At 42.4% G+C, this 58,235-nt stretch overlaps 3 protein-coding genes across 5 annotated transcripts in view; 1 reads left to right on the top strand and 2 right to left on the bottom strand.

Moving 5' to 3' along the window:
- The first annotated feature begins 8,715 nt into the window (after window positions 1-8,715).
- Window positions 8,716-11,740, top strand: LOC112258155 (interferon regulatory factor 2-binding protein 1-like). Its single transcript, XM_024432325.2, has 2 exons — window positions 8,716-10,741; window positions 10,840-11,740. The coding sequence occupies exon 1, from the start codon at window positions 8,949-8,951 to the stop codon at window positions 10,728-10,730; it is 1,782 nt and encodes a 593-aa protein (XP_024288093.1). The 5' UTR covers window positions 8,716-8,948; the 3' UTR covers window positions 10,731-10,741; window positions 10,840-11,740.
- Window positions 11,741-11,845: 105 nt separating this feature from the next.
- LOC112258013 (calcium uptake protein 2, mitochondrial-like) lies at window positions 11,846-29,267 on the bottom strand. Its single transcript, XM_024432059.2, has 12 exons — window positions 29,037-29,267; window positions 22,640-22,769; window positions 22,422-22,453; window positions 22,216-22,291; window positions 21,982-22,029; window positions 19,215-19,297; window positions 17,724-17,783; window positions 17,154-17,251; window positions 15,674-15,845; window positions 15,237-15,345; window positions 14,949-15,106; window positions 11,846-12,981 (listed from the first exon to the last, which is right to left on the bottom strand). The coding sequence occupies exons 1-12, from the start codon at window positions 29,223-29,225 to the stop codon at window positions 12,880-12,882; spliced, it is 1,257 nt and encodes a 418-aa protein (XP_024287827.1). The 5' UTR covers window positions 29,226-29,267; the 3' UTR covers window positions 11,846-12,879.
- A 15,354-nt stretch (window positions 29,268-44,621) lies between these two features.
- LOC112258011 (galactosylgalactosylxylosylprotein 3-beta-glucuronosyltransferase 1-like) overlaps window positions 44,622-58,235 on the bottom strand; it is a 38,652-nt gene continuing 25,038 nt past the window's right edge. The window contains exons 4-8 of one of the 3 annotated variants that reach the window (XM_024432055.1): window positions 49,033-49,217; window positions 47,864-48,384; window positions 47,197-47,493; window positions 46,624-46,729; window positions 44,622-46,195 (exon numbers count right to left, since the gene is read on the bottom strand). In XM_024432055.1, coding sequence (XP_024287823.1) covers window positions 46,643-46,729; window positions 47,197-47,493; window positions 47,864-48,384; window positions 49,033-49,186 — 1,059 coding nt within the window. In that variant the 5' untranslated portion in view covers window positions 49,187-49,217 and the 3' untranslated portion in view covers window positions 44,622-46,195; window positions 46,624-46,642. The remainder of the gene's footprint in view (window positions 46,196-46,623; window positions 46,730-47,196; window positions 47,494-47,863; window positions 48,385-49,032; window positions 49,218-58,235) is intronic. The other 2 variants (XM_024432056.1, XM_024432057.1) reach the window with 2 other exon arrangements.

The following is a 58,235-nucleotide window of genomic DNA, read 5'->3' as shown; positions in this document are numbered from 1 at the left end:
TTCAATTTGTCAGAGCTAATGGTGGGAAGCTTCGGCGTCTCAGACCCCGTAACGGGAGGAGTAGAGACCAGAGAAGAATCGGCCTCTGACTCCGACCCGCTGCTTAATGGGGAAAACCGGTTGAAAGTTTCTGTCGGCTGAATGAGCGACACCGGTTGAGCGTTCCTACAGCATTTCCTTCCAGAAACCGTGAGAAAGTTGTCCGGCTGCGGGGACTGTGTCAGGGGATTTATACTACTATCTGTACTTACTGGTGGCACAGACGCTGTTTCATCCTTTCCTACACTGAAATTACCCTTGCCTAACGATTGCGTCTGAAGCTGGGCTTGCAGCACAGCTATCCTCGCCGTAAGGCGAGTACAGCGGCTGCAATTAGAAGGCATCATGTTAATGTTACTACTTAGCTTCGGCTGTTGGAGGTCCTGACGAATCGTGTCCAGATAAAGCGTCCGGAGTGAAAAAGTGATGAATGAAACATGTAATGCATTAGCTAAAGTTACATGTCAGTTACACTACTAACTCAGCACCGGGAGTAAATACTTTTTTTCTGTTAAGTGGAACAGCAGTTACCTTGCCAATTACATCAGTCAAATAAAGAGTGGCCAGTTTCTGCTCTGCTCTGCTTGCTTTTTTATTTTACACAAATCACAACACACACAGACAACAGCTGCTTCTGTTCGCATACTCTGTGGTGTCTGTGTAGCCCTAAATCCAGCTGGCTGATACAGCCAAACAGCCGAACAGACCCAACCGCTCCGAGGCGTCCGCATAGTCCTAAAGCTCACAATTTTGCTTTTTGTATCACAGTGCGATGATAAAACTGGGTGGGGACAAAAAAAAAAAAAAATGCAATTTGAGAATATGAGGCGTCCCCAGGGAAAGTTGCACCGCTAGTGAGACTGGCACTGAGAAAACAGGGGAGACTGATGTACTAACACTAATTGCTAATTGCCTTGCAGAGGTGGAGAGCACACCTCACGGTACTAATTGCTGATTGCCTAGGAGAGGAGAAACCACTCCCCCTCCAATAGAGCCATATATTACGAAGACAACAACAGTTGAAAATTGCCCTGCCCCTTAATCGTGGTTGATGTGTCAACAATCATCTGCAAGTTAATAGCAGTTCACACACCCTGTAGGCTACTGGGAAGACAGGCAAAACTTAAAGTAGATGGCCCTAGCTAGCAAAAAGACAGTAATATAATAGAATAGAATAGAATAGAATGAAGCCCTCAGCTGCAGAGTCACAGTGGTGTTCTCCTGAGTTTTGGTCACCGTAGTGAACGAGTCTCCACTGCCTGCACACACAAACAGGCAAACACAAACACAGTTACTATCCTCATTAAAAATAAGTTAATATTTCACAAAATATAAATTATTCTAATGTGTTAACTGTGTCACGCTGTCGCTCAACAGTTTAGCTTCCTCATTCAGTCTGCACTGGTACCTGATCTTGCAAACACACGTGGGGTACTTCAACTTGAGTGAGTTTAAAGCTACTCAACTCGGTCACAAATGCAACACACATGCAAGAGGGGCTAAAAATACCTTTTGGAATATACTTGGGGAAGATGTTGCCAATGTGGAAATTCTCATCTGCAAAGATCAGAAACAGCCTTACTATTACATGCCTTACCTCTCACACTTCTTTGTTACATTGAAATTATAGGCTGCATCCAAAATGGCATCCTATTCCCTACATAGTGCACTATACTGCACTACCAAGCAAAAAGGTAGTAGCAGCTCATTTGGTCAAAAATGAGTTAGTCATTTTTGCTACATTAAATACATGCTTAATCATGTGAACAAGTATCCTGCCTCTATTGTATTATGTTTTGAAGAAAATTGGGGTCATGTTAGCAGTAAACTGCATAAAGTTACTATGAAACCAAGGTAAATAAAATACACTTTTATCAGTTCACGCTATGAGCTGTTACTGCCTTTTTGCTTGGTAGGACAGTATATTAGGGAATATGGTGCCATTTTGAATGCAGATATAGAGATTCTCAGGCTTTAAAGGTTCTCTAAATAATCTGAAATAACATGTTACATACTGTACCTAATATGAGGAGATGGTAGGAGTGGGACTGACTGGCTGACTGGTTGATTGATTGTTTGACTAATTGACAGACTGCCTGCCTGCTTGACTAATTAACTGACTGACTGTAGACCTGGGCCCTGCAGACCTGGGACTGACTGTACACAATTTAATCTGTGTTCATGCATCTCTGTGTGGACATAGTCTCAGTATGTCCGTCAACTGTTTGTGCAGTTCCTCCCATGGCCACAGGGGACCTAAATATTTCAGATTTCACTTTCCAGGTAAGCGGGGTGAATAGGAGTAAGTGGTGTCTGACTGTGCTATGGTGCTGATACATTCTTGCCAATGATAAGGGTGCTCTCGGTGGAAATGGCCTCCAGGTTCATGGCGGAGAACGCCACCTAGGGGCAGTTCAGGGAGCTTGCCCAGCAGCTCTCAATGCCCAACTAAGTGTACACAGAACGGACATACACATACGTACCAGGGTGGGGGTCAAATCCATGTAAATTCAGGTAGTAAACTGAAATTTCAATGTTTCTCTTATGGATAAGCGTTGAGGAAATTTTTAATTGGAATTTCAGTTTACCCCCTGAATTGGTGGAATTTAAACTAAGCATTTCCTTGAGCATGCCTGGAGACAGGGTTTGCACTTTTTGACTATTCCATTCGTTCCTTGCACTAGGCAATCCCAATAAAGCACCACTTAAGTATTTTTTATATTTCAAATGCTATTTGAACCCATGTTTGCTGGGTACACAGTGGTACACACTCACACAAACAATCAATGCGAAAGCCTGTGCCTTAACTATGCGTGTTTTGTTTAACCTTCATGAGGGAGTTGTGCTGGAATTTGGGGGTGGTCATCAGGACAGCCTTGATACCAGGGATGCCTTGGAGGATGAGGTTGGGAAGCTTTCCACCACCGCCCACAGAGGGCGAGAGGAACTGCCCAAAACAATCATGTCCTCCAGTGCTGGCATCTATAGGCATACAGATTGAGAGAGAGAGCGAAAGCATTGACTTCAGAAAGTATTCAGATCCCTTGACTTATTCCACATTTTGTTGTGTTACAGCCTGAATTCAAAATGTGTTGTATTAGATTTGCCCCAAACATAACACCTAGTTTTCAGGACAATTTTTTTTTATGGCTTTGCCACATTTTGTTGCAGTATTACTTTAGTGCCTTGTTGCAAACAGGATGCATGTTTTGGAATATTTGTACTCTGTACAAGCTTGCTTCTTTTCACTCTGTCAATAAGGTTAATATTGTGGAGTAACTATGTACAATGTTGTTGATCCATCCTCAGTTTTTGCCTCACAGCCATCCAACTCTGTAACTGTTTTAAAGTCACCATTGGTGAAATCCCTGAGTGGTTTCCTTCCTCTCCAGCAACTGAGGTAGGAAGTACACCTGTGTCTTTGTAGTGACTAGGTGTATTCATACACCGTTCAAAGTGTAATGAATTACTTCACCATGGTCAAAGGGATATTCAATGTCTGCTTTCATTTTTTTTTTTTTACCCATCTACCAAAAGGTGCCCTTCTTTGCGAGGCATTGGAAAACCTCCCTGGTCTTTGTGGTTGAATCTGTGTTTGAAATTCACTGCTCAACTGAGGGACCTTACAGATAATTGTACGTGTGGGGTACAGAGACGAGGTGGTCATTCAAAATTCATGGTAAATACTATTATTGCACAGAGTGAGTCCATGCAACTTATTATGTGACTTGTTAAGCACATTTTTACTCCTGAACTTATTTAGGCTTGCCATAACAAAGGGGTTGAATAGTTATTTGTCAACATTTTGACAAACATAATTCCACTTTGACATTATGTGGTATTGTGTGTGGGCCAGTTACAAAAAAAATCAGGCTGTAACAACAAAATGTAGAAAAAGTCAAGGGGTGTGAATACTTTCTGAATTTTTGCAAATATATAAAAAAAACTGAAATATCATATTTACATAAGTATTCAGACCCTTTACTCAGTACTTTGTTGAACATCCCCACAGTATGATGCTGCCACCACCATGCTTTACTGTAGGGATGGTGCCAGGTTTCCTCCAGACGTGACGCTTGGCATTCAGGCCAAAGAGTTCAATCTTGATTTCATCAGACCAGGGAATCTTGTTTCTCATGGTCTGAGAGTCTTTAGGTGCCTTTTGGCAAACTCCAAGCGGGCTGTCAAGTAAATTTTACTGAGGAGTGGATTCCTTCTGGCCACTCTACCATAAAGGCCTGATTGGTGGAGTGCTGCAGAGATGGTTGTCCTTCTGGAAGGTTCTCCCATCTCCACAGAGGAACTCTAGAGCTCTGTCACAGTGACCATCAGGTTCTTGGTCACCTCCCTGACCAAGGCCCTACTCCCCCGATTGCTCAGTTTGGCCAGGCGGCCAGCTCTAGGAAGTCTTGGTGGGTCCAAACTTCTTCCATTTAAAAATGATGGAGTCCACTGTGTTCTTGGGGACCTTCAATGCTGCAGAATTGTTTTGGTACCCTTCCCCAGATCTTTGACTCTACACAATCCTGTCTCTCTCTCTCTACGCACAATTAATTCGACCCCATGGCTTGGTTTTTGCTCTGACATGCACTGTCAACTGTAAAACCTTATATAGAGAGACTTGTGCCTTTCCAAAGCATGTCCAACAAATTGAATTTACCACAGGTGGACTCCAATCAAGCTGTAGAACCTTCTGAAGGATGATCAATGGAAATAGGATGCACCTGAGCTCAATTTCGAGTCTCAAAGCTAAGGGTATGAATACTTAAAATGTCAATAAGGTTATTTCTGTTTTGTATTTTTAATAAATCTGCAAACATTTCTAAAAACCTGTTTTTCGCTTGGTCATTATGGGGTATTGTGTGTAGATTGCTGAGGATTGAATTTGTTAAAAAAAAAATCTATTTTAGAATAAGGCTGTAAAGTAACAAAAAAAAGTAAAGGGGTCTGAATACTTTCCGAATGCACTGTATGATTGTACAAAATATTAAGGGGACCTGATCTTTCCATGACATAGACTGACCAGTTGAATTCAAGTGAATGCTATGCTTCCTTATTGATGTCACTTGTTAAATCCATTTCAATCAGTGTAGCTGAAGGGGAGGAGACAGGCTAAAGAAGGATTTTTAACCCTTGAGACAATTGAGACGTGGATTGTGTATGTGTGCCATTCAGAGGGTGAATGGGCTAGACAAAATATTTAAGTGTCTTTGAACGGGGCATGGTACTAGATGCCAGGTTAAAAAAAAATCTTTAACACAGAAATGCTACCAAACAGAATTTACTGAAACCTGTTACAACTGACGGAGTCACCCATGATTCACCAAACTATATGTTGAAAGAGGAAGAAAAGTTCTTTAAGCATAAGTTTTTGTTTGTCTCCTACATCTCCACTAACCAAAGTTAATTGTTAATATTTTTTTCCTATTAATAATGTAAAATTAAAAGATTGATGTACTCAGAGGACAGTTATTAGCATGTTTTAACCTCTCCTTTAAAAATAGTAGATTATTACATACTCAGCAGGAAGGTCTGATTGAATTATTCCCAAGTGGTAAATATAAAGATCCAGTCTATTAAAAAAACTGGAGGCCCCTTACACTTCAGTGAAGTGATGCAAAAATCCCAGCAAACTGCATAGCGCATAGAATTAAAAAGGTATTGTCGGATATTATTCATCCTAATCAGATAGGTTTTTTACATGGACAAATAATTGGAGATAATGCCCAAGAAGCCGGTGTTTGGAGGATATATTGGCATGGGTGTTGCAAACCATGCCAATATATCCTCCAAACACCGGCTTCGAGGCCATTATCACTTTCATACAACGGGTTACCAACATATCCAAATAATGATTGACATATTTTCATGAAAAACTTTATTTTGATGAATTTATTCATACTATTTCATCCTTCCAGAAGATATAGTTCCGACACAAATCTAGGGTTGCTACCCAAGCGGGCTGGTCATTCATTCTAACTGTTCGGTTGCTAGAGACGCGACCCAAAGTTTTAGTCTTTTTGTTCTGTATCTGTGGATGCGACCCAGTCGTTCATTCCAAATGTTCCATTGTCATACTGGCTGGCAATGTTCTTATCCCTTACTTGCTAGCTAGCCAACTACGGCTAACTTATAGTCACGTCAAAAAGAGCAGCCAGAATAACGGCAATGTAGCTGCATTTGCATTTGTTTAAGCTGTTTTCTAGTGACATTTATTTGGATACATCCATTACAATGAGCTAATGAGGCACGGCGTAGAAAATGTGCTCACTCGTCAGGACACTGTTGTTAAGAGGAGCTAGCCAACAACACAGCTAACCCAAACACTTCAAACTGAAGCTGGAAAGACTGCAAACTAGTTGCACTTTGTTTTGTTTGACCTTTTTTCAATTGACATTTCTTTGTACATATCCATAAAAATGATGCCAGCTGATTCGTGATTTCGACTGGCTGAGAAACGTTGCCTGCCTTTCTGTCTCGTCCTGACTCCCGACATGTTCATTACTATGAGACAGCTGGAGATCGAATTTGAATATTGAAACAATGTTGTAAATGTCGGAGAGACAGACAGCAAGGTTTATACAAATCTCTGCTGTTGTAAACTAAATGTTAGTCTAAAAGAAATGTGAGATAATATCTAGATGCTTTTTATAGTGGAGATCAAGTTTATAAAGGGTAACTTGTGGAATAGACACAGGCTGGAATGCAGTTTTAACCAATCAGCATTAAGGATTAGACCCACCCGTTGTATAATATAAGACAAGTGCTGGAAACAACAGAACACTATGAAAAATCTGGGAAACCAGGCCTGGTACTCATAGCTGACTTTGAAAAGGCTTTTGATAAAGTACAACTGGAATTTATATATAAATGCCTGGAATATTTCAATTTTGGAGAATCTCTTATACAATGGGTTAAAGTTATATATACAGTGGGACAAAAAAGTATTTAGTCAGTCACCTATTGTGCAAGTTCTCCCACTTAAAAAGATGAGAGAGGCCTGTAATTTTCATCATAGGTACACTTCAACTATGACAGACAAAATGAGAAAAAAAATCCAGAAAATCACATTGTAGGATTTTTAATGAATTGATTTGCAAATTATGGTGGAAAATAAGTATAAGGCAAGTGGAAGGGGGAGAAAGTAAGGGACCTGTCTGTTAGTCCTGCATTAAAGACCAAAATTGGCTAAAGAAATTTGTGATAAAGAAAATAGTCGACTAGTTTAATTTAAGGACCAAAAAATTTAATTGAGAGCTGTGCCATATAGATTGCAAAATAGTTGGTGTACCGATTCCATGGCACATGATTTATGAACTGATACACAAAACGCTAGATTCAAAACTTTTACATTTTCAATTGAAATGATTATACAAAATTCTTGCAACCAATGTAATGATATATATATATATATATATGGGATACAAGCATCCCAGCTCTGCAGATTTAGCTGCGAAGAGACAGAATCATTAGATAATTTGTTTTGGTACTGTCCATATGTAGCTTGTTTTTGTTCGCAGGTTCAGAAATGGCTGAAGAATTGCAACATTTACCTGGAGCTAACTCTGCATATAGCACTGCTGGGTGATTTAAAAAGTCATAGTCAATCCATCAATAATAAAATATACTAATACTCTTAAAACAACAATGTGTGCTGTTGAGCGTCTGGAGGACTGGAGTTGGGAAACACTGATGTAGAGTAAGATGATGGAAAGGTTTTGCAAATCAGCCTCAACCACCTGAAGATTGATATTCATTAGTTTTCTTGAATGTGGAGTAATTTGTAGAACGTCACATGAACATATTCAAACCCCCCGTATTTGGGAAACATAGATCAGGGGTGGCCAACCCTCTTGGAGAGTTAATTTTTGGCAGGATTTTCTATGGCCCAAATGAATTACATGTTTACTTGTTTGTTTGCTATGGACAAGGAGAGACTGAAATCCATAATAAGCTTAGCAACTGCCACCTACCAATAATATTAGCATTTTCTATCCCCCCAAAAAGTTATTCAATGTTCCCCAGTTAGCTTACTCTAAATGTCATGCCCAAATAATCTCAAAGGTACTTCAAACCAAGTCGTGGAATATTGAGTGTGTATTCAACTTTTGTTTTATTCAGCCCTGGTCAAGGGCCTAAGCCATGTGAAAATATGGAGAATTGCTGGAAATTAGCTTTAAAACATGTTTTTTTTCTGGAGTGGATAAGCCATGCACAATGCAGGTGATGGCTGCAGGATGAAGAGCAACTGCAGAAACTTACAGACAGTCGACTGCAGTCAAAATTTACGAACTTTGAGCACCTGATTTTTGTCAAGTTCATGCATTTGCTCAATGCAATATACTTTGAAGGAGGCAACCAACGATGGTCAAGGACATGACAAAGTGATCTGCTCGAACGCATCCTTTTACTTCTCTCTCCTTGGCTACCACACGAGCACTCAATCGGTCACACGTTCAAGCTAGCCAATAATGAGCTAGTTCCCTCTTTTGTTGTGTTGGTATCATGCGTAGAAGCACTGGGCACAGGACATTGCATGAATCACGTAGTTAGTTAGCTAAGTAATTTTTCTTAAAACGTTGAATGAGTGTGAGCTGGCCAGCTATCGAGATGTTCCGACTTAAACTACAGCTTCCAGAATGCAACCGCAATGCAGCGTAGGTGGGTATATCCGGTGTCTTAAACACATTATACTTCCGCCCAGACAGACCGACACAGGCAGCCCGAAAAGGAAAACGTAGCTAACTTTTAAAAGCACCAATCAACAAGAGCTTTTTGAGCATAGTTTCATATTTTACAACAAAATCAGGACATGTTTCTCGACTTGACTGAATATTGACGAAGCCGCTAAAAGCAAAGACAAACGCGTTGGCCGCTCAAGAAAGTTTGTGTGAGGGCCTGTAAACAACATGTCCTCCGCCTCGCAGGCATCCTCTAGACGGCAATGGTGCTACCTCTGCGATCTGCCCAAGATGCCCTGGGCCATGCTCTGGGAATTCAGCGAAGCTGTTTGCCGGGGATGCGTGAACTACGACGGGGCGGACAGAATCGAACTCCTAATTGAGACGGCCAGGCAGTTGAAGAGTAGCCACGGTGTTTTGGATGGAAGGTCCCCGGGCCCTCAGCAAGGCAAACCCAGCTCAGGTGGACCGATGGAAGGAGGGAGGCAGCATGCAGAACGTTTAGACAGGGGGAGGGGAGAGTATGGCGTTTCACCCCGCCTCCCCAATGGTCTGCACAGAGCTGAAGATGTGAGTATGTCAGAGGGGAGCAGACAGAGCCCCAACACTAGAAGGGCTATGGCTGGGGCCGCACCTGCTCTACATGGGACCATACCTCATGCTTTGATAGCCCAGGGGTTAGTGGGGGCCCCTCACGGCTTGTTGGCCCCCGTTTCAGGCACCAGAGCTGGGGGCCAGCAGATGGCTGGTTCCTCTGGCCATATAATGGGTGGTGATGGAAGGCGCCAGGTAATGTCAGCCATGTCGCTGGGGGCTGGTGCCTCCACTCTTGTGGGTCTGGAGGCAGGCTGGAGGAATGGTGAGGTCATGGCTGAGCTGGCAGAGAGTGCCAGGAGCCGGGCAGAGGGCTGGCCCAACCGCCCCAGAGCAGTACGAGACGTCCTGGTGACCCTCTGCGGCTGTGCCCCCTTCAGTGTGCGCTTCAGGAAAGACCACAACCTGGTGGGGCGCATTCTCGCTTTCGAAGCCGGGACCGGGCCTGAGTTTGAGCTGAAGGTATTTGTGGAATACCCCAGCGGCTCTGGAATAGTCTTCTCGGGCATCCCAGAGCTTGTCAGGCAGATGTTTCGTGACTCAAACAAAGACGCGGGCAAAGCGGTGAACTCAGGGCTGCGTTACGTGGAATATGAGAGGCGACAGGGCGCTGGGGACTGGCGTGCGCTCACGGAGCTCCTTAGTGACGGTGTACGCTCGTTTAAGGAGCCACCGATGCCCGAGATCCTCCCACAGCCGTACACAGATGCCGGCATGCCCATGGCGCCCGCCGGCCGCTCTGCACCTACGAAGGGTGCTGCACGGCGACGCAAAGCATCACCAAGCTCTGAAAACGGAGAGAGTGATGGAAGGCCCATGGGGGATCATCCAGCCAGAGAGCCCTGGTCTCGAGGTGCATATCCAGGCATGGAGCCCCTAGGTTCAGGCATGACCAACCCCCAGGACGGCCTGCCCCGCTCACACAGCCAGCCCTCGCCCATCTCAGCGCTCATGGGAGTGGCCGACAGCCTAAGCTCAAGCCAGATGTCCCGAGACGGCCCCGGCTTGTCCTCAGCCCATTCCTCTGCAGCTGGCCGCCCAACCAGCGGGAGTCCCTCCTCTGCCTCCACCGCAGTCTCCCAGGCAGATATGGGTCAGGGTGCCCAAGGGGGGCCGAGCACTACCAGCGCTGGGGATTCCGGGAGCGGCGCCCTGCTTTGCTGCACCCTCTGCCGAGAGCGCCTGGAAGACACTCACTTTGTCCAGTGTCCGTCTGTCCCGCACCACAAGTTCTGCTTCCCATGCACGCGTGGCTCCATCCGCAGTCAGGGCCCTGGAGGAGAGGTGTACTGCCCCAGCGGCGAGCGTTGTCCCCTGGCCGGATCCACCGTACCCTGGGCTTTCATGCAGGGAGAGATCTCCACCATCCTGGCCGGAGATGGCGATGTGACGGTGAAGAAGGAGAACGACCCCTGACCCCAATCAAGGTGAAAGGCCCATGACATCCATCTTTATTTTTTTCATAGATCTAATTATAGCAGTAGTTTCTGTTTCTAATAAATGTTGTAATTGTCTTTCTCAACAGCGGCTCAAACACTTTGAAAGCGCTTCCCTGATCTATTTATCTCACCCGGAAGTTCAGATTGGCTGCAGTTCATCACGTGCACCGCAGAGGTGCAGCAAGATAGAACTGAATCACCACGCAACCCAGGAGGGAATAGAACCACCTTATTAAACAAGTTAGGAGGGCACCAGAACCATCAGTCCAAAAGTGGGCCACATGACGGTCTGAGCTAGGCTCATCTGTTAGTAATAATTAAACTAGAGAAAATCACAAGTCATTCTCCATGTCCAATGAAGCAGCAGAGGCTATTCACGAGGCCTTGTTTTAAAAGCCCAGGATTGAAAGCACAGGTCTGTTCTTTAAAATGACAATCTCTCAACGTTTCATGTGTTTCTATATAAAACAATTTAGTTGCATACTGTGTCATATGTGAACGATACCAATATTGAAAGCCCATGGGTAGCCAGAAGCAGGCAATTATTTGGAAAGGACAAATAGATTTTTAAAACAATGGCAAAACCAGTAGGTCCTTAAAACCAAGGTTTAAACATTTTAATCACATGTCTCTTCAATGTATGCTCCTTTATTACATATTGTATGTCAGAAATGTGAATTTACTTTAAATGACTAATTTCTATTTTTGATACAATAAATTTATGTATGCGTTTATAGTAAGTGATAAGACCAAAGATGGCTTTGTGCTCTAATTTTACTGTAGCTTTGTATGCTGTACTCACTGATAACTTTGTCAGTCACTCTGTTTCTTAATCTACCACAGAAGTAAGCTGGTTGTTTGTCTCTAACTTTTTTTGAATTCCCTGTGTGTGTGTGTGTATACACACACACACACGCTTCAATGGTGAAACAACATACTCAAATGTGATCTTAATATGGGGTCAACTAATAAATTCCAGAATAGTCATTGCTTTTGTGTATTTTTTGTCTTGCTCCCTTTTTGCTAGTGCAATTCCTACCCTTTTGTAAAAATGTTTCTGTATGGCACACACAAATACCAGGAGAAGTGAAGCATTTTTCAAACATTTAATTAATCTTAGAAAAGGTATATAGTTGTACTTTCCAAAGGAGGAAAGTTCAAAACTGTTTAAAATTTTACCCTGTTGAGAAATTACACCGTTAACCTGATTCCAACCAAATGAATTAGAATTTTGTATAATTTAGTCCAGGCCATTTGACGTTGAAAAATCAATTCCAAATCAAACGAACACCAAGTCCTAAATTACAATTTATTTAAGAAGAAAGTGAATTGTGAAAGGGTGCCAATATATTACAGCACAACTGTACATAGACATTTGAAGACAAGCACATATTTAATGACTTTTTCCATGATTCAGCATTTTAAAAAACTTAATGAAATTCCAATGATACCACAGTAAACCACCTCTAACTGTAAACAATGTATTTGAGCAGCGAGATATAATATAAAAAGGTGACAGACATTCAATAAATGTCAAACGAGCTCACATTTCACATGCCTTGTATGCATAGACTGGTACCAAGCGTCACAACCAATTTCCAATTTGGGCGGTATCTAGATTTTCATACCGAGGTATACAGTATCACTAAATGTTCACACAAGTGGCATCCAAAAGATTAATATTGTTTTGTGTCAAAAAAAAGTTTAGGCACTAGGGATCTTGATCCATGAGGGGATTGAATGTCTCTGCTGTAACCAAGAAGCTTGATCATGAGATCTAGCCACTTCACTAGCAAACCAAATGCATAGCTGGAGCCCTACGCTGGATATAATTTGACATCTTAGATTTCTTATAGCTAGCTATAAGTAGTGGCGTAGCACGGTATTGAAAATCATACCGTCGGTATTCGGCAATACCCCAGTATAACGCCCAAGCCTAATTAGAAAATATAACAAATATTGTAAACAAAACACTTACCCATAGATTATGTATATTGTAATAACATTTTCACAAACGACAAATATCAAGTGATCATGAGCAACTTGATGGACAGCCATCAATGCTTTACATTGGAGTCACCCAGTGAAACCTCGCAAGGAGCTTCTTGATCCAACAACGTGACCCCTCAAAAAGGGCTTCCTGTGTCCCGGAGGGCCTCTTGGGCCCCTTTCAGTGTCTCCCTCTTCACACACTTCCAATAATCTATGATGCCACGCTGAGGCTGCACCTGGGGAAATACAAACATCACATAATAATTAGAGGTCGACCGATTAATTGGCATGGCATATTTAGTTAAAATAAATTCATGTTAGCAGGCAATATTAACTAGGGAAATTGTGTCACTTCTCTTGCGTTCAGTGCAAGCAGAGTCAGGGTATATGCAACAGTTTTGGCCGCCTGGCTCGTTGCGAACTGTGAACTAATTTGTCAGAATTGTACATAATATTGAAGGTTGTGCAATGTAACGGCAATATTTAGACTTGGGGTTGCCACCCGTTCGATAAAATACGGAACGGTTCTGTATTTCACTGAAAGAATAAACGTTTTGTTTTTGAAATGATAGTTTACGGATTTGACTATATTAATGACCAAAGGCTCGTATTTCTGTGTTTATTATATAATAATTCAATCTATGATTTGATAGAGCAGTCTGACTGAGCCGTGGTAGTTAGCAGCATGCTCATAAGCATTCATTCATACAACACTTTACTGCAAGTATCTCTACTTGCACATCATCATCTGCACATTTATCATTCCAGTGTTAATCTGCTAAATTGTAATTATTCGCTCCTATGGCCTATTTATTGCCTACCTCCTCATGCCTTTTGCACACACCGTATATAGACTCTTTTTTTTCCTACTGTGTCATTGACTTGTTTATGGACTTGTTTATTGTTTACTCCATGTGTAACTCTGTTGTTGTCTGTGTCACACTGCTTTGCTATATCTTTGCCAGGTCGCAGTTGTAAATGAGAACTTGTTCTCAACTAGCCTACCTGGTTAAATAAAGGTGAAATCAAAAAAGAAAACTGCCAGCAGCTCTTAGCAATGCTTGAAGCAAAGTGCTGTTTATGACTTCAAGCCCATCCGGGGCGGCAGGGTAGCCTAGTGGTTAGAGCGTTGGACTAGTAACTGGAAGGTTGCAAGTTCAAACCCCCGAGCTGACAAGGTACAAATCTGTCGTTCTGCCCCTGAACAGGCAGTTAACCCACTGTTCCTAGGCCGTCATTGAAAATAAGAATTTGTTCTTAACTGACTAAAAACTCCTGAGATTAGGCTGGCAATACTAAAGTGCCTATATGAACATCCAGGTATATGAAATACAAAATGGTAGAGAGAAATAGTCGACACATCAAAATTCCTATAATAACTACAACCTAAAACTTCTAAACTGGGAATATTGAACCACCATATGTTCTCACAAGGAACTTAAAGGTTAGCTTTTTTACATGGCACATATTGCACTTTTACTTTCTTCTCCAACACTGCATTATTTAAACCAAATTGAACACGTTTCATTATTTATTTGAGACTAAATTGATTTTATTTATGTATTATATTAAGTTAAAATAAAAGTGTTCATTGAGTATTGTTGTAATTGTCAATATTACAAATATATATATTTATAAAAGCGTCCGATTAATCGGTATCAGCTTTTTTGGGGCCCTCCAATAAATCGGTATCGGCATTGAAAAATCATAAATCGGTCGACCTCTAATAATAATAATAATAATGTTAATAAACTTTACAGAGTGGCTGCGTGAATTGATCACCAGGACACCTTTTTATATGGACTAAACAACCCCCCCAAAAAATCTCCGCTGTGTCCTCCCTTTCCTAATCCTCACTTCTGAGATTAACATTCTGGAAAATTTGGACAACATGATCAGCGCGAGGTTTTCTCCCCCCCAAAAAGTGCGTAAAGTAACAAATCGCGGAACGTTTAAAAGGTCATTTAGTACACTGGAAAAGGTGTCCTAGGGGGCGGGGCGGTTCGATTAGATTGTGTAGCCTCGGCTGAAACTTAACTTGTGTAGCACAATTCATACAGAGACCGCACCTCACAACACAATGATTATTAACAAGTAAATTGGAGACTTGCATGAAAGTTTGAGTTAAGCACAGATCTCAAGATCAAATAACACCCTGACATACTTTTTAATGTGATTGCCAACTGGCAAATACCCCCTTTACCTTCAAGCCACGTAGTACTCGGTCCTCCATCACGCCGATAAACTCCTTGTGGCTCAGGCAGTTATCGCCGTCCAGGTCAAAGATCTTGAACACAGTGTCCAGCACGTTCTCCGAGAGGTCGTGCCCTGTGGCGATCTTCACAGCTCGCTTAAATTGGACTGTGGAGTATCAAAAGAAAGTCAAATTATCAGGATAATGTCTTTGGTTGAAGTGATTTGACTGTGTCGAATCAGAAACTTTCATACAAAATGCCCTTCCTACTTAAAACAAGGTAGAAATTAAAATTACCCATTCCAATAGGTCGGTTGGCTTCACTTATCATTTTCACAGAGAAGGCAAAGTCCTCCAGGTTGTTGGTGAATAGGCAAAATGCTTTGAACTCATCAAATGTGATGCTCTACAAAAGAAGAGGGACAAATGTCCAAGTTGTACACTGAGAAGTCAACACTTGAGACCCCCTGCCCCCAAGAAAAAATGGGTTTATTTCACAACTTCTTAAACCTGAAGGTACATTGACCTGACTTCCTATTATCCCTGGCCCTGTTTGAATAGAAAATGCATCCTTTCTACATTAAAGTAACCCCACATCAGAATTGGTTGGATTGGGGAAAATAATTGGGTGGCAATTCTCAACCTTGCTTTCACAACCCCTAATAATCTGTGGTGACCAAGGAAGGAAGGGTGGATTTTTCAAAGCATTGGAACATGGCCACATTCCTTTTTACCTGGCCAGCGGGGATCCTCTTTCTCATGTTCTCCCAGTAGGCCTCATTGGCTTCCTCGTTGGTGTAGTGCAGCAGCCACTCTGCAAAGTCCTCCCGCCGCATGGTGTCCATGCCCTTGGAAAACTGCAGGAACTCCATCTCCTGCACCTCTGCCTGCAGGTCCTCCATGAACCTAGAAGAGAAATCCAGAGTAAAGACACTGAATGTGACTAGGTCGATTCCGGGCCCGTACTCAGTGTCTCAGAGTAGGAATGCTGATCTAGGATCAGGTCTCCCTGTCCTTGTAACTATATTATGATCTAACAGGCAACACTGATCCTTGAGCAACAATAAGTATTCAGTGCATATGAGAATACATGATTTTACTAGGATTGGGTACACCTATAAATGCAAAAGTATGTGGACACCCCTTCAAATGAGTGGATTCTGCTATTTCAAACACACCCATTGCTTAAATCAAGCACACAGCCATGCAATCTCCATAGACAAACATTGGCCGTAGAATGGCCTTACTGAAGAGCTCATTGACTTTCAACTTGGCACAGTCATAGGATTCTACCTTCCAAACAAGTCAGCCCTGCTAGAGCTGCCCCAGTCAACTGTAAGTGCTGTTATTGTGAAGTTGCAATGTCTAGGAGCAACAACGGCTCAGCCGCAAAGTGGTGAGCCACACAAGCTCACAGACCGCCGAGTGCTGAAGTGCATAAAAAAATTGTCTGTCCTCGATTGCAACCATCACTATGGAGTTTAACTTCCTCTGGAAGCAATGTTTACACAATATCTGTTAATCGGGAGTTGAATGAAATAGGTTTCCATGGCCGAGCAGCTGCACACAGACCTAAGATCCCCATGCGCAATGCCAAGCGTCGGCTGGAGTGTTGTAAAGCTTGCCATTCTACTCTGGAGCAGTGGAAACATTGCGATGAATGATGATGAATCACACTTCACCAATGAGGGCTGTGATGAATCACGCTTCACCAATGGGGCGGTTTTTCATGGTTCGGGCTAGGCCCCTTAGCGTTAAGATTTCCCTTCACTGGAACTACAGCATACATTTACATTACAGATGATTATGTGCTTCCAACTTTGGCAACCGTTTTGGGAAGGCCTTTTCCTGTTTCAGCATGACAATGCCCCCTGTGCACAAAGCGAGGTCATACAGAAATGGTTTGTCAACATTGGTGTGGAACAACTTGACTGGCCTGTACAGAGCCCTAACCTCAACCCCATCAAAGACCTTTGGGATGAATTGGAACACCGACTGCGAGCCAGGCCTAATCGTCCAAACTCACTAATGCTTGTGGCTGAATGGAAGTCCCCGCAGCAATATTCCAACATCTAGTGAAAAGCCTTCCCAGAAGAGTTGAGGCTGTTAAAGCAGCAAAGGGGAGACCAACTCCATATTAAATGCCTATGATTTTGGAATGAGATGTTCGATGAACATGTGTCCACATACTTTTGGTCATGTAGTGTATTTTACCTGCAGAATACATTGTACTGAAGCTTGTTGCTGCCATTCCTGCCAAAGAAGAATGCCTGCAGTGTAGTGTTCACACCATCCCCCTCTACGACTGGTTTCTGTGAAGATGACATCAAGTTTCAACACTTCCTGCCTTTGTTATTACTGCAAGCCCCATCACGCTTGAAATATGAGTAAACACAATCAGTTTTTCAGCCAGTACGCAATGGTTTATGTCACCGTACAATGGCAGTTGGCAAGGCATAGTGCTTTCAATGTGCATTTTCACGTCATTTAAAATAAATGTTTAAAAAATACCCTTTATTTAACTAGGCAAGTCAGTTAAGAACAAATTCTTATTTACAATGACGGTCTACCGGGGAACAGTGGGGTAACTGCCTTGTACAGGGGCAGAACGACAGATTTTTACCTCGTCAGCCCAGGGATTCGATCCAGCAACCTTTGTTACTGGCCCAACGCTCTAACCCCTAGGCTACCTGCTGCCCATATCAAGTATTTTGAAAACTTTTCAACAATTCACATAAATGACTAAGGAGTTCAGTCTTAAAAAGGTTTAGAGTGTTGACTCACCACGTCTGTGGCACCTTCCATGGGCACTTTCTCTTTTCTTTTCCCAATGATTTTCTTGAGCTTCATCATAAAACAAAGCAGCAACAATTATTCCTTGTATTATAATAAATGCAGATGCTTAATCTTTTGTAGTTTAGTTAAAAACATTTACTACTAGTGAGAGCATTTCTTAGCTAGCTTAATCTAAAAATTCAGGAAACTACTAATTCAGTTATAAACCCACTAATAACACATACATACCTCTTACTCATCTGGATTATCCAATTAATGTCAGCAATAAGAGAATTTTTCATTAGTCAAAAAGGTTTACTACCCACAATGCCTCACTAATATTAAAACTGGAGCCAGTTTGAAACAGCAAACAGTGTGTGTTTGAGTTCGACTGAACAGCAGATGGACCGCATAGAACTACTGATCTACAAATCATCTTGCAACCCAAATACTACTCATGATGTGACCAAAGCGATCACTTGCCTTGCTCAAACTGATCCTCTCAAACGCGCTGAATGATTATCCATGCTGCTCCTCGCTCTACTTTGTCAGGTGCATAACATGCAAGATGTTTTGGACTCCATATTCCCAGTAGGAACACACAACAGAAGTCTCTTAACGCTATCTAAACCCTGTGGTTCCCAGTGATGCTGAATGTCTACACCAGGCTCTATTCAAAATTAGGGAATCAACTTTTCATTGGTTTGGTGCAAAACTGTGTCAGTCACATGCATTTTTGTAGCAATGTATGCATACTGCATTGTGCTAAAGCCAACTGGCAAGTACAGTATGTTTACAAGCTAGATTCTGTAACATACAATGCATTCGGAATGTATTCAGACCTCTTGACTTTTTCCACATGTCGTCACGTGACAGCCTTATTCTAAAATTGATTGAATTGATTTTCCCCCTCATCAATCTACACAGAAAGTCCGAGTCCTTTAGGTGCCTTTTGGAAGAAACTGGTGCAGACTGGCCATACAACATGTGACAGAGTTAGTATCAAGAGTATAGTACTCACTTGTTGGAGCATTTATTTTAAAACCTCCAACTGGGCAACGTCCATGTAAGGGCTGGAAATATTTTGGAATTTAACAGTGTGGATACTTGATATAGATATACATGACTGTATACTTTGATATACAATCAGACAATACAAATTACTATATGCAACATGAAAATACAAATCCATCAACTCCTTGAGAAGCATATCATCGCTGTCTGATGAAAACCTCATCCTCAAACCACAAATGTTTCAGTAAATAAATAAAAAAATACCAAATTTTCCGCATTAACGAACATGCAATTATGAATACATTTTCTTGGTCCTAGAGTCACGAAATGTTCAGAGTACATTGAGGGGAATTACTGCTTTCAATCAAAAAATATATATATTTTTAAATTAGCCACAAATGCAGTTACAAGGTTTTCATCAGAGAGCGACGATATAAAAAAACAAAAATGTGAGGAACATTATATAATACACATTATAAAGCATACCTTGAGAAACTCCTTTCTGTCCACATGCTCATTGCCATCAATATCAAGCATTTTGAAAGCTATATGAAATCCTGTGTGTGGCTCTGAAATTACACAATGCATTTTCTATTAGAAAATAACATCACAGGCTTATCTGCAGTTGAAGTCGGAAGTTAACATACACTTAGGTTGAGTCATTAAAACTTGTTTTTCAACCACTCCACAAATGTCTTGTTAACAAACTATAGTTTTGGCAAGTCGGTTAGGATATCTACTTTGTGCATGACACAATACATTTTTCCAACAATTGTTTACAGAGATGATTTCACTTATAATTCACTGTATCATAATTCCAGTGGGTCACAAGTTTATATACACTAAATTGACTTTAAACAGCTTGGAAAATTCCAGAAAATGATGTAATGGCTTTAGAAGCTTCTGATAGGCTAATTGACATCATTTGAGTTAAATGGAGATGTACCTGTGGATGTATTTCAAGGCCTACCTTCAAACTCAGTGCCTCTTTGCTTGACATCATGGGAAAATCAAAAGAAAAAAAAGGTACCACGTTCATCTGTACAAACAATAGTGCGCAAGTATAAACACCATGGGACCACGCAGCCGTCATACCGCTCAGGAAGGAGAAGCGTTCTGTCTCCTAGAGATTAACGTATTTTGGTGAGAAAAGTGCAAATCAATCCCAGAACAGCAGCAAAGGACCTTGTGAAGATGCTGGAGGAAACAGGTACAAAAGTATCTATATTCACAGTAAAACGAGTCCTATATCGACATTACTTGAAAGGCTGCTCAGCAAGGAAGAAGCCACTGCTCCAAAACCGCCATAAGCCAGACTACAGTTTGCAACTGCACATGGGGACAAAGATCATACTTTCTGGAGAAATATCCACTGGTCTTATGAAACAAAAATAGAACTGTTTGGCCATAATGACCATCGTAATGTTTGGAGGAAAAAGGGGGAGGCTTGCAAGCCAAAGAACACCATTCCAACCGTGAAGCACGAGGGTGGCAGCATCATGTTGTGGGGGTGCTTTGCTGCAGGAGGAACTGGTGCACTTCACAAAATAGATGGCATCATGAGGTAGGAAAATTATGTGGATATATTGAAGCAACATCTCAAGACATCAGTCAGGAAGTTAAAGCTTGGTCGCAAATGGGTCTTCCAAATGGACAATGACTCCAAGCATACTTCCAAAGTTGTGGCAAAATGGCTTAGGGATAACAAAGTCAAAGTATTGGAGTGGCCATCACAAAGCCCTGTCCTCAATCCTATAGAAGATTTGTGGGCAGAACTGAAAAAGTGTGTGTGAGCAAGGAGGCCTAATAACCTGACACTGTTACACCAGCTCTGTCAGGAGGAATGGGCCAAATTTCACCCAACTTATTGTGGGAAGCTTGTGGAAGGCTACCTGAAACGTTTGACCCAAGTTAAACCATTTAAAGTCAATGCTTCCAAATACTAATTGAGTGTATGTAAACTTCTGACCCACTGGGAATGTGATGAAATAAATAAAAGCTGAAATCATTCTCTACTATTATTCTGACATTTCACATTCTTAAAATAAAATGGTGATTCTAACTGACATAAGACAGGGAATTTTTACTAAATGTCAGGAATTGTGAAAAACTGAGTTTAAATGTGTTTGGCTATGGTGTATGTAAACTTCCAACTTCAACTGTAGGTACTGCTTGGACCCAACAAAGCAGCGACAAAATGAGCGCTTAACAGCAGGGTCTTCTGAAATAATGATTCTAGCACAACATTGTTAGTGACTGGGCAACATTTTGAATGAGAAAGTTAATTCGACAAAACACTACCACATGAGCTGTGTGTTCAGTATCTAAGTATGAGAAAAAAATACTATAAATAGAAAAATAAAATGTGCGTTCTATTGGACTGTTTGAATATGTTATTTTTATTTTTGTGCCTACTGAAAACCACCACCCAGGTTGTCAGTCCAGCCACATAAGTTTTAGCCAGCTTTTCAGTCACTGCACTAACCTTGAGGGCATAGAAAATCCCACAAAATCAAGTAATGCATACATAATCTTATTATTTTCACAATGTTACAGTAACAGGCTACACAATGTACTATCCTAAACATGATAAATAGTACATTAGATTAGGCTATGTCAAATTAAGTTAACCTATTGTGCAGACAATAAGATGAGGGGCCTGAAAATATCATGAGCAACGGAAACTCAGCAATTCATAAATGAGCCAGCTACTGTACAAAGGTGTTGCCACACATTCATTATGTTTGCACGTCTATATGCTACATCTGTGCTAAACCAGAGCCGTGTTCATTAGGCACCCGGTAGAAAACGTTCTGAAACGGGAAGGTATCATCTGTCCTTGTGTAACACTGTTGTTTCCGTTCTTCTCCCTGCCCCAACCTGGACTCAAACCAGGATCCCTCTGAACACAACAGCTGTCGCCCATGAAGAAGCCGCGACCCCTTGAGCAGGTGATGTCACCGATTGAATGATACTAGGCTACACTCAAACCCTTTGACCTCCTCCACAGCAACCCCAGCAGTCGGGCAGAGTTCAACTGAGTAGATACCACTAACTAGCTAGCCAATTGATATCGACTAAACTTGTCCAATAAACACACATTTTTGTTTTCAGTTGCAAACCATTTTGCTAATGGACACGACCCAGATGAAGTAAGATGTGCTGTGTAAGCATGAGAGGATGCAGGTTCCAATGCATGTCATTGAAAGGGAGGGCTGTTTCTACTGTATGTCATGCTGAGTCTATAACTTACTGGTCAGAATAGTCAACAGGAACAGGTACTCTGTGTAGGATATCAGACCTGCAAGACACAAAACATGCCATCTGTATCACACAAACATTTCAGTGAGTCTTCATTTAACCCGTTTAGATTGACTCCAACATCAAATACATATTTCCTGCCTGAAGTATAACTAGCCAGCATCTTCTAACTTTGATAACGCACGTAGCACCAGTGAGGTTGCTTGACCATGGCATGAAAACGTACCATTGTCTCCAAAGTTTCTGAACAGACTGTTGCCTGCCTTGGCCCATGAGGCAGCATCCAGCATCTTATCCACCTCCTGCAAGTATCATCAATTATGCAACGAGAAACAACTAAAAGTAATCTCGTGCTGTAATGCTCATGTTGGTAAGACTATAGTAAATCCAAAACAAGTTCTGACAATGTGTTAACCCGATCCCAACACTCACCTTTTTGGTTAGAGCTTTATTTTGCAATTTACCTACAAGCAGAAGGAAAAGTAAAGAGCAGTTGTTGCTTGGAACAAAATGTAATACACTTACACAGATGGAGCTTGTATCTAGCCAATGAAGCCATATGCCAAACAATTACATAATGCAGTATTCCTTTTCAACCACGTAGGCCTTTTTACAACATGGACACTATCATTTGATACTACTGTACTTACGGTCAACATTCTCCAGCATGATTGAGAAAAGGAAATCCCTTGGTGTCATGTAGAGCTCCTCATCGTACATCATTGAGGCAAACTGGTTGAAGCGCATCCGTCTGGCAGACATCTGGGATACTGGAAGCACCTATAATACAGCATGAAGAATTAGCATTAAAAGGAGGACAAAGTCTAAACTAAGGGGCAGTACAAAGCTGAACATTTGATAAAATAATGGAAATAGAATGGTCAGTACTCCTGACCAACTATTTTGGCACATAGACATTCATGCAAACAGCAATTAGCTAATGGATACATTTGATATGCTTGCTTATTCTATCAATGTATCAACTGATGACACAATTTCCCTATACATAGAAAATATTATCCCATAGGCCTGTCCCTCTCGGTCACCACAATCACACCGTTATTCAACTGGTCGCTCAGATCGGCACCGTTTCCTTTTTATTTAACGTTGCACACCGTTTTCTTCATACTGAAAGCAGCCCTAATCAATATGGTGTGACCATCAAATAGCAAAACTTGTGGAGCAGACATAGATCATAGCTGTGTTCAAATACCCATACTAACATACTTAATGAGTATAAACTACATACTATTAGTTCATTTTAGTATACTGTCAACAAACAGTATACTTCAGTTGAGCATACTAGCGTTTCACCTGTCTACCTGAAGTTGATGCTGTTGCTATGCAACCTCTTGCTAGCATAACAAATTACTAGCTAGACATTTTACTACTTTGGGTGTGTTCTTAAATTCAATCTGGAGTGCCAGAGTGTGCTCTGGGCGTTGCTAAATTCAGAGCGTCGTCAGATTGTCCGTTTGTAAATTCATAGCGTTTCGCTCTGGGAGCTTTCAGAGTGCACACTGGACGCTCTAGCCGAGGAGTAGGGTTGATTTGAGCATTCTGATCTTACAACTGGCTAGCTACTTCCAGACACAAATGAGAGAACACCTCACTGACCATTTCACTCACCCTAGCAGAGCTGGTTAGGCAGTTTTCATGTTATCCAGACAGTTGGTGACAAACTGCTGCTGGCAACACTCTAATTAAGCTTTTTTACCAACACCTGCAATATTCAACAGGTGTTGAGCGTTCGTAAATTCAGTTATTCTGCGCTACTCTTGTACACTCAAACGAGAGTGCTCTCGGACTAACTCGGATAGCCAGAGCAAATTTACGAAAGCACCTGAATTGAGAACGCACAGCTAATGACTGGAATAATCAAGTCAATAAACGTTAGTTAGGTAGTTAGATAGGATATTGTTAATATACTGGCAATTTTGATGTTTTAGTAACCAACTAACGTTGTTAATGTTGTTAGAAAGCAGCTAGCTAACATAGCATGTCTTTATGCAACCTCTCCCTCAATGTGATCAAGACAAAGGAGATAATTGTGGACTACAGGAAAAAGAGGACCAAGCACACCCCCATTCTAATCGACGGGGCTGCAGTGGAGCAGGTTGAGAGCTTCAAGTACATAGGTGTCCACATCACCAACAAACTAACATGGTCCAAGAACACCAAGATAGTAGTGAAGAGGGCATGACAAAACCAACTCCCCCTCAGGAGACTGAAAAGATTTGGCGCGGGTCTTCAGATCCTCAAAAGGTTCTACAGCATCTCCATCGAGAGACTGGTTGCATCACTACCTGGTTTGGCAACTGCTCGGCCTCCGACCGCAAGGCACTAGAGGGTAGTGCTAGCGGCCCAGTGTATCACTGGGGCCAAGCTTCCTGCCATCCAGGACCTCTATACCAGGCGGTGTCAGAGGAAGGTCCTAAAAATTGTCAAAGACTCGAGCCACCCTAGTCGTAGACTGTTCTCTCTGCTACCGCACGGCAAGCAGTACCAGAGCGCCATGTCTAGGTCCAAGAGGCTTCTAAACAGCTTCTACCCCCAAGCCATAAGACTCCTGAATATCTAGTCAAATGTCACTAATACAATTTGATTTACAGCAGTATGTAACCGGTATGTGGTTCGTAAGGGTAGCGTAGCTAACGAATTGTCAGCCAACATAACTGTAAGGTAACTTATTCGAAAAGTAACGTTCATTACATTGCCCAACATTTGTCATAATTAGTAAAGCAATGCATTTGTATCCGCTCTCGTTAGACTTCGGCTGCATAAGTCACACCCATTTCCAGAAGAATTGCATTATGGACCCTAAAATCAAGGCAAATGTCCACTCTTTGAATACTTCGTATTTTGGCGAATGTAGTACGAGATCCGGAAACTTTTGGCATACTAACTATATCCATACTATGACCAATAAGCATACTATACATTTATGTCACAGATAGCATGGTTAGTACTTCCGGCGCCGACAGAGATGGCCGCCTCGCTTCGCGTTCCTAGGAAACTATGCAGTTTTTTGTTTTTTTTACGTGTTATTTCTTACACTAGTACCCCAGGTCATCTTAGGTTTCTTTACATACAGCCGACAAGAACTACTGAATATAAGATCAGCGTCAACTCACCATCAGTACGACCAAGAATATGTTTTTCGCGACGCGGATCCTGTGTTCTGCCTTACAACCAGTGTAACCGAGTGGATCACATGCAGCGACCAAAAAAAAAACGACTCAGAAAAAGAGGGAAACGAAGCGGTCTTCTGGTCAGACTCCGGAGACGGGCACATCGTGCACCACTCCCTAGCATTCTTCTTGCCAATGTCCAGTCTCTTGACAACAAGGTTGATGAAATCCGAGCAAGGGTAGCATTCCAGAGGGACATCAGAGACTGTAACGTTCTCTGCTTCACGGAAACATGGCTAACTGGAGAGACGCAATCCGAAGCGGTGCAGCCAGCGGGTTTCTCCACGCATCGCGCCGACAGAAACAAACATCTTTCTGGTAAGAAGAGGGGCGGGGGCGTATGTCTTATGGCCAACGTGACATGGTGTGATGAAAGAAACATACAGGAACTCAAATCCTTCTGTTCACCTGATTTAGAATTCCTCACAATCAAATGTAGACTGCATTATCTACCAAGAGAATTCTCTTCGATTATAATCACAGCCGTATATATCCCCCCCAAGCAGACACATCGATGGCTCTGAACGAACTTTATTTAACTCTCTGCAAACTGGAAACGATTTATCCGGAGGCTGCATTCATTGTAGCTGGGGATTTTAACAAGGCTAATCTGAAAACAAGACTCCCTAAATTTTATCAGCATATCGATTGCGCAACCAGGGGTGGAAAGACCCTGGATCATTGTTACTCTAACTTCCGCGACGCATATAAGGCCCTGCCCCGCCCCCCTTTCGGAAAAGCTGACCACGACTCCATTTTGTTGATCCCTGCCTACAGACAGAAACTAAAACAAGAAGCTCCCACGCTGAGGTCTGTCCAACGCTGGTCCGTCCAACGCTGGTCCGACCAAGCTGACTCCACACTCCAAGACTGCTTCCATCACGTGGACTGGGAGATGTTTCGTATTGCGTCAGACAACAACATTGACGAATACGCTGATACGGTGTGCGAGTTCATTAGAACGTGCGTTGAAGATGTCGTTCCCATAGCAACGATTAAAACATTCCCTAACCAGAAACCGTGGATTGATGGCAGCATTCGTGTGAAACTGAAGGCACGAACCACTGCTTTTAATCAGGGCAAGGTGTCTGGTAACATGGCTGAATACAAACAGTGCAGCTATTCCCTCCGCAAGGCTATCAAACAAGCTAAGCGCCAGTACAGAGACAAAGTAGAATCTCAATTCAACGGCTCAGACACAAGAGGTATGTGGCAGGGTCTACAGTCAATCACGGACTACAGGAAGAAACCCAGCCCAGTCACGGACCAGGATGTCTTGCTCCCAGGCAGACTAAATAACTTTTTGCCCGCTTTGAGGACAATACAGTGCCACTGACACGGCCTGCAACGGAAACATGCGGTCTCTCCTTCACTGCAGCCGAAGTGAGTAAGACATTTAAACGTGTTAACCCTCGCAAGGCTGCAGGCCCAGACGGCATCCCCAGCCGCGCCCTCAGAGCATGCGCAGACCAGCTGGCCGGTGTGTTTACGGACATATTCAATCAATCCCTATACCAGTCTGCTGTTCCCACATGCTTCAAGAGGGCCACCATTGTTCCTGTTCCCAAGAAAGCTAAGGTAACTGAGCTAAACGACTACCGCCCGTAGCACTCACATCCGTCATCATGAAGTGCTTTGAGAGACTAGTCAAGGACCATATCACCTCCACCCTACCTGACACCCTTGACCCACTCCAATTTGCTTACCGCCCAAATAGGTCCACAGACGATGCAATCTCAACCACACTGCACACTGCCCTAACCCATCTGGACAAGAGGAATACCTATGTGAGAATGCTGTTCATCGACTACAGCTCGGCATTCAACACCATAGTACCCTCCAAGCTCGTCATCAAGCTCGAGACCCTGGGTCTCGACCCCGCCCTGTGCAACTGGGTACTGGACTTCCTGACGGGCCGCCCCCAGGTGGTGAGGGTAGGCAACAACATCTCCTCCCCGCTGATCCTCAACACTGGGGCCCCACAAGGGTGCGTTCTGAGCCCTCTCCTGTACTCCCTGTTCACCCACGACTGCGTGGCCATGCACGCCTCCAACTCAATCATCAAGTTTGCGGACGACACAACAGTGGTAGGCTTGATTACCAACAACGACGAGACGGCCTACAGGGAGGAGGTGAGGGCCCTCGGAGTGTGGTGTCAGGAAAATAACCTCACACTCAACGTCAACAAAACTAAGGAGATGATTGTGGACTTCAGGAAACAGCAGAGGGAACACCCCCATCCACATCGATGGAACAGTAGTGGAGAGGGTAGCAAGTTTTAAGTTCCTCGGCATACACATCACAGACAAACTGAATTGGTCCACTCACACAGACAGCATCGTGAGGAAGGCGCAGCAGCGCCTCTTCAACCTCAGGAGGCTGAAGAAATTCGGCTTGTCACCAAAAGCACTCACAAACTTCTACAGATGCACAATCGAGAGCATCCTGGCGGGCTGTATCACCGCCTGGTATGGCAACTGCACCGCCCTCAACCGTAAGGCTCTTACCGAGAGACTGAAAAACAGCTTCTATCTCAAGGCCATCAGACTGTTAAACAGCCACCACTAACATTGAGTGGCTACTGCCAACACACTGTCAATGACACTGACTCTACTCCAGCCACTTTAATCATGGGAATTGATGGGAAATGATGTAAATATATCACTAGCCACTTTAAACAATGCTACCTTATATAATGTTACTTACCCTACATTGTTCATCTCATATGCATACGTTGATACTGTACTCTATATCATCGACTGCATCCTTATGTAATACATGTATCACTAGCCACTTTAACTATGCCACTTGGTTTACATACTTATCTCATATGTATATACTGTACTCGATATCATCTACTGTATCTTGCCTATGCTGCTCTGTACCATCACTCATTCATATATCCTTATGTACATATTCTTTATCCCCTTACACTGTGTATGACAGTAGTTTTTTTTTGGAATTGTTAGTTAGATTACTTGCTCGTTATTACTGCATTGTCGGAACTAGAAGCACAAGCATTTCGCTACACTCGCATTAACATCTGCTAACCATGTGTATGTGACAAATAAAATTTGATTTGATTTGATTTGATTTTAGTATGAGTATTCGAACACAGCTCATATTGTAACGACAATCAAAGTCGATAGCGCGCCAGACCTCGAGCTTGAAGGCCGAGGGTTCGAGAACTGCTCCCTGCTGTTTTCATTACATTGGTGTCAGAAGAGACCGGACCTCGCATCCACGACAGTGCGTGTGCTTGGCCGGTGAGCGCGTTCCTGTAATACGTAGAGTCGCAAGCTAGCGCGAGGACGCGCTCTTTGAAAGGAGGGAGTAGTGTACAAGAGTAGCGCGCCGGACCTCGGGCTCGAAGGTCGAGGGTTCGAGACCTGCTCACTGCTGTTCATTACAATATATAAAGAACACACAAAACAATATAGCCCACTGAGCCACCGTAATCATCATGCACAGTTTCCGTCTAATTAAACGTTTAACACCGTTCTGAATACACCACAACTCTCAAAATGTTGATTGGATTTTTTTTTTTAAACATTGCGATAACTAGCTACCTAACGTTACCATATTATTTGTATGCAGAGCCTTAGCTAAATAGGCTACTTGTTGTTTACTAATAGGCCTACTGTAATATATATATGGCTGTTTACTTGAGCATTGTACTAACATTCAGTTGTGATAATGCCTGGTAGAAAAGTTTAGCATACAAATACTGACTCACCAGGCACTTAGCAAGATTCCTGGCAAGTTCGGATATCTAGTTAACTCAAACTTCGTTGCTAACTTTACAGACAGCTAGCTAGCTAGCTGCGCCACTTCACCAAAGAGACTCGAATGTTACCTTTTCCTCCTCGGCATGGACGGTGAAGGGCAAAAACCTCTTGCTCGACTCAAAGTGAAAATATACCAGCCCGCTTCCAACGGCAAACCCCAAAATGCCAGGTCTCAGGGCACTATGCAGCGTTCTGTATGACCAAGGTCTCCTCCAAAAGTTTCTCAAAACTCCAGCAACCCTGCCAAAGCTGGCCATTTTCCGTAAACTTCTTCTTAGGTACCTTCTTCTTCGATGACGTGTATTGGCGGTTGGAATCCAATACATGTTGCATTACTGCCACCAACTAGACTGGAGTATAACACCTTTATACTTTGCTTGAATAAAAATAAATAAACAAATACCATATAAAAACAAAGAATACCCCCCTCCCCCCTCCACTATTTAAATCATACATCACTTGTTGGACTATCCCTCTGCACTGGTACAACTCTACAACTCACAAGACTCCTCAGGATCCCCCCTTGACCCATCTTCCTTTACTTTCTTCACTGCCTCAGCATAGACAGCTTCTGCAATACTCTAACCCTGGAAACCTCAACCTGCCTCTCTCGTGGACATTTCTGATCTCCAGCCCCATGGGTATCCCTACAATTAACACATACCACTACTTTCTCCAATGCTACACATGCCTTTGTCTCATGCCCTTGCACACACTTTTCACACCTAGGAAGCTCCCTCCTACACGTGTGGCAGCCGCCACATGCACATAAGGTTGACACCTGTAACCACGTAATGTATTCGGCACAAAAGCTCATACGGGATAACTTACATATCGTAACATCACTTTGTTGGGCAAAGACTGAATATCAAAACTCAAAAGGACAGACAACTCTTCTGTTCCACCACTCACGCCACCCTGTCTGGGTCGCATCAAACTACAAGCATCGCAAACCCCCGGAATCTTCACCTTCAGTTGGTCATTTTTCCCATTTACCTCTACCCCAGTAATCACTCCTTGCAATGGCACTCTTTCCTTGAGAGCAAAACAATTCACCTCTCTTGTCCCCAATCGTTTAATGTGGAGTGCCTGCTCCCTCTGACCAGCAGAAACACACAATTATCAAAAGACTTACATACCGCTATTTAATTTTCCCTAAATGATCTTAGCCAGGCCGATGGCCTGGGAGAACGGGACTCTCGTTCAACACACCCTGTAACTCTTCTGCAGTAAAACCTTCTACACCAGTAATTCTCTGCAGCTGCCACCATAACATCTATATTCTGGGATTTACATTCCATTTTTGAAATACAGTTATTAACCATGGCAACGAATGCTAAGAAGCCAAATTTACTGAAGCACAAATTTATATTAATCTGTAGTAGAGGTCGACCGATTGCCGATTAATTAGGGCCGATTTCAAGTTCTCATAACAGTCAGTAATCTGCATTTTTGGACGCCGATTATGGCCGATTACATTGCACTCCATGTGGAGACTGCGTGGCAGGCTGACCACCTGTTATGTGAGTGCAGCAAGGAGCCAAGGTAAGTTGCTAGCTAGCATTAAACTTGTCTTATAAAAAACAATCAATCTTAACATAATCACTAGTTAACTACACATGGTTGATGATATTACTAGTTTAACTAGCTTCTCCTGCGTTGCAAATAATCAATGCGGTGCCTGGTAATTTATCATAGAATCACAGCCTACTTCGCCAAACGGGTGATGATCTAACAAGCGCATTCGCGAAAAAAGCACTGTCGTTGCACCAACGTACATAACCATAAACATCAATGCTTTTCTTAAAATCAAAACACAAGTATATATTTTTAATCCTGCATATTTAGTTAAAAGAAATTCATGTTAGTAGGCAATATTAACTAGGAAAATTGTGTCACTTCTCTTGCATTCTGTGCAAGCAGAGTAAGAGTATATGCAGCAGTTTGGGCCGCCTGGCTCGTTGCGAACTGTGTGAAGACCATTTCTTCCTAACAAAGACCGTAATTAATTTGCCAGAACTTTACAAAATTATAACATAACATTCAAGGTTGTGCATTTTAACAGCAATATTTAGTCTTATGGATGCCACCTGTTCGATAAAATACGTAACAGTTCCGTATTTCACTGAAAGAATAAACGTTTTGTTTTCAAAATGATAGTTTCTGGATATGACCATATTAATCAACGAAGGCTTGTATTTCTGTGTGTTGATTATATTATAATTAAAGTCTATGATTTGATATTTGATAGAGCAGTCTGACTGAGCGGTGGTAGGCAGCAGCAGGCTCGTAAGCATTCATTCAAACAGCACTTTCCTACGTTTGCCAGCAGCTCTTCGCAATGCTTGAAGCACAGCGCTGTTTATGACTTCAAGCCTGTCAACACCCGAGATTAAGCTGGCAATACTATAGTGCCTATAAGAACATCCAATAGTCAAATGTACTGTATATGAAATACAAATGGTATAGCGAGAAATAGTCCTATATTTTCCTATAACTACAACCTAAAACTTCTTAACTGGGAATATTGAAGACTGATGTTTAAAGGAACCACCAGCTTTCATATGTTCTCATGTTCTGAGCAAGGAACTTAAACATGAGCTTTTTTACATGGCACATATTGCTCTTTTACTTTTTTCTCCAACACTGTGTTTTTGCATTATTTGAACCTAATTGAACATGTTTCATTATTTATTTGAGACTAAATAGATTTTTATTTATGTATTATATTAAGTTAAAATAAGTGTTCATTCAGTATTGTTGTAATTGTCATTATTATAAATATATGTATAAAAATTGGCCGATTAATCAGTTTCGGCTTCTTTTGGTCCTCCAGTAATCGGTATTGGAGTTGAAAAATCCTAATAGGTCGACCTCTACTCTGTACTGGCCTTGGCCTACTGCTCACCCTTGACCCATCATCCTCTGCTCTCTTCACTGCCTCGGTATACAGCACCTTCTGTTATATTCTAACCCTGGCAACCTCAACTTGTCTCTCTTGCACGGGGCACTTCTGATCCCCAGCAACATGGGCACCCCCTACAATTGACACACAGTTTTTTCCACTGATCCTACACATTCCTTTGTCCCATACCCTCCTGCATACATCTCACATCTCGGAATCACTGCTGCAACATGACCATAAGTTTGGCATCTGAAACACCTTAATGTGTTAGGCGCAAAAGCTCTCACGGGATAACTGACATATTTTAACATGACTTTGTCAGGTGAAGACTCTGCTTCAAAACTCAAAAGGACAGACAGTGTCTTCTCAGTTTCATCACGCTAGCCACCGGGTCTGCGTCGCACCAAACAGCGAGCGTCACAGACACAGTGTCACGTTCTGACCTTAGTTCTTTTGTTATGTCTTTGTTTTAGTATGGTCAGGGCGTGAGTTGGGTGGGTTGTCTATGTTCCTTTTTCTATGATTTGGGATTTCTGTGTTTGGCCTGGTATGGTTCTCAATCAGAGGCAGCTGTCATTCGTTGTCCCTGATTGAGAACCATACTTAGGTAGCCTAGTTTCACTTTTGAGTTGTGGGTGTCAGTGTTTGTTCCACACGGGACTGTTTCATTTATTGACGTTGTTATATTGTACTTTTCAGGGTTCTATTAAAAGTAAGCAATATGAACACGTACCACGCTGCGCATTGGTCCTCCGATCCTTCCTACTACTCCTCCTCGTCTGCCCAAATGTATTTCTGCAGGCATGGATATGCCTCAGGGCCAAAAGGGCACAGCATGGAGGCGTCACTGTGTTCTTTGCAAAATGAAGTCCCCCATCACCTGCACCACATGCTTGGTGACCCTCTGCTTTACAGCAGAAAGAGACTGCTATGGCACCTGGCATCAGCAGCACAATATTGTGTAGAGGACTGAGGGTCTTCCAGATATCGAAAGTGTTATTTTGTAAATGTATATATATTTTTTCATGTTTTTTTCTCCATTTTTTGGGGGTGTGTGTTAGAATACCATTTTGGTATTTTGTATATACAGTGGGGGGCAAAAAAGTATTTAGTCAGCCACCAATTGTGCAAGTTCTCCCACTTAAAAAGATGAGAGAGGCCTGTTCTCATCATAGGTACACTTCAACTATGACAGACAAAATTAGAAAAAAAAATCCAGAAAATCACATTGTAGGATTTTTAATGAATTTATTTGCAAATTATGATGGAAAATAAGTATTTGGCCAATAACAAAAGTTTATCTCAATACTTTGTTATATACCCTTTATTGGCAATGACAGAGGTCAAATGTTTTCTGTAAGTCTTCACAAGGTTTTCACACACTGTTGCTGGTATTTTGGCCCATTCCTCCATGCAGATCTCCTCTAGAGCAGTGATGTTTTGGGGCTGTTGCTGGGCAACACGGACTTTCAACTCCCTCCAAAGATTTTCTATGGGGTTGAGATCTGGAGACTGGCTAGGCCACTCCAGGACCTTGAAATGCTTCTTAGGAAGCCAATCCTTCATTACCCGGGCAGTGTGTTTGGGATCATTGTCATGCTGAAAGACCCAGCCACGTTTCATCTTCAATGCCCTTGCTGATGGAAGGAGGTTTTCACTCAAAATCTCACGATACATGGCCCCATTTACTCTTTCCTTTACATGGATCAGTCGTCCTGGTCCCTTTGCAGAAAAACAGCCCCAAAGCATGATGTTTCCACCCCATGCTTCACAGTAGGTATGCAACTCAGCATTCTTTGTCCTCCCAATCTTCTTCTGGATCATCCAAATGCTCTCTAGCAAACTTCAGATGGGCCTGGACATGAACTGGCTTAAGCAGGGGGAAACGTCTGGCACTGCAGGATTTGAGTCCCTGGCGGCGTAGTGTGTAGGCTTTGTTACTTTTGTCCCAGCTCCCTGCAAGTCATTCACTAGGTCCCCCCGTGTTGTTCTGGGATTTTTGCTCACCGTTCTTGTGATCATATTGACCCCACGGGGTGAGATCTTCCGTGGAGCCCCAGATTGAGGGAGATTATCAGTGGTCTTGTATGTCTTCCATTTCCTAATAATTGCACCCACAGTTGATTTCTTCAAACCAAGCTGCTTACCTATTGTAGATTCAGTCTTCCCAGCCTGGTGCAGGTCTACCATTTTGTTTCTGGTGTCCTTTGACAGCTCTTTGGTCTTGGCCATAGTGGAGTTTGGAGTGTGACTGTTCGAGGTTGTGGACAGGTGTCTTTTATACTGATAACAAGTTCAAACAGGTGCCATTAATACAGGTAACGAGTGGGGGACAGAGGAGTCTCTTAACATGTTATCAGAATTCTAATGTTAAAGTGCATCAATACATATGGCTTTCTGGGTGATTCAGTACAATTGACTTGAGCATGTTTTAGTATGTTTATAGCTATATAAGTGGAAAAGCAGTAGTGACTAATGTGTTATTGATTAGATGGAATGATTTATGTGCAAATGTAAACTCTGCAAAAAAAGAAATGTCCATTTTTCAGTACCCTGTCTTTCAAAGATAATTTGTGAAGATCCAAACAACTTCACAGATCTTCATTGTAAAGGGTTTAAACACATGCTTGTTCAATTAGCCATAAGCAATTAATGAACATGCACCTGTGTAATGGTCGTTAAGACACTAACAGCTTACAGACGGTAGGCAATTAAGGTCACAGTTATGAAAACTTAGGACACTAAAGAGGCCTTTCTACTTTCTCTGAAAAACACAAAAAAAGATGCCCAGGGTCCCTGATCATCTGCATGAACCTGCTTTAAGCATGCTGCAAGAAGGCAGCAATAAATTGCAATGTCCGTACTGCGAGACGCCTAAGACAGTGCTACAGGGAGACAGGATGGACAGCTGAACACCTGCACAGGATCCGAACATCACACCTGCGGGACAGGTACAGGATGGCAACAACAACTGCCCAAGTTACACCAGGAACGCACATTCCCAGTCCTCATTCTCAGTGCTCAGACTGTCCACAATCAGCTGAGAGAGGCTGGACTGAGGACTTGTAGGCCTGTTGTAAGGCAGGTCCTCACCAGACATCACCGGCAACAAAGTTGCCTATGGGCACAAACCCCCCGTCGCTGGACCAGACAGGACTGGCAAAAAGTGCTCTTCACTGACGAGTCGCGGTTTTGTCTCACCAGGAGTGATGGTCACATTCACATTTATCATAGAAGGAATGAGCGTTACACCGGGGCCTGTACTCTGGAGAGGTGGAGGGTCCATCATGGTCTGGGACGGTGTGTCACAGCATCATCGGACTGAGCTTGTTGTCATTGCAGGCAATCTCAATGCTGTGCGTTACAGGGAAGACGACATCCTCCCTCATGCGGTACCCTTCCTGAAGGCTCATCCTCAAATGACCCTCCAGCATGACAATGCCACCAGACATACTGCTCGTTCTGTGCGTGATTTCCTGCAAGACAGGAATGTCAGTGTTCTGCCATGGCCAGCAAAGAGCCCGGATCTCAATCCCATTGAACATGTCTGGGACCCGTTGGATCGGAGGGTGAGGGCTAGGGCCATTCCCCCCAGAAATGTCTGGGAACTTGCAGGTGCCTTGGTGAAAGAGTGGGGTAACATCTCACAGCAAGAATGGGCAATTCTGGTGCAGTCCATGAGGAGGAGATGCACTGCAGTACTTAATGCAGCTGGTGGCCACACCAGATACTGACTGTTACTTTTGTTTTTGACCCCCATCCCCTTTGTTCAGGGACACATTATTCCATTTCTGTTAGTCACATGTCTGTGGAACTTGTTCAGTTTATGTCTCAGTTGTTGAATCTTCATATGTTCATACAAATATTTACACATGTTGTGTTTAATGAAAATAAACGCAGTTGACAGTAAGAGGACTTTTCTTTTTTTGCTGAGTTTATTTGTAACCGGAGGCTAAGTACATACAGGGCATCTATTTGAGACAGAATGTCTGCATAAGGGTGTTAGTTGCAGATTCTAACAGAGGCAGTCTTGTCATTTCAGACAATATTGTCAACTTTCAGTGAGTAGTCTGTTATTAAAGAAGGTACAATTCTTGAAAGAATAGCCACAGATCCCTGTATACAGGAGGTCACCTCACCGGAAAGGAAGTTTGCTGTAGTAGTAGCACCACATCTCCTGCAGTGGGTGCCAAATGATAAGTGACCATTGCTTCATATTCAGACCCCAGGGTGAAGGTAACTAGACTATTGTAGTGGGAGCTATAACATTTCATTGGTTGATTTTTCTTAGTTATCTTTTTTGCAATATTACTTTTTTTTTTTTTTTTTTCACCTTTATTTAACCAGGTAGGCTAGTTGAGAACAAGTTCTCATTTGCAACTGCGACCTGGCCAAGATAAAGCATAGCAGTGTGAACAGACAACACAGAGTTACACATGAAGTAAACAATTAACAAGTCAATAACACAGTAGAAAAAAAGAGAGTCTATATACATTGTGTGCAAAAGGCATGAGGAGGTAGGCGAATGATTACAATTTTGCAGATTAACACTGGAGTGATAAATGATCAGATGGTCATGTACAGGTAGCGATATTGGTGTGCAAAAGAGCAGAAAAGTAAATAAATAAAAACAGTATGGGGATGAGGTAGGTAAAAATGGGTGGGCTATTATAACTTGTGTTAAGAACTTGTGAAGCAAAACCATTGACACTATTCTATGCCATTACTGACTCCTGAAGGAGACGCCCCAGAACCCTATTTACTTTATTTCCTATGCGTTATTACATGTCTGATGTAGACGATGGTAATCCATAACACCAAGGTAAAAACACTTGAGTTAATGTTGCAGCATGTCCATAGGCCATGTCCACAATGCAGGTCATGTAAATGGTGCTCCCATGGCAATGTAGACAGTGTCAACGGAGTGTTTGCCTTGTGTGTGGTGATGAAGCAGGTACTGATGTTTAATTCATATTTTCCTTTCCCTATTCGGAGAATGAATTGCACTATATAAAGGTTTGAAACTCAATGACAACGGAGGTCATTTACAATTGTAATGTGCTAAGTGAAAGAAAGTATTTTCTTTTCCCTCTTTCCAAATAATGTTAATGCTTATTTGATGAAAATGCTTGTAAGTAATTTTCCATTAGGTCAAGACTTAGTCTCAAAAGGGAGGAAATGTTGTGGAAAATTACACAATTAGATATACTATGCTGTACAGGTAAGAGCCGCGTGTGACCACAGTATGTGACATCCCGTTCGTACTATATGTAGGAACTCCTATGTGTGGAAACTTGCATGAAGGAACATACAATGGTGGCAACGTCAGCTATCTTACTATACACAGACAAGCTAAACGCCTTTTATACACTATGTTCCCCATCCATGTTTGCACACATCTGCTAACAGCCACATAGACAAAGAGGTTGGACTTTTCTATAAATGCTGAGAGCCAACTCTGTTAGTTGGGCCTTAACTATGCACTGTTGAAGTGCATAATTAACTGCTCCATTTTTGCAAATCTTATAATAAATTTGTTGTTTGAAGATTCTGCAGTCTCTCTTCCCTTCGAACAGATAAAATCAGGGCCAATCACGCCCAATTTTTCAGTTTTTGATTTGTTAAAAAAGTTTGAAATATCCAATAAATGTCGTTCCACTTCATGATTGTGTCCCACTTGTTGTTGATTCTTCACAAAAAAATACAGTTTTATATCTTTATGTTTGAAGCCTGAAATGTGGCAAAAGGTCGCAAAGTTCAAGGGGGCCGAATACTTTCGCAAGGCACTGTATGGTATTGAAATATGTTATTTTCTTTGGGGGGGGCTTTCAGCAAGCACGCTAATTATTTCTGAGATGCAAATGAAATGGGATGTTGATAATGTTGTAATGCCTACGCAGGGGCGGACTTAGTGATTTGGAGGCCACAGGCAGAGATTCCCCCCACACACCATTTAATATGGGTTTTATAAGAAGTAATTTAAGTATAAAAATGTAGTACCTTTTTAATGTCAGTCTGAGCTCCCCTCCACCTGAGCTCTTCGGAGTCTGAAAATGCAGACTGAAAAGACTTGAAATTCCCTTTACTACTAAAGGTCTTTGCAACACCACATAGAAGATAAGGAAGCAGGAAAATAGATAAGAAGAGAGAGAGTATTACTCTTTTAAATTCATTTGATTTATTTGATATGATTAATAATAGTAATACATATGATATTTATTGTCTGTTTCTTTTTTGGATCCTCTTAAGTGCTTGTTGGAATGTGTGTGTGTGTGTGTTTATTTATGTGTTTGTGAGTATGTGTGTGCCTTGTGATTAAGGATGCTGAGCTTTGCTGCCTGAATGGTGATCTTCATCAGGTCTGTGTCCTGTAACCAATCAAGGTAGACCTGGAGAGAGGGAGCGGGCAGAAGGTACTTGTTAGAAACGGAGATTACTCCCTCCACTTCTGATATTTACCCCTTAGACTTCCCTTGTATTTTTTTTAGTATAATAATTATTTTACTCTAAAGTTGAGAGATACACAGAAAGAGCTACAGAATGAGCTACAGAGATACAGCGAGAAATATAGCAAGAGATACAGCGAGATAGATAAAGGGAGGCAGGTAGTATAGAGGTTAAGAGTGTTGGGCTAGTAAGCGAAAGGTCCCTGGTTCAATCCCCAGAACTGCCTAGGTGAAAGAAATCGGACATTGTGCCCTTGAGTAAGGAACTTAACTCTAATTTTTCCTGTATGTCCTCTGAATAAGAGCATCTGTTAAGTGACTCAAATGTAAAACACAGAAAGAGAGATAGCACTCCTGCCATCAAATACTGTAGAAGATTGACCAGACAGTCCACAACATCTTCCACTTAAAAAAAATAGTTATTTTACTTTTCTCCTAAAGTTTAGAGAAGAGAAGGGTAGTGGAAGAGGGATACAACAATTCAAAGACATGATGAGGTGGGATGATTGAGTACTCACCCTGGTCTGTCATGGTTCCACCTGTCGCCAGAGGGCGGCAGAGACCGTCCTAGAGACATCAACTACACTCAGGTGTAGTCCAATTTACTCAATATGATTTCCCTGTTTAAAAGAGGTGTGTTTTCTGTTATCTTTGGCAGAAGCTTGAATTATGTGCTGTGTGTGTGGTGGTTGATGATGATGATGATGATGATGATGATGATGATGATGATGATGATGATGATGATGATGATGATGCCGATGCCTCAGAGAGGTTGAGTGTTTAGTGTTTGTTGTTTTTTTCAAGTGTGCTGTGATCCTGTGGCTACCGTTCTCAATAAAGTATTATGTTTATCCTTAACTGCTGATTCCTCATCTGATCTCTTCTCTGCACCTTGGTCCAACCTCATCATGTCACATGGCCAGTGAGCAGAGGCAGCAGGTCAGTGGAGTAGTTCTAGGAAGGCAGTTTGAGGGACACCTTCAGAAGCTTAAGTGTCATGGAGAGGTGCTGAACAAACTCGGCCGTCAGGCTCTCCTCCACCGTGGAGGAGATGGCAGTGACCTCATCAGGGAGAAACACAAACATACTGACATAATCCTGCATCTGAACAATCAGCAGAGAGAGAGAGAGAGAGAGAGAGAGTAAGGAGAAATAGGCCGGAAGAAAATGGGGAGAGATCAGATCAATAGGAAAATATGTTTATGAACAAGAAGTATTTAAAACTTTTATACCAGACTGTGAGAACAAATTAACTGTACTTACTGTTCAGCCCAGGTCTGAGTTGATATCCCAATTTCACTTGGTAATGGTCATGGGTCATCATGGCAATGCAGGTAAGTGTCTTCCCATCTAGCTGGAATTCCTCCATCCCTCTACTTTGACTTATCAAATAAAATTGTATTTGTCACATGCGCAGAAAACAACCGGTGTAGACCTTACAGTGAAATGCTTACTTACAAGACCTTAAGAAGCCTTTTGACCCTAGACTTGGCACTCCGGTACTGCTTGCTGTGCGCTAGCAGAGAGAACAGTCTATGACTAGGGTGGATGGAGTCTTAATAATGGCTGGAGTCTTGATCATTTTAAGGGCCTTCCTCTAACAGTGTCAGGTATAGAGATCCTGGATGGCACAAAGCCTGACCCCAGTGATGTACTGGGCCGTACACACTACCCTCTGTAGTGCCTTGGGGTCGGATACAGAGCAGTTGCCATACCAGGCAGTAATGCAACCAATGCTCTCGATTGGTGCAGCTGTAGAACTTTTTGAGGATCTGGAGACCCATGCCAAATCTTTTCAGTCTCCTGAGGGGGAATAGGCATTGTTGTGCCCTCTTCACAACTGTCTTGGCATGTTTGGACCATGATCGTTTGTTGGTGATGTGGACACCAAGGAACTTTAAGCTCTCAACCTGCTCTACTACAGCCCCATCAATGAGAATCGGGGAGTGCTCGGTCCTCCATTTCCTGTAGTCAACAATCATCTCCTTTGTCTTGATCACATTGAGGGAGAGGTTGTTGTCCTGGCACCACACTGCCAGGTCTCTGACCTCCTCCCTATAGGCTGTCTCATCGTTGTCGGTAATCAGGTCTACCACTGTTGTGTCGTCGGCAAACTTAATGATGGTGTTGGAGTTGGTCCTGGTGATGAAGTCATGGGTGAACAGGGAGTACAGGAGGGGACTGAGCACGCACCCCTGAGGGGCCTCCATGTTGAGGATCAGCATGACAGATGTGTTGTTACCTACCCTTACCGCCTGGGGGGTGGCCCGTCAGGAAGTCCAGGATCTAGTTGCAGAGGGAGGTGTTTAGTCCCAGGGTCCTTAGCTTAGTGATAATCTTCGAGGGCACTATGGTGTTGAACGCTGAGCTGTAGTCAATGAATAGCATTCTCACAAAGGTGTTCCTTTTGTTCAGGTGGGAAAGGGCAGTGGGGCGTGGAATAGAGATTGCATCATCTGTGGATCTGTTGGGGTGGTATGCAAATTGGAGTGGGTCTAGGGTTTCTGGGATGATGGTTTTGATATGAGCCATGACCAGCCTTTCAAAGCACTTCATGGCTACAAACGTGAGAGCTACTGGTTGGTAGTTATTTAGGCAGGTTACCTTAGTGTTCTTCGGCACAGGGACTATGGTGGTCTGCTTCAAACATGTTGGTATTACAGACTCAGTCAGGGATAGGTTGCAAATGTCAGTGAATGCACTTGCAAACTGGTCAGCTCTTGCTCACAGTACACATCCTGGTAATCCGTCTGGCCCAGCGGCCTTGTGAATGTTGACCTGTTTAAAGGTCTTACTCACATCGGCTATGGAAAGCATGATCACAGTCGTCCGGAACAGCTGATGCTCTCATGCATGCTTCAGTGTTACTTGCCTCGAAACGAGCATAGAAGTTATTTAGCTCGTCTGTTATGCTTGTCACTGGAAAACTCGCGGCTGTGCTTCCCTTTTGTAGTCTGTAATAGTTTGCAAGCCCTGCCATATCTGACGAGCGTCGGAGCCGGTGTAGTACGATTCAATATTAGTCCTGTATTGACGCTTTGCCTGTTTGATGGTTCGTCGGAGGGCATAGCAGGAGGGAATAGCATAGCAGGATTTCTTGTAATCTTCTGGGTTAGAGTATTGCACCTTGAAAGTGGCAGCTCTACCCTTTAGCTCAGTGCGGATGTTGTCTGCAATCCATGGCTTCTGGTTGCGGTATGTACGTACGGTCACTGTGGAAACGACATCATCGATGAACTTATTGATGAAGCCAGTGTCTGATGTTGTGTACTCCTCAATGCCATCGGAAGAATCCTGGAACATATTCCAGTATGTCCTTGCAAAACAGTCCTGTAGCTTAGCATTTGCTTCATCTGACCACTTCTTTATGGTGCGAGTCACTGGTGCTTCCTACTTTAGTTTTTGCTTGAAGCAGGAATCAGGAGGATAGAATTATGGTCAGATAGGCCAAATGCAGAGCGAGGGAGAGCTTTGTACACGTCTCTGTGTGTGTTTGGAGTAAAAGGGGTCTAGATGTATTTTTTATTTTTTTACATTAATACATGCTAATGACAAGTCTTAGTTTCACAAAGTTGTTTACTTAGTCTCTATCTTTTAGTTACCTTTATTTGTTTCTTCATCATCATCATGCAGCTCATTGTGTTTGAGGAGCAGGAAGCTGACTGTAAGATGTTTGAAGAGACTCCTGATCTGGGCATGGCTGTGGACAATCAGTGACTGCATTCCAAAGCTACTGTACTTTTGATAGACAGTAATAATGAGTGGATCACATTTTCACATTGGTTTTTCTCTGGGCCACAAAGTGCTGAACATTTTATGGGGGTAACTCACCTCATCCATCTTGAGTAGAATATTTATTTCCATTTTATTGACATGAAATGTCATGCAAACGGGTTTATTTATTGAAACAAGGAACTAGAACTATATATCCCAGCCTAACAAAACATGTTTTCAACTAGAATTATTGTAATCATCACTTTCTGTGTGTGTCATGATGTAAATGAAAGCATTCTGGAGTGGTGCAGCGGTCCAGTGCATTGCTTCGCAGTGCTAGAGGCGTCACTACAAACACCCTGGTTCAATTCCAGGCTGTATCACAACCGGCCGTGATTGGGAGTCCCATAGGGTGGCACACTATTTTTTGTTTAACCTTTATTTAACTAGCAAGTCAGTTAAGAACAATTTCTTATTTACAATGACTGTCTAAACCTGCCAAATCCGGACAACACGAGGCCAATTGGGTGCTGCCTTATGGGACTATCAATCACAGACGGTTGGGAAACAGCCTGGAATCAAACCAGGGTGTCTGTGGTGACACCTCGAGTCCTGAGATGCAGTGCATTAGACCGCTGCGCCACTCAGGAGCCTCAGTGTTGTCCGGCTTTGGCCGGTGTAGGCGTCATTGTAAATAAGAGTTTGTTCTTAAACCTCTACAGGATTGTTGGGTCCCCCACGGGACGGTTGAGCTAACGTAGGCTAATGCGAATATCTGATATTGGCAGAAAGCTTAAATTCTTGTTAATCTAACTGCACTGTCCAATTTACAGTAGTTATTAGTGAAATAATACCATGCTATTATTTGAGGAGAGTGCACAGTTATGAACTTGAAAAGTGATTAATAAACCAATTAGGCACATTTGAACAGAAATGCAATGGTTAATTGGATGAGTATAAAACTTTGCACAAACACTGCTGTCATCTACTGCCCAAAATCTAAACTGCGCCTGAGCTGGAATAATACATTATGGCCTTTCTTAGATGATAGTACAAAAGAACACGTTTTTTTCTTTGTATTGTATATATCTTTTACCAAATCTAATACGTTATATTCTCCTATATTCATTTCACATTTCCACAAACTTCCAAATGTTTCCTTTCAAATGGTATAAAGAATATGCATATCCTTTCTTCAGGTCCTGAGCTACAGGCAGTTAGATTTAGGTATGTCATTTTAGGCTAAACATTTTTTTTTAAGGGGCGGATCCTAAAGAGGACTTGCCTAGTTAAATACATTTAAAAAAATAAACTTCCAAATGAAACATTACACCTGTATCATCTGACCACTGATTGACAGGCTTAGTCAGTTTTAGTTGTGATATTTATCATGTAACATATTGGCAAATATGAGTTACTGTGCTATATGTTTGCACTTCAATATTTGGTCTTCCCTGAGACCTGCACTGTATAGGATTTACTTTATAAAAAGGGAAACCAATGCTATGTTTGAACAAAAATGTAAATATCAGCCATTAGTCACAAAAAACCATGTCAAACAAGGAAACCAAAAGAGACATTGACATGTGGGGTAAATTTGTGTAATTGCAGTGGTTGTTTACAAAGCAGACATTCCCTCCGTTTACTTTTGAATATCAGATCAAAGATCATTAAGTGCCATTTGGGGTCCAGACTGGTTAGAAAATGGCATATCAAGGGAAGGCATTTATCCTGTGACTAATTTAGTATGTGTTGTGAAATAATCATATTTAATTGACTAGCTCTAGTTTCATTGGCAAATGTCCTCACCTATTGTCTGTTGGAGAGGTGAAAAAATGTGATGCGTATTTCACTCCAAAATGTGTTTTTCTCAATCGCATACAAGGAATTTTTTAATCGGTGTTGAAACAAACTATAGCAGAAAATCAATGATCAAATGCTCAAATACATTTACAGAACTTCTGATAATTTTTTTGCTGGTGTACCTGACTTGCATATCTTACAGGCTGACCACACCGCTCGCGTCGCATGAGACAGCGTTGCAAAATAAAAACTGCTCACATGCGCCTATGAGCGTCTTTTTTGCCAAGGACTAAAATAGAAATCAGTTCTATTTCTGACGCAGATCGCGCTGCAAGTCCTTCCTCTCCCATCTCCTCATTGGTTTATAGAAGCAGGTACCCACGTTCCATCTCCTCATTGGTTATGCCCACGTGGGTGACTGAAAGACGAACGAGGTCAGTAGCTGTAATGCACCTAATTTATGAAAGTTGCCAATCGCAATATAAAGAGAAGAAAAAGCCTGGAAGGAAGAGAGATGACTAGAAACGATTCGGTTGACCATTTTATGTGTGGATTAATTGGCGGAGTAGAGGACCTTGTGCATTTCAGGTAAAACAACAACTCAATGTTTATATCCCAGGACAAATTAGCTAGCAACAGCAAGCTAGCTAAATAGGACAAATTAGCTAGCAAGTGCAAGCTAACTAACTAAATTTCAATAAATGTTTAATGCTTTTCAACCTGTCCCCAAATTAATATAATTGGTTCAGAGTTTGTTTTGATATTTTAACCTGCGTGTTGTGATTGCGTTTGGTGTGGGGGGACAAAATAAATGTATGCACGATGGCGCACGATGATGCACGTGCGCAGCCGGTTTGGGTTTCGTGTTAGATTTTACAGGAGATACTGACCCTATTGTTATAGAGGTTTTGCTTTGAGGCCTCCCTATACATTCATACCAGTTGTATTCTTCCATTGTATTCACCTTTCCTTATTTCTATTTTGGATTGTGTTTCTGTGCACCAATGGAGTCTACAAAGCCTGGTTTATTAATAGTTATGTATTGATTATGGAATGGAATTGGATTGTGATGATATCGATGAATCCTGCACACAATGTGCTAATTTTGTTTCTTATCGGGAATATATTTAATTTAATGTGTATGAAATTGTTTGGTGAAATATGCATAAAAGGAGAGTAATTGCACATAATTCTGCACTTTGGATGGTTGGACAATTTTGATCATCATGATTTAGTAACTGCAAGGAAAATCTATTGATCTACTGGGATTTTTTTCTCCAGTCTACTTGGACTCGAGATAAGTATATTTGTGTTCATCTTTTTGCAGGCAGTCGTGTTGTTTTGATGAATTTATTAGCAATTTATTAGCAATTTTGAATGTACAATTTTAGTTTTGATTTAATGTATTTATAATTTGAGAAGGCAAATACATTTTGGTAAGGCAACCATTTACTGTTTTGCGAAAAGCCACAGAGTTCTGTCTTGTGAACTCTGTTTTGAAAGACGATTGTTAAAAAAAATGCTTGTACGTGATTGAGAAACTGTACCAGACAACAGACCCTGATCTGAAAGTGCTGATAGTGTTATATGATCAGTAAAAGATGCAACAGCAAATAAAAGCTGGCATTACAGTACGGGGGTTATGCTAAATCATTGTTCCTACACTGATTACTCTATGCGTGTATGTGTGCGGATGTTTGTGTACAGACGTGCATGTGTTTGAGACGTGTTCTAATTAGTGATAGGTTTGAGGGAGCAGAGCTGTCTGAATAGCTCAGTGTTTTACAATGGGCCGTGGGAAGGGTTCATGTCCTTTCCAGATCAGTCTGTCAGTCAATGCTGACTCCAGTCAGACAAGAACTACTTTATCCAGCTCTGTTCTGCACCCCAAGTACAGTCCGCTCCACAACAAAAGGAGCCTAATCACCAACAGACAAAAGCCATTCGGGGCCCCTGATTGATTCAGTTTGGTCCAGTGCCTGGTTACGATCATGTTGGTTTGTGTCAGCTGGGTTAAGGCCGCTTCCTGTTGACCACTGTATGAAGCCATCCTGTTGTTTGAACCGCCGACAGTCTTTTGTTTAAGTTGCACTCTGGCGACTGGCAAGCTCCTTGTGGGCGTCTTCCATTGATGCATCAGTAAAGCGCTTAGCTAGATACAGTATCACCATCCTCCATGAATCTGTGCTTTGATATTCTATGCCTGTATTGATACGTAGCTGTGTACTTCTTGTAGTAGACAATAAGGCTGTCTTACTCCCTTTACAGTCGTATTACAGTAAATATATATTTCACCCTGATTCTGCTTGCCTGGAGCTTGTCTTCTGCCAGTCCATTTGGAATCCCAGCCATATATAACCTGCAATAACACAATGGTATATGGGCTTAGGAGATGTGTAAAGAAAATATGTAATCAACAATTATTCCATCATTACTACCAATCACGGAGAGAATAGTTTAGGCAAATGAGAAGAAACTAAAGACAAACCGCATTAATAAAACTTTCTATCTTTTGTAGGGATCTTCTGTCAAGTCATGAGATGAAATCATAACATCCCTGTTATACAAATTCAGACAGATTCGGCAAAGCTTTATACTATGAATAATAATACAATATTAAAACTTTTGGTGGAATTAATAAGCTCACAAGGGGTTCAGATATCCAGGTTGGCACTCAGACATAGGGTTGCAAAATTCCGGTAACATCTGCAAAACCTGGGAACTTTGGGAAAAGTACTGGAATTTTGCAAACTTAATTAATCCCAGACCCAATAACTTTCAAATTACCTGTGATCCAAAATAAGTTTCATATCTCCACGTTGGAGTCCGTAAATCCTTTCTTTCCCTCGTTCACCAGGACAGGCTTCTCTGTCCTCGTGTGCCATACAAGTACCTGTTTGGGGCGGGGGGTTCAAGTAAAAATGGTGGAAAAGTTAGTTGAGAGTAGTTGAAAGTATTTTTATACCGCTTTAATGTTAGCTAGGCTAGGGGTTAGGCTTAGGGGTTAAGGCTATGAGTTAAGGTTGGGGTTAGCTAACATGCTAAGTAGTTGCAAAGAAGCAAAACATGTAAGTAGTTGCCCGTGAGGAGTTTCGAACACGCAACCTTTGGGTTGCCAGACATTTGCATTATACGGCTATTATCGACCAACCACCTTTCTTTAATTTTTGCCTGAAGTTACATTCTGTCTTATGTAACCATATTAAACGAATCATACTAATTTGACTGTCCTGGATTTTCATTTCCTATGTTACATCTATGAGACCAGCCTGACCCAGTGGGAATCAAACCCACAACCCTAGCATTGCAAGCAATATACTCTATTAGTTGAGCCACACAGGGCAACTGTTAGTTCCTTACCTTAGTGCAATTAGCAGCCTTGGGCTCCAGGTCGCTGAGGGTGACCAGCTCCCGCAGTAAGCTGCTCTCCTGGTACCCTCCCTTGACTCCCCGCAGCTTGAAGTAGGCCTGAGGCTTAAAGAGAATGAGGCGGAGGTTCACCGCAAAACCAGCCATGTCTATGGCAAAGGGTCGGTTGGGGTCAAACACAGTCTTCCAGCCGTAAACCTTGCCCAGGGTGTTGACTTTAGGGGACTCGTACCGCAGGCCGCCCACAAAGGCTACAGGCCACACAGACACCTTCCTTGTTGAACGCATCTAGACGAGGAAGGAGAGAGAGGGTAGAGCCCATGGAGATCCTATGATATTAGTGCTCTATGTAATTCTATGGGTGGAGAAGGATCAATAAGTATTCTTTTTCTGATATATGATTTTATGTGAGGAAATAGCTATTTTAATTTGTATCATATGCAAATATCAGAATTCATGTTTATAAACTTTGTTTATGGCAGGTGTCAAGTGATGCCTATGTGTTGAGGCTGTGCATTTATCTAGTGGCATATTGTAAGGAGCCATGCTCTTTATTTAATTATACTACTGCGCATCTGAAACCAAACATTTTGCCTGTTTTGGTAGCTAAAGAGGAAACAATTCTATACTGCACAACATCTCTCCTTGTTCCACTCACCTCCTCAAACAGATCCAGACTATAGGTGTTATCATCGTCTGCAAAGTAGACGATACCAGGCTGGCTGTTGCTGTTGTTGGGGCTGAAGGTCTCTCTAAGCCAGCGCAGAGCCAGGTTCCTCTGCATGGTTCCCCGGGGTATCCTGGGGTCCCTCATGTCCCCACGCAGCTTATAGTTCCTGGGTGTCTCCACATTAAGGTGGGTGTAGTTCAGGCCTGTTTCCTGAAGGAGCCTGGTGACTAGCAGGGTTTGTCGCTGAGAGTCCTCAACCAGGATCCAGTGCAGGTTGGGCACGTGGAGGAAGGTGTTGGCCAGACGGGTCAGCTCTGCCTTCTGGACCGGCCGGCTGTAGGTTGGGGTTATGACGTGGAGGGTGGGGAGGACATCAGACCAGGGCGGCTGGCGGCTGTAGACGTACTCGGTGCGCACAACCTCCACAATGTCCTTGTTGTTCTCTGAGGTGCAGGGCTCCTTGAGGGTGAAGGTGTTCCGGGAGTCTCGCCGACTCTCATGTCTGTCATCTGAGAAGGGGAAAGAAGTTTTTGGTAAAATAAATGCTTATAGACTGTATAGGAACTGTACGTTTCCATAGAGATGGCCTTCGTAGAGAGGGAGGAGGCATCTAATCGTGCAAATAGTCTTCTTAGTCTGTTGTAGAGTTAGATTTCAGTCAAAAGTTTTAATGAACGTGTCGTTCTGAAATCTAACTCCATACTCTTTTGTTAGACATGTAATCTCCTTGTGATAAACATAATATACTCATCACTAACTTAAAAAGTAATGAATTAGATGTCAGACTAATATGAGTCAGTTAAAAGGTGTGAATCCGATTAGAGAAATTAATATTGTGGACAATCAATTTTCTACTAATAGTGCTGAAATTGATAGCGGCCTCAATGCCACGGTCTCACAAAATGACAATATTTTCTTTCATACACTGATGAAGTATTTAGCTCATTATGAACAAAAACCTTTTGCCATTGTGTTAAAAGTCTTGTAATAGATAATGCAGCATATTCAGATAAAAAGTTAAGTGGTGGGAAAATGTAAAAAAATGAAGCTGGGAAATCATGTGTAGACGTTCTTTTTAAGTCTATATTAAATGGAGCATCCCAGAATAAGCATAGATATAAGTAAACCAAACGTGCTCCTCTGCTCAAGAGACTAACCATAAAACCCCCTACATGGGGAATTTGAGGAATGACCTTTACACTTTCGAGCAGCTAGCAGAGGGGTGATGGCACTCTGATGCCAAACAGTGATAAGTAGCGTCCAAGGCAACACGATCAACACGATGGCCAGAATGTCTCGTCTCTTCGGCATCTCCGGGGTCAAACCTGAGCCACGTCATTACCTGCAACACACATTTTTGGTTAAAAAGGGTAACAAAATTATACTAAGCTCATGTAGCATTTATTAGTTATATTCTTCAAGAATCAATGGGTGACAATTTTATCATTAATTGAGAACCTTAACAGCAGAATATTTTAGACATTGTGCCTTTAAGGTAAATACCAGGTGTTATTTCTGGATGGATTTCTGAACAATGGCTTCAGTATAAAGCGTTGAACTTAAAGAATGGGAGAAAGCGATCCTCCACTTTTCAAACAGACTACAGTGCCTTCGGAAACTATTCAGACCCCTAGACTTTTTCCACATTTTGTTACATTACAGCCTTATTCTAAAATTTATGAGAGTTTTTTTTATTTTATCAATCTACACACAATACCTCATAATGACAAAGCAAAAACAGGTTTTTATTCATTTTTGCTAATAAAAATGAGATGACATTTTACATAAGTACTCAGACCCTTTACTCAGTACTTTGGGCAGCACCTTTGGCAGCGATTACAGCATCAAGTCTTAGGTATGACGCTACAAGCTTGGCACACCTGTATTTGGAGAGTTTCTCTCATTCTTCTCTGCAGATCTTCTCAAGCTCTGTCAGATTGGATGCTGTACAGCTATTTTCAAGTCTCTCCAGAGATGTTCGATCAGGTTCAAGTCCGGACTCTGTCTGGGCCACTCAAGGACATTTAGAGACTTGTCCCGAGGCCACTCCTTCGTTGTCTTGGCTGTGTGCTTAGGGTCATTGTCCTGTTGGAAGGTGAACCTTCAACCCAGTCTGAGGTCCTGAGCGCTCTGGAGCAGGTATTCATCAACAATCTCTGTACTTTGCTCCGTTCATCTTTCCCTCGATCCTTTCTCCCAGTCCTTTCCATTGAAAAACATCCCCCTGACCAAGGCCCTTCTCCCCCGATTGCTCAGTTCGGCCGGGTGGCCAGCTCTAGGAAGTCTTGGTGGTTCCAAACTTCTTCCATTTAAAAATGATGGAGGCCACTGTGTTCAATGCTGCTGACATTTTTTGGGACCCTTCCCAAGATCTGTTCCTCGACACAATCCTGTCTTGGAGCTCTACGGACAATTCCTTTGACCTCATGGCTTGGTTTTTGCTCTGACATGCACTGTCAACTGTGCAACGTTATATTGACAGGTGTGTGCCTTTTCAAATCATGTCCAATCAATTGAATTTACCACAGGTAAATCCAATCAAGTTGTAAATTCATCTCAATGATGATCAATGGAAACAGGATGCATCTGTCTCATAGCAAAGGGTCTGAGTAATTATGTAAATATCGTATTTTAAAAAATGTATTTGTTTGAACTGTTTTCTCTTTTTTTCCTTATGGGGTATTGTGTGTAGATTGCTGAGGATTTTTTGAAATGTAATCCATTTTTGAATAAGGCTGTTATGTAACAAAATGTGTAAAAAGTCAAGGGGTCTGAATACTTTCCAAAGGCACTGTATATTTAGCCAGCTCATAGTCAAAGAATGGAGGGGTTGACCCGTGGTGGAGCTACAGTAGCTGCCATCTAATGGATGATCACGTGTGAATTAGCCACATTCTTAACCCTCCGTTAAGGAGCTGTCGCTCCGAGATTGGTTCTGCAAAGATAAAGTGTTTGCTAAGGAACCTGCTTTCCCATCAAAGCCATTGCACACCAGAAAATAGGTCAGAGACAGCTGCAAGCTTTTTTCTTATTTCTACCTTATAGAAAAGCATGCTTGAACACTACATAAAGAATACCTCACATTGCTAATGATCTGCAAAAACATTTTTATTCTTTTTTAAAAACTGTAATATCCTATGTTTCGAAGTCGTGGCTGAACAATGACATGCATGATGTATACACCTCACTGGCTTTTCCATGCATCATCAAGATCGGACACCAGTCTTGGGTAAGCTGAGAGGTGTTTATCTTTGTTAACAACAGCTGGTGTTGATCTCTAATGTTAAGCAAGTCTTGAGTTTTTGCTCGCTTGAGTTAGAATACCTCATAATAAGCTGCAGATCATACTATTTATATTTTTTGTAGCAGCCTATTTCCCATCACAAACCGATGCTGGCATCATTAATAAGTGCATCAGTGACCTTGCATACATATCCCATCCAAAAGCCATGGATTATAGGCAACATCCGCACTGAGCTAAAGGCTAGAGCTTCTGCTTTCAAGGAGCAGGACGCTTATAAGAAATCCTGCTACGACCTCCGAAAAGACATCAAACAGGCAACGCCAACTCTGATGCTTGTAGGATGTGGCAGGGCTTGCAAACTATCACAGATTACAAAGGGAAACCCAGCTGCAAGCTGCCCAGTGATGCAAGCCTTCCAAACCAGCTAAATGCCTTCTATGCTCACTTCTAGACAAACAACACTCAACCATGCATGAGATCACCAGCAGTTCTGGATGACCAGTTGTGTAAAGTTCTTAAGTTGTACTTTAAAGTATTTTTACTTAAGTATTTTGTGGAGTATCTGTACTTTACTGTGCTATTTATATTTTTGACAACTTTTACATTCATAAAGAAAATAATGTACTTTTTATTTTTGAGCAATTACATGTCCTTTTGATACTTAAGTATATTTAAAACCAAACACCTTTTTAAAAAAATTTTTACTCAAGTAGTATTTCACTGGGTGACTTTCACTTTTACGACTAGTCATTTTCTATTAAGGTATCTTTTACTCAAGTATGACAATTGAGGACTTTTTCCACCACTGCAGATGACTGTGTGTTCTCGCTCTCCGTAGCCAATGTGAGTAGCACCTTTAAACAGGTTAACATTTACAAGGCCGTGGGGCCAGACATATTACCAGGATGAGTACTCAGAGCATGCACTGACCAGCTGGCAAGTGTGTTCAAGTATATTTTCAACCTCTCCCTGGCCCAGTCTGTAATACCTACATGTTTCAAGCAGACCACCATAGTCCCTGTGCTCAATAATGACATGGTAACCTGTCTAAGTGACTATCGCCCCGTAGCACATCTGTAGCCATGAAATGCTTTGAAAGGCTGGTCATGGCTCACATTAACACCATCATCCCAGACACCATGGACCCACTCCAATTTGCATACCACCCCAACAGATCCACATGATGCAATCTCTATTGCACTCCACACTTCCCTTTCCCACTTGGATAAAAGGAACACCTATGTGAGAATGCTGTTCAGCCTTCAACACCATAGTGCCCTCCAAGCTCATCACTAAGCTCATGACCCTGGGAATGAATGCCTCCCTCTGCAACTGGATCCTGGACGTCCTGATGGTCCTTCCCAGGTGGTGCGGGTAGGCAACCAAACATCCGCAATACTGATCCTTAACATGTGAGCCCCTCAGGGCCACATTGACAGGCCTGGAGAGGGTTGAGAGCTTTAAGTTCCTCAGTGTCCACATCACTCCCTGCATTCGAGGACCTCTATACCAGGCGGTGTCAGAGCACTGGCATAATGCAGTTTATCTGGACTCCCGCAAGGTTGGCGTTTGGCCCCCTTCCCCCTCCCTAAAATAAAATGTGTCAGCCAGACAGCCACACAAAATGTGCTACGGCATGTATAGCTTTGCTTTAGCTAATGGATAAATGTGTATTGGTAGGCTTGTTAGGTTTGAATTTTCTCATGTTAAGCCTAACATTTCACAAAGCTATACATGGTGTCGCAATGCTGCCATTTCATGCTGCTGGCAACAATGTAATTACTTGTTTAGTAATTAAAGTTGGAAATTCAAACTTTTCAGATATAAAATAAACGTTTGATGCAAACGCATACTAATCAGCTACCAATAGATTTTTTGGAATATACAACTGTCCTGCATGACCCATCCTCACGCTTTCCCCCAGCTTGGATAGAAAGTTGTGTGTAAAACCAGTCTATTAATGCCTAAATTAATCATAGTCAGTCCACCCTCAAAACACTAGCTTACTAGGGATTGTTTCATCATGCAGTGTATTCATAATGTACAGTATACTGTATACTTTATTTAGCTGCTATTTAGTTGCTATTTATGTTTTATAAAAAATTACACATTAAATAATCTAACAATGAGGTAGTCAAGTAGTCAACTTGAGGATAAATCCAGTAACTATTTATCATTGAACTCAGCGGGTTTTGTCTGGCTAATAGCCTACAAAAAAATGGGCTGCAATATTCAAGGTAAATTAAATTAAATTAAATTAAATTTGAGAGACTCCCCTGGTCTCCTGAATTCCTCTTTTTTTGTGTGCAAACAATTTCACCTTTTCTATACTGGATATTGCCCACCCAGACTTTCCTGAGACAATGTCATACAATGCCATTCAACTCTCCTTCCATGTCCTCAAGTTGCTCTTAAATACAAGTAAAACTAAATGCATGCTCTTCAACCGATCGCTGCCTGCACCTGCCCGCCTGTCCAACATCACTACTCAGGACGGCTCTGACTTAGAATATGTGGACAACTACAAATACCTAGGTGTCTGATTAGACTGTAAACTCTCCTTCCAGACCCACATCAAACATCTCCAATCCAAAGTTAAATCTAGAATTGGCTTCCTATTTCGCAAACAAAGCATCCTTCACTCATGCTGCCAAACATACCCTTGTAAAACTGACCATCCTACCAATCCTCGACTTCGGCGATGTCATTTACAAAATAGCCTCCAATACCCTTTTCAACAAATTGGATGCAGTCTATCACAGTGCAATCCGTTTTGTCACCAAAGCCCCATATACTACCCACCATTGTGACCTGTACGCTCTCGTTGGCTGGCCCTCGCTTCATACTCGTCGCCAAACCCACTGGCTCCATGTCATCTACAAGACCCTGCTAGGTAAAGTCCCCCCTTATCTCAGCACGCTGGTCACCATAGCATCACCCGTCTATAGCACGCACTCCAGCAGGTATATCTCTCTGGTCACCCCCAAAACCAATTCTTTCTTTGGCCGCCTCTCCTTCCAGTTCTCTGCTGCCAATGACTGGAACGAACTACAAAAATCTCTGAAACTGGAAACACTTATCTCCCTCACTAGCTTTAAGCACCAACTGTCAGAGCAGCTCACAGATTACTGCACCTGTACATAGCCCACCTTTAATTTAGCCCAAACAACTACCTCTTTCCCTACTATATTTATTTTATTTATTTATTTATTTTGCTCCTTTGCACCCCATTATTTTTATTTCTACTTTGCACATTCTTCCACTGCAAATCTACCATTCCAGTGTTTTACTTGCTATATTGTATTTACTTTGCCACTATGGCCTTTTTTTGCCTTTACCTCCCTTATCTCACCTCATTTGCTCACATCGTATATAGACTTGTTTATACTGTATTATTGACTGTATGTTTTACTCCATGTGTAACTCTGTGTCGTTGTATGTGTCGAACTGCTTTGCTTTATCTTGGCCAGGTCGCAATTGTAAATGAGAACTTGTTCTCAACTTGCCTACCTGGTTAAATAAATAAAAATGTGCATTATACACTGAGTATACAAAACATTAACACCTGCTCTTTTTCACTACAAGACCATGCTACTTGCCTACGGAGCAGCAAGAGTAACTGCCCCTCCCGACCTTCAGGCTATGCTCAAACCCTACACCCCCGCTGACTTTGCTGATAGCTACTTTATTGAGGAAAAATTTACTTACTTTTACTGTGATATGTGGTTGTCCCACCCAGCTATCTTAAAATGAATGCACTAACTGTAAGTTGCTCTGGATAAGAGCATCTGCTAAATGACTCAAATGTAAATATAACAGACTGACCAGGTGAATCCAGGTGAAAGCTATGATCTCTTTTTAAATCCACTTCAATCAGTGTAAATTAAGGGAAGGAGACAGATTAAATAAGGATTTTCTTTAGCCTTGAAATAATTGAGACATGGATTGTGTATGTGTGCCATTCAGAGGGTGAAATGACAAAACAAAAGATGTAAGTGCCTTTGAAAGGGGTATGGTAGTAGATTCCAGGCACACCGGTTTGTGTCAAGAACTGCAATGGTGCTAAGTTTTTCACACTCAACAGTTTCCAGTGTTTACCAAGAATGGCCCACCACCCAATGGACTGTTCTGCAGGGCCCGGCGCCAGAATGAATCAGTTGGACGGACCGTTGACTGCGCGTTCACCTTTTTTTAATGGGTCTTATAGTAAAGACTATAGGCAGCTCATGAGTTTGAAGTTTGGGGAAGCTTACAATTTAGCCCACCATTTCTACCGATTTGCATGCCAGTTAGTATTATTTTTAAATGCGCATTTTCGTGGAACAGTTTAATTTACATTTTTTATTTTTTATTTCACCTTTATTTAACCAGGTAGGCTAGTTGAGAACAAGTTCTAATTTACAATTGCGACCTGGCCAAGATAAAGCATAGCAGTGTGAACAGACAATAACACAGAGTTACACATGGAGTAAACAATAAACAAGTCAATAACACAGTAGAAAAAAGAAAATAAAGAGTCTATATACATTGTGTGCAAAAAGCATGAGGAGGTAGGCGAATAATTACAATTTAGAAGATTAACACTGGAGTGATAAATGATCAGATGGTCATGTGCAGGCAGAGATACTGGTGTGCAAAAGAGCAGAAAAGTAAACAAATAAAAACAGTATGGGGATGAGGTAGGTCAATTGGGTGGGCTATTTACCGATGGACTATGTACAGCTGCAGCAATCGGTTAGCTGCTCAGATAGCAGATGTTTAAAGTTGGTGAGGGAGATAAAAGTCTCCAATTTCAGCGATTTTTGCCATTTGTTCCAGTCACAGGCAGCAGAGAACTGGAAGGAAAGGTGGCCAAAGGAGGTGTTGGCTTTAGGGATGATCAGTGAGATACACCTGCTGGAGCGCGTGCTACGGGTGGGTGTTGCTATCGTGACCAGTGAACTGAGATAAGGCGGAGCTTTACCTAGCTTGGACTTGTAGATGACCTGGAGCCAGTGGGTCTGGCGACGAATATGTAGCGAGGACCAGCCGACTAGAGCATACAGGTCGCAGTGGTGGGTGGTATAAGGTGCTTTAGTAACAAAACGGATGGCACTGTGATAAACTGCATCCAGTTTGCTGAGTAGAGTATTGGAAGCTATTTTGTAGATGACATCGCCAAAGTCGAGGATTGGTAGGATAGTCAGTTTTACTAGGGTAAGTTTGGCGGCGTGAGTGAAGGAGGCTTTGTTGCGGAATAGAAAGCCGACTCTAGATTTGATTTTAGATTGGAGATGTTTGATATGAGTCTGGAAGGAGAGTTTACAGTCTAGCCAGACACCTAGGTACATATAGATGTCCACATATTCTAGGTCGGAACCATCCAGGGTGGTGATGCTAGACGGGCGTGCGGGTGCAGGCAGTGAACGGTTGAAAAGCATGCATTTGGTTTTACTAGCGTTTAAGAGCAGTGAAGAGCATTGAAGCTCGTTTGGAGGTTAGATAGCACAGTGTCCAAGGAAGGGACAGAAGTCTACAGAATGGTGTCATCTGCGTAGAGGTGGATCAGGGAATCGCCCGCAGCAAGAGCAACATCATTGATATATACAGAGAAAAAAGTCGGCCCTAGAATTGAACCCTGTGGCACCCCCATAGAAACTGCCAGAGGACCGGACAACATGCCCTCCGATTTGACACACTGAACTCTGTCTGCAAAGTAGTTGGTGAACCAGGCAAGGCAGTCATGGAACTCAAGGGACGTTTCACCTATGGACCCATCCTCGTTCATCCTGATCCAACTTGTCCAACACCAAACTGAGGCCGAAGCAGGGGCGCCATTCATTCATCGATGTCGCCGCACCTGGATCAGAGCACAATCCTCCTCGCTCTGCTCATCTGCCCGACACCAACACCAGAAAAACACATCACCGAAGGCTTCTTCGGCTCCTTTGACCGGGTCAACGAGTATGTCTGTCCACCTGTGATCTTCCCTTAAAAGGTGGACTCACTGAAGTTTGCTCCATGCTCCATAGGACAATTCAAGATCATGAGTCGCATCTACCCGGTCACTTATCGTCTCTAGCTTCCCATGTCTATGAGGGTCTGTCCATCCTTCTATGTCTCCCGTCTCAAGCTGGTAAGGACAAGTCCCTTCTCTCCCCCCACACCTGCCCCTCTGCCCCCTCGACTTGTCGATGGTCACCCGGCCTACACTGTCAGGCATTTGTTGGAAACTCGTTGAGTCCGAAGCACCCTGAAGTACCTAGTGGACTGTAAGGGCTACGGCCCCGAGGAGCGGGCATGGGTGCCTGCCTGGGAAATCCAGGATCCGGGACTCGTTTCGGACTTCAACCAAACACGTGGTGGTTGCCCTGGCTCCGTGGCTGGAGCCGCTCCTAGAAGAGGGGGTACTGTCATGGTTCCACCTATCACCAGAAGGTGGCAGAGACCATCCTAGAGACATTAATGACACTCAGGTGTGTCCTATTTACTCATTATGATTCCAGGTGCGTTTTCTGTTGTCGTTTGCAGAAGCTTGAATTGTTTACCGTGTGCGTTTGTTTCCTGAGTGAGTTTGAGACTTATTTATTTATTTACTTTTTAAAAATTGACTATCCGAAACATACAATATACTTGCAGTGAAGCCGCTCAACAACTTCATAATACCAGTCATCCAACAGACTTCCATTCAGAGCGACACACAGAAGCATCCAGGGTCAATGCCCTGCTCAATTTCTAGTAGTTGATCAGGATTAGCAATACCTGGTAAAACCTTTTTAATTCTGAGTGCTATGCATTTCGCTGCTATTTTTTGCATCACAACATTGAAGTGTAAGGGGCCTCCAGTTTTTTTTAGATAGACTGGGTCTTCATATTTGCTATCTGGGTCTTGTTTTAATAATAGAGAAATCATACCTTCCTGCTGAGTACCTGACAGACTACCATTTCTATAGGAGTAGTCAAAACAATCTAACAATGGAGCTTTTAGTAAAGGCTTGATATACCTCTACCGATATGCCATCAAGCCCTGAGGTTTTTCCAGACTGAAAGGATTTAATTGCCTCAAAGTTCTTCCTCTGTAATTTGGCCTTCGCACTGATCTTCCTTTACATTTGTTAATTTTCTTGTTTATATTAT

The sequence above is a fragment of the Oncorhynchus tshawytscha genome, linkage group LG09, assembly GCF_018296145.1.
Source record: "Oncorhynchus tshawytscha isolate Ot180627B linkage group LG09, Otsh_v2.0, whole genome shotgun sequence".
NCBI classification, from domain to species: domain Eukaryota; kingdom Metazoa; phylum Chordata; class Actinopteri; order Salmoniformes; family Salmonidae; genus Oncorhynchus; species Oncorhynchus tshawytscha.
This window is presented reverse-complemented; position numbering and strand designations above follow the sequence as displayed.

Bases quoted from the DNA above. Each gene is read 5' to 3' on its own strand.
- LOC112258155 (XM_024432325.2), top strand. From the start codon at position 8,949: ATGTCCTCCGCCTCGCAGGCATCCTCTAGACGGCAATGGTGCTACCTC.
- LOC112258013 (XM_024432059.2), bottom strand. From the start codon at position 29,225: ATGGCCAGCTTTGGCAGGGTTGCTGGAGTTTTGAGAAACTTTTGGAGG. The intron at 22,770-29,036 runs GTAACATTCGAG...GCTGTATTATAG, and splicing joins TCCATGCCGAGGAGGAAAAG to GTGCTTCCAGTATCCCAGAT. The intron at 12,982-14,948 runs GTAAAGGGGGTA...GTATTTCCCCAG, and splicing joins GAGTACTACGTGGCTTGAAG to GTGCAGCCTCAGCGTGGCAT.